The sequence below is a fragment of the Herpailurus yagouaroundi genome, unplaced genomic scaffold (assembly GCF_014898765.1).
Source record: "Herpailurus yagouaroundi ecotype Mexico unplaced genomic scaffold, PumYag 67690, whole genome shotgun sequence".
Classification (NCBI taxonomy): domain Eukaryota; kingdom Metazoa; phylum Chordata; class Mammalia; order Carnivora; family Felidae; genus Herpailurus; species Herpailurus yagouaroundi.
In genome coordinates, this window is record NW_024420490.1 from 4,064,216 (window position 1) to 4,127,061 (window position 62,846).

At 38.9% G+C, this 62,846-nt stretch overlaps 1 protein-coding gene, 1 non-coding gene and 1 pseudogene across 2 annotated transcripts; 1 reads left to right on the forward strand and 2 right to left on the reverse strand.

Moving 5' to 3' along the window:
* Positions 1-9,797: 9,797 nt before the first annotated feature.
* On the forward strand, positions 9,798-10,500 carry LOC121025632 (peptidyl-prolyl cis-trans isomerase FKBP3-like; annotated as a pseudogene).
* A 16,011-nt stretch (positions 10,501-26,511) lies between these two features.
* Positions 26,512-60,320, reverse strand: BEND2 (BEN domain containing 2). The gene is given in 9 exon segments (XM_040468277.1): positions 26,512-27,990; positions 35,522-35,725; positions 40,304-40,535; positions 42,429-42,550; positions 43,928-44,128; positions 46,817-46,930; positions 51,748-51,870; positions 55,784-55,933; positions 60,197-60,320. Coding segments are annotated over 9 exon segments (1,458 nt in total). The 3' UTR covers positions 26,512-27,802.
* LOC121025689 (U2 spliceosomal RNA) lies at positions 42,660-42,852 on the reverse strand. Its single transcript, XR_005788129.1, has one exon. It is a non-coding gene; the product is annotated as a U2 spliceosomal RNA (small nuclear RNA).
* Positions 60,321-62,846: the final 2,526 nt, after the last annotated feature.

The following is a 62,846-nucleotide window of genomic DNA, read 5'->3' on the forward strand; positions in this document are numbered from 1 at the left end:
ATAGGGTGATGGAATGGATAAAAAAACGACCTAAGGGTGCCTGGGTGGCTCAGTCAGTTAAGCATCCAACTCTTGATTTGGACTCAGGTCACAATCTCACGGTTTTGACACTGAGCCCCACATTGGGTTCAGCACTGACAGTATGGAGCTTGCTTAGGATTCTCTCTCTCTTTCTGCCCCTCCTCTCTCTCTCTCAAAATAAATAAACTTAAAAAAAAAAAAAACAAGACCTACCTATATGCTGCCTACAAGAGACTCACTTCAAACCTAAAGACACATACATGTTGAAAGTGAAGGGATGGGGAAATATTTATCATGCAAGTGTACATGAAAAGAAAGGTGGTGTAGCAATGCTTATATCAGACAAACTGACTTTAAAACAAAGACGGGAGGGGCACCTGGGTGGCTCAGTCAGTTAAGGGTCTGACTTCAGCTCAGGTCATGATCCCACAGTTCATGGGTTCAAGCCCTGTACTGGGCTCTGTACTGACAGCTCAGAGCCTGGAGTCTGCTTCAGATTCTGTGTCTCCCTCTCTCTCTGCCTGCCTCTCTGTCTCTCTCTCTCTCTCAAAAATAAATAAACATTTAAAAAAATTTACAAAGATTGGGGCACAAGACAAAGAAGGACTCTATATAATCATTAATCAACAAAAAGACATAACAATTGTAAATATTAATGCACCCAACATGGCTGTACCCAAATACATAAAAAGTAAATAACAAATATTTATAAACTAACTGATAGTAATACAATATTAGTAGGGGACTCTTACATCAATGAACAAATCATCTAAACAGAATATCAAGGACACAGTGGCTTTGAATGGCACACTGGACCAAATGGATTTAATAGATATATTCAGCACATTCCATCCTAAAACAGAATACACGTTCTTTTTAATTGCACATGGAACATTCTCCAGAAAAGATCACATATAAGCCCACAAAACAGCCTCAAGAAATTCAAGAAGACTGAAGTCATATTATGCATCTTTTTCTGACCACAATGCTATGAAACAAGAAATCAACCTCAAGAAAAAAATTGAAAAGAACACAAATACATGGAGGTTAAATAACATGGTACTAAACAACGAACGGGTCAACCAGGAAATAAAAGAAGAAATAAAAAGTACATGGAAACAAATGGAAATGAAAACACAATGGCCCCAAACCTTTGGGATGCAGCAAAAGTGGTTCTATAAGGGAAGTTAATAGCAATACAGGTCTACCTCAGAAAGCAGGAAAAAATCACAAATAAACAACTTAGCTTACACCTAAAGGAGCTAGAAAAAAACAGCCAGCATGTAAAACCATCAGAAGGAAGGAAACAATAAAGTTTAAAGCAGAAATAAATGTAATAGAAACCAGGGGTGGCTGGGTGGCTCAGTCAGTTAACTGTCCAACTTCAGCTCAGGTCAGGATCTCACAGGTCAGGATCTCACAGCTCATGAGTTCGAGCCCCACATCAGGCTCTGTGCTGACAGCTCAGAGCTTGGAGCCTGCTTCAGATTCTGTGTCTCCCTCTCTCTGCCCCTCCCCCTGCTCACATTCTTTCTCTCTCTAAAAAATAAATAAACATTAAAAATAATATTTTTAATGTAGCAGGAAAAAAATAGAACAGACCGATGAAACCAGGAGCTTGTTCTTCAAAAAAAAAAAAATCAATAAAATTAATAAACCTCTAGCCAGACAAATCAAGAAAAAAAGAGAAAGGACTCAAAAAATAAAATCACAAATGAGAGAGTAGAGGGGCGCCTGGCTGGCTCAGTTGGTTAAGCGTCCAACTTCCGACTCCAACTTTGGTTCAGGTCATGATCTCATGGTCCGTGAGTTTGAGCCCTGTGTCAGGCTCTGTGCTGTCAGCTCAGAGCCCGGAACCTGCCTTGGATTTGTCTCTCCCTCTCTCTGCCCTTCCCCCATCACATTGTTTGTCTCTCTCTCTCTCTCTCTCTCTCTCTCTCTCTCAAAAATAAACATTTAAAAAGATTTAAAAAACAAATGAGAGGAGAATCAACAACCAACATCACAGATATACAAACAATTATAAGAGAATATTATGAAAAACTATATGCCAACAAACTGGACAACTTAGAAAAAAACTGGTTAAATTCCTAGAAACATAAAACATACCAAAACTGAATCAGGAAGAAACAGAAAATTTGAACAGACCAATTACCAGCAATGAAACTGGATCAGTAATCAAAATACTCCAAACAAACAAAAGTCCAGACAGTTTCACAGGTGAATTCCACCACACATTGAAATAAGAATCAATATCTATTCTTCCCAAACTTTTTCAAAAAAATAGAAGAGAAAGGAAAACTTCCAAATTCATTCCGAGGCCAACATTACCCTGATACCAAAACCAAATAAAGACACTACAAAAAAAGAGACCTATAGGCCAATATCTCAGATGGACATAGATGCCAAAATCCTCAACAAAATATTAGCAAACCAGAATCCAACAATACATTTAAAAATTCATTCACCATGACCAACTGGGATTTTTTCCTGGGATGCAAGGGTAGTTCAATATCTACAAATCAATCATGACATCAAGTCAATAACAGAAAGGATAAAAACATATGATCATTTCAATAGATGCAGAAAAAGCATCTGACAAATTACAACATCCATTCATGATAAAAACTCTCAACAAAGTAGGTTTAGACAGAACATATCTCAACATAACAAAGGCCATATATGAAAACCCACAGCTAACATCACATTTAATGGGGAAAAAACTAAAAATTATTTCCCTAAGGTCAGAAACAAAACAAAGATGTCCACTCACCACTTTTATTCAACATAGTACTAGAAGTCCTAGCCAAAGCAATCAGACAACAAAAAGAAAGAAAACACATCCAAACTGGTAGGGAAGAAGTAAAACTTTCCCTATTTGCAGATGACATTATACTGTATACAGAAAACCCAAAAGATTCCACCAAAATAACTATAACTGATAAATAAATTCAGTAAAGTCACAGGATACAAAATCAGTATATAGAAATCCATCACATTTCTACACACCAATAATGAAGCAGCAGAAAAAGAAATTAAGGTAACAATCCTGTTAACAACTGAACCAAAAATAATAAGATACCCAGGAATAAACCTAACTAAAAGGCAACCTACAAAATGAGAGAAGGCATTTGCAAATGATATATCTCTTAAAGGGTTAGTATCCATATTATATAATGAGCTTATACACCCAAAAACCAAATACTCCAATTAAAAAATGGGAAGAACACGAGATATCTAGAGAAGATGGCAATGTAGGAGGACGCTGGGCTCACCTCGTCCTGCTGATCACTTAGATTCCATCCACATCTGCCTAAATAACCCAGAAAACCGCCAGAAGACTAGCAGAATGGACTCTCCAGAGCCAAGAGTAGACAAGAGGCCCACGGAAGAGGGTAGGAAGGGTGGAGAGGCAGTGTGCGCTACATGGACTGGCGGGAGGGAGCCGGGGCGGTGGAGGGGCAGCCCGCCCAGCAGAACCCCCAAGTCTGGCTTGCAAAAGCAGAGGTGCCAGACTGCATGAGTTCTGACAGCCAGTGGGATTTAACATCTGGAATGTTAAACGTCAACAGCTCTGCTCTCGGAGAGCAGGGAGTGCAAGAAGACACCAGGAGGGAGAGTTGTTAAGCCCCAGAAGGATGGAGCTTGCCGGGGGAACAAAGGTGCTGAGAAGCACCATCTCCCTCTCCCATCCCCCAGCCGAAATTCCAAACAGAACCAGTTTCCGTCACTGAACTTGCTTGTACCTCACAAACGCCCAACGCTGTGCTTCTGTGAATCCATCAATCCAACGGGCCTGCCTCCCTCCTGGTGCTTCAGGGCCCCTCCCACAGGGGGCCACCAATGGCAAAGCTAGCTAAGCCTACCCCTCCCGCTGCTGTGCACCTTGCGGATCCACTCCTTCTAATATGCCCTTGGACGGATCCCATCGAAGCAGCACCACAAGCCTGGCAGTAAGCAAGCAGCCCAGACAGAGGCCACACCACTCCACAGTGAGTCCTGCCCCTGGGAGAGGGGAAAATAAGGTACACACCAGTCTGACTGTGGCACCAGCGGTGGGCTGGGGGCAGACAGTGGGTCTTAAAGCAGCCCCACCCACCAACACAGGTTACTCCAGACAGCACAGGGGAAGTGCCCTGCAGTTTGGAGCTAATGCAGGGACTAACCAAAATGATGAAACAGAAGAATTCTCCTCAAAAGAAACTCCAGAAAGTAGCGACAGCTAACGAATTGATCAAAACCAATTTAAGCAATATAACAGAACAAGAATTTAGAATAAAAGTTATAATCAATGGGCTTGAAAAAAGCATAGAGGACAGCAGAGAATCTATTGCTACAGAGATCAAGGGACTAAAAACTAGTCATGAGGAGCTTAAAACTGCTATAAATGAGGTGCAAAATAAAATGGAGGCGGCCATAGCACGGATTGAAGAGGCAGAAGAGAGAATAGTGAATTAGAAGATAAAATTATGGAACAAGAGGAAGCTGAGAAAGAGAGACATAAAAAACAACCCAGGAGTATGAAGGGAGAATTAGAGAACTAAGTGATACAACCAAACGGAACAATATCCATATCATAGAATTCCAGAAGAAGGAGAAGAAAGAGAGAAAGGGGCTGAAGGTGTACTTGAACAAATCATAGCTGAGAACTTCCCTGATCTAGGGAAGGAAACAGGAATTGAAATCCGAGAGGCAGAGAGAACTCCCTTCAGATGTAACTTGAATCGATCTTCTGCATGACGTATCATAGTGAAACTGGCAAAATACAAGGACAAAGAGAAAATTCTGAAAGCAGCTAGGGATAAAGAGGCCCTAACTTACAAAGGTAGATACATAAGGGTAGTAGCAGACCTATCTACTGAAACTTGGCAGGCCAGACAGGAATGGCAGGAAATCTTCAATGTGATGAACAGAAAAAATATTCGGCCAAGAATCCTTTACCCAGAAAGTCTGTCATTAAGAATACAAGGAGAGATAAATGTTTTCCCAAACAAACAAAAACTGAAGCAATTCATCACCACTAAACCAGCCCTACAAGAGATCCTAAGGGGGATTCTGTGAGTGAAATGTTGCAAGAACCACAAAATACCAGAGACATCACTACAAGCATGAAACCTACAGATATCACAATGACTCTAAACCCATATCTTTCAATAATAACACTGAATATAAATGGACTAAATGCTCCAACCAAAAGACACAGGGTATCAGAATAGATTTAAAAAAAAAAGACCCATCTATTTGCTGTCTACAAGAGACTCGTTTTAGACCTGAAGATACCTTCAGATTGAAAGTGAGGCAATGGAGAACTATCTATCATGCTACTGGAAGTCAAAAGAAAGCTGGAATAGCCATACTTCTATCAGACAAACTAGACTTTAAATTAAAAGCTGTAACAAGAGATGAAGAAGGGCATTATATAATTACAGGGTCTATTCATGAGGAAGAGCTAACAATTATAAATGTCTATGCACTGAATTCAGAAGCACCCAAATATATAAAACCATTAATCACAAACATAAGCAACCTCAACGATAAGAATGTGGTAACTGCAGGGAACTTTAATACCACACTTACAACAATGGATAGATCATCTAGATACAAAATCAGTAAAGAAACAAGGGCCCTGAATGATACATTGGATCAGATGGACTTGACAGATATGTTTAGAACTCTGTATCCCAAAGTAACAAAACATACTTTCTTCTTGAGTGCACATGGAACATTCTCCAAGATAGATCACATACTGGGTCACAGAATACCCCTTCATAAGTATAAAAGAATTGAGATCATACCATGCACACTTTCAGACCACAATGCTATGAAACCTGAAATCAACCACAGGAGAAACTCTGGAAAACCTCCAAAAGCATGGAGGTCAAAGAACACCTACCAAAGAATGAACGGGTCAACCAGGCAATTAGAGAAGAAATTAAAAAATATAAAGAAACAAATGAAAATGAAAATACAACAATCCAAATGCTTTGGGATGCAGCTAAGGCAGTCCTGAGAGGAAAATACCTTGCAATCCAGGCCTATCTCAAGAAACAAGAAAAATCCCAAATACAAAATCTAACAGCACACCTAAAGGAAATACAAGCAGAACAGCAAAGACACCCCAAAACCAGCAGAAAAAGAAATATAATAAAGGTCAGAGCAGAAATAAACAATATAGAATCTAAAAAACTGTAGAGCAGATCAAAGAAACCAAGAGTTAGTTTTTTGAAAAAAATAAACAAAATTGATAAACCTCTAGCCAGGCTTCTCAAAAAGAAAAGGGAGATGACCCAAATGGATAAAATCATGAATGAAAGTGGAATTATTACAACCAATCCCTCAAATATAAGCAATTATCAGGGAATACTATGAAAAATTATATGCCAACAAGCTGGACAACCTGGAAGAAATGGACAAATTCCTAAACACCCACACACTTACAAAACTCAAACAGGAAGAAATAGAAAGCTTGAACAGACCCATAACCAGCGAAGAAATTGAAATCAGTTATCCAAAATCTCCCAACAAATAAGAGTCCAGGACCAGATGGTTTCCCTGGGGAATTCTACCAGACATTTAAAGCAGAGAGAATACCTATCCTTCTCAAGCTGTTCCAAAAAATAGAAAGGGAAGGAAAACTTCCAGACTCATTCTATGAAGTCAGCATTACTTTGATTCCTAAACCAGACAGAGACCCAGCAAAAAAAGAGAACTACAGGCTGGTATCCCTGATGAATATGGATGCAAAAATTCTCAACAAGATCTAGCAAATCGAATTCAACAGCATATAAAAAATTATACAGCATGATCAAATGGGATTCATTCCTGGGCTGCAGGGCTGGTTCAACATTCACAAATCAATCAATGTGATACATCACATTAATAAAAGAACTGTATGATCCTGTCAATCGATGCAGAAAAAGCACTGGACAAAATTCAGCATCCTTTCTTAATAAAAACCCTCGAGAAAGTCGGGATAGAAGGAACATACTTAAACATCATAAAAGCCATATATGAGAAGCCCACAGCTAACATCATCCTCAATGGGGAAAAACTGAGAGCTTTCCCCCTGAGATCAGGAACACGACAGGGATGCCCACTCTCACTGCTGTTGTTTAACATAGTGCTGGAAGTTCTAGCATCAGCAATCAGACAACAAAAGGAAATCAAAGGCACCAAAATTGGCAAAGATGAAGTCAAGCTTTCACTTTTTGCAGATGACATATTATACATGGAAAACCCGACAGACTCCACCAAAAGTCTGCTAGAACTGATACATGAATTCAGCAAATTCGCAGGATACAAAAATCAATGTACAGTAATCAGTTGCATTCTTATACACTAATAATGAAGCAACAGAAAGACAAATACAGAAACTGATCCAATTCACAATTGCACCAAGAAGTATAAAATACCTAGGAATAAACCTAACCAAAGATGTAAAAGATCTGTGTGCTGAACACTACAGAAAGCTTATGAAGGAAATTGAAGAAGATATAAAGAAATGGAAAAACATTCCATGCTCATGGATTTGAAGAATAAATATTGCTAAAATGTCAATACTACCCAAAGCTATCTACACATTCAATGCAATCCCAATCAAAATTGCACCAGCATTCTTCTCAAAGCTAGAACAAGCAATCCTAAAATTGGTATGGAACCACAAATGGCCTCGAATAGCCAAAATAATTTTGAAGAAGACCAAAGCAGGAGGCATCACAATCCCAGACTTTAGCCTCTACTACAAAGCTGTCATCATCAAGACAGCATGGTATTGGCACAAAAACAGACACATGGACCAATGGAATAGAATAGAAACCCCAGAACTAGACCCACAAACGTATGGGCAACTAATCTTTGACAAAGCAGGAAAGAATATCCAATAGAAAAAAGTTTCTTTAACAAATGGTGCTGGGAGAGCTGGACAGAAACATGCAGGAGGATGAAACTAGACCGCTTGCTTACACCATTCACAAAAACAAACTCAAAATGGATAAAGGACCTGAATGTGAGACAGGAAACCATCAAAACCCTAGAGGAGAAAGCAGGAAAAACCCTCTCTGACCTCAGCCGCAGCAATTTCTTACTTGGCACGTCCCCAAAGGCAAGGGAATTAAAAGCAAAAATGAACTATTGGGACCTCATGAAGATAAAAAGCTTCTGCATAGCAAAGGAAACAATCAACACAACTAAAAGGCAACCAACGGAATGGGAAAAGATATTTGCAAATGACATATCAGACAAAGGGCTAGTATCCAAAATGTATAAAGAACTCACCAAACTCCACACCCGAAAAGCAAATAACCCAGTGAAGAAATGGGCAGAAAACATGAATAGACACTTCACTAAAGAAGACATCCGGATGGCCAACAGGCACATGAAAAGATGCTCAATGTCGCTCCTCATCAGGGAAATACAAATCAAAACCACACTCAGATATCACCTCATGCTAGTCAGAGTGGCTCAAATGAACAAATCAGGAGACTATAGATGATGGAGAGGATGTGGAGAAACAGGGACCCTCTTGCACTGTTGGTGGGAATGCAAACTGGTGCAGCTGCTCTGGAAAACAGTGTGGAGGTTCCTCAAGAAATTAAAAATAGATCTACCCTATGACCCAGCAATAGCACTGCTAGCAATTTACCCAAGGGATACAGGAGTGCTGATGCATAGGGGCACTTTACCCCAATGTTTACAGCAGCAGTTTCAACAATAGCCAAATTATGGAAAGAGCCTAAATGTCCATCCACTGATGAACAGATAAAGAAGTTGTGGTTTATATACACAATGGAATACTACGTGGCAATGAGAAAGAATGAAATATGGCCTTTTGTAGCAATGTGGATGGAACTGGAGAGTGTTACGCTAAGTGAAGTAAGTCATACAGAGAAAGATACCATAGGATTTCACTCCTATGTGGATCCTGAGAAACTTAACAGAAATCAGGGGAGGGGAAGAAAAAAAAAAAGAGGTTAGAGAGGGAGGGAGCCATAGCATAAGAGACTCTTAAGAACTGAGAACTGAGCATTGATGGGGGGTGGGAGGGAGGGGAAATTGGTTATGGGTATTGAGGAGGGCACCTTTTGGGATGAGCACTGGGTGTTGTATGGAAACCAATTTGACAATAAATGTCAATTTGAAAAATTAAAAATAGAATTACCATATGATCCAGTAATTTCACTATTTGCCAAAAAAATACAAAAAGACTAATTTGAAAAGAATATGCACATATGTTTATTACAGCATTATTTACAATAGCCAAATTATGGAAGCAACCCAAGTGTCCATCAGATGAAAGGATAAGAAGACATGGGGCGTGTGTGTGTGTGTGGGTATGCATGCATGCAATGGAATATGATATATATATATATATATATACACACACACATATATATACATATATATACACACACACATATACATATATATACACACATTATACATATATATATATGCGCACAATGGAATAGTACTAAACCATAAAGATGAAATATTGCCATTTACAACAACATGGATGGATCTAGAGTATAATGCTAAGTGAAATAAGTCAATCAGAGAAAGACAAATATCATATAAATTCACTTATATATGGAATTTAAGAAATGAATGAAGAAAAAAGAGACGAATAAAAATCACTCTGAAATACAGAGAACAACCTGGCAGTAATCAGAGGGAAAATGGGTGCGGGAATGGATGAAACAGGTGAAGGGATTAAGAGTACATGTATCATGATGAGCACTGGGTAATGTATAGAATTTTCTAATCACAAGCAGGGGAAGATGGCAGTGACTGTTCCACAGCAGCACTGGACCATAGAGTAGCTGTGCAATGGGCAGCTACCCAAGAAGGACATTATCAAGTTTCTACAGGACCACAGCTCAGATTTCTTTCTTTCAGAACATAAGTTATTAGTAAACATTAAAAATGTGGCCAAAACAGCTAACAGGGACCATTTGGTTTCAGCCTATAATCATCTTTTTGAATGAGTTTCAAGGGTACTGAAAGTATAAGTATCTGAGCAGGTGAAAAATGTGCAGTTTAATGAAGACAAACCCAAAGAAACCAAGCCTGAAGAGACTCTAAATGAGGGTCCACCAAAATAAATTCTGTTCTTAAAAATGGAGATAAAACCAAGTTTCCCCAAAAGAGACAGGTTGTTCACTGTTAGTATACAGGAACACTATAGGATAGGACTGTTTATGATATTAATATTCAAACAAGTTCAAAGAAGAAGAAAAATACCAAGCCTTTAAGTTTTAAGGTTGGAACAGGCAAAGTTATCAGAGGATGGGATGAAGTTCTCTTGACCATCAGTAAAGGAGAAAAGGCTCGAATAAAGATTGAGCCAGAATGGGCTTATGGAAAGAAAGGACAGCCTGATGCCAAAATTCCACCAAATGCAAAACTCATTCTTAAAGTGGAATTACTGGATATTCATTGAAATAGCAATGCTTCAGGTATAAAGACATCAGCAACAATAAAACATGGCCCTGAAGAAACTTACGTAACTAATTTGAGCTGGTTACTATTGTAAGGGAAGAGTCAACTGGAAAATTCAAGAAGTCAAATATTATTTACTCTATCCCCAACTTTTAAGATATGCAATCCATCATAATTCCCTAAAGTGTGAAATATTTTACTACAGCTGCATAAAATATTGGTTATGGGGAACTGATTTTCCTTTTACCTCAGGTTGTAAACTAAAAGGTTCATTAAAAATGTATCAAGTGTCAAAAAAAAAGAATTGTTAAATCACTATATTGTATACCTGAAACTAATAGAACACAGTATTTAATTATATTGGATTTAAAGTTTAAAAGAAAAAAGTAGTGTTCTTTTCTTCTATCTTGCTAAGAGTTTTTATCATGAAAGAATGTTTAATACTGTCAAATGATCTTTCTTCATCTGTTCAATAATCGCATGATCCCCCCCTTATTCTGTTAATGTGATGAATTAAACTGCTTGATTTTTAAATTTTAACCCAACTTTGCATTCCTGGGTGAAGGCCTACTTGATCATGATGTGTCATGCTCTTTGAACATTCTTATACAGGTCTTTTGGTGCACTGTGCACACATTTCTTTTAGCTACATATATAGGAGCAGAAATACTGAGTCATAAAGTATGAACATTGATTTTAAGGAAAGAGTATGGCTTTAGGGGTATTGAGTCAAGGCTTAAGGAAGACTTCTGGGGGTATATGTTCAACAGGCAATTAAAAATGTGGCGCTGGAGCTTGGGTAGAAGCCAGAGGTGTGGATTTGGGAGTCATCAACAAAAAGCTTACATGTGAAGCCACTGGGATGGAATGCTCTGTGTGGGGGAGGATCACAGAAGAGAGGACTCCAGATTAACACTTGAGAAACACCTGTAGCTAAGAGGCAGAAGGACAAAGGACCAGGAGAGAGAGGCACGACTTCAAATGGGTGGGACAAAAACTAAGAGTATCAACTTTTCAACATTATGGATAAAACAAGGAAAAGGACTCCTTAGTTTTGGTGACCACGGACCTTCATACTATTTTCTCCCTTGCTATAGCTACTGCTATGCTTTTCTGTTTAATTTTCATCTTTATAAAGTTCTTCGGTTACTTTTGGAGTCATGCCAATTTGCAAGACTGTTATCACCCTGGCAGCTGCTAAGAACATTCTATTCCACCCCACAGAAATACTCAGGACAGAGTACTTAAGGAGGACTTACTAATTATAGGCCTATCAGTCAAAATTATGACCACCAAAATAGCAGAATTTCAAAAGTCAGCTGAAGGTGTATGTGGCACAGGACAAAGCAGCCACACAAATGGATAAAGAGAAAAAAAGGTTCTCTTTAAAAACTATTAACTTCATAGAATTGGGTAGCTGAAGTTTCATAACTTGATATACTGAACTTTCCTTCATGCTACCTCTTGCAACTTTCTGTCATACTATGTAAGGCTCCTTTTCAAAGGCAACTGGAGGAAAATCACAAGAAAAGACAAAGGGGAAGAAGAGGGGCAGGTCAGCTGAGTTCTGTGGATAAAAACATTAGAGAAAGTTTGGGAAGATTCCACTAGCTTGTCTCTACATTCTCTTTGAGCAGAAAGTAAAGCAACATATACACTATAGGTCATTAGGTACACAGCAGCATCCTTCAATATGCAGTGAATGTTATTCCACAAAATAAATATCATGCTTTTACTGTATTCCAAGCAAAAGAAAGATAATTAACCCTGCAGTAAATATCTCTCATCAACAACATAAAAGCTATGTTCCATGCCTTTTAAGGCAATGGAAACTAAGAGCATAAAATAAGTGATAAAGAAATAAGATGGATAACTTCCAAACCAGAAGAAGAAAAAAAAAACCTAAATAAACAGGAACAAGAAAGCAAAAATTAAACCCAAATGTATCAGTAATCTATGTCTTTAACCACTATCTTTAATAGATAAGTAAGTCTGTTTATATTGAGTGGGTGAAAACAAAAGCTAGGGATAGGCTTTTTACAAAAGGCACACCTAAAACACAGTGGACATACTAAAGCTAAAATAAAAGGAACAGGAAAAAATATACCAAATAACAAAAAATCTATCTAGCAAGATTAGTATAAGCAAAGCAAAATTTAAAGGGGAAAGACTTAGTAGTAATAAAGCAGGACCTTACTTGATGATAAAAAGAACAATCTACCAAGTAGCTTTAACAATTTTGAACCTCTATGCATTAATAACATAGTTTCAAAATATATAAAGCAACATTTTTATAAGATATTCACCATTATTGAAGATTTTATTAACTTCTTTCAAAAAGTTACCAATCAGGTGGGCCAAAAATATACATATTAAAAATAGCAACGGGGGGGTGGTGCCTGGGTGGCTCAGTTGGTTAAGCGTCAGACTTGGGCTCAGGTCACGATCCCATGGTTCATGGGTTCAAGCCCCAAGTCAGGCTCTGTGCTGACAGCTCAGAGCCTGGAGCCTGTTTTGGATTCTGTGTCTCCCTCTCTCTCTGCCCCTCCCATGCTTGCACTCTGTCTCTCTGTCTCTCTCTCTCTCTCTCTCTCTCTCTCTCAAAAATAAATAAACATTATTTTTTTTAAAGCAAGGTGTGCCTGGGTGGCTCAGTCAGTTGAGCATCTGACTCTTGATTTCAGCTCAGGTCATGATCCCAGAGTTGTGGGATCGACCCCTAAGTCGGGCTCTGCACTAAGCGTGGAGCTTGCCTAAGATTCTCTCTCTATCCCTCTGCCCCTCCCCTGCTCACACATGCATGTGCAAGCATTGTCTCTCTCTCAGAACAAAAAAAAAAAAAAACAAAACAAAAAACTATTGCAAAAACTTAATCATGTCAGATTCCAAGAAGGCTTTCTGATTAATCAGAAAATATGACATAAACTAAGTCACTGGAAACTGGAAAATACAACATAAACTAAGTCACATTTTGGGGTTCAGAAGCAAAACCACTTTAAAACTCAATAAAATGGGAAATGACTGCAATAGTTTTATTTTACAGTTTACTGCTTTTCTTTGATTCATTTTCCTATCCAGTTGCAAACTGTCAAATCATTTCAACTGCCATCTTCTATTTCTGTTATATGTTCAGATATTAATTGACTTGTTTCTCATAAGCTTGCAAGGTGAAAAAAATATTGTTCCTATTTATTAAACTCAAGTAAATGAAACCCGCCTCCACTCATTACCAGAAAAAAAACAATTCTTTGGTGGTAGAGGTACCAGAGCTTGTTGAAAATTATCTGAATGGTATTCTGGATATCCAATAGCATCTTTGTAGCACCCACTCATACCCCTAACCCACCAGCATTTTAATGCCTATTTTGCCACCAGGGTAGCAAGTTGAAAGTGCTGGGAAATTAACCTAACAGTCTTCAACCCAGAACTCAGTGGATTTGCTATATAAGTGCTTCAGCTTTCTCACCCTCAGGTGGCAGAACCTTGAGGCACATTTTCTACACCCTTCCCAGTGATCCCCAGCAGGCTTAAGGTCAAATAGCACACTATAATGGCTCCTTCCCTTGCCCTTCTCATTTCTCTCCAGTGTTTCCTTCCCCTTCCAATTCAATCATTTGCACTTGAATCTTTGTCTCAGGTCGACTTCTACAGGAAACCAAACTAAAAATCTCACTGTGGAAAAAAAAAAAATGCATGCTTTACACAATTTCTGCTTGTTGCTTAATGTCAGAGATAATGGAGTCATTAACATTTGTTTCTGATCTCCTAAAACACAGAGATTCCACAATAAAATGTAGTGAGCATCCCAGTGTGCATAGCAGGGAACTAATGGCCTTATTTACAACAGAGCACCACAAAGTAAGTGCCATACTGGGCGACTGCAGAGGGAGAAAGAAGAGTAGAATATTAAGGAATTTAGTAAGGACTTGGGTCTAGGGAGAGTTTAACAATTCTTCATGCTATGGGTATCACAAATGATTCGCGTGTGTGCTCTAAAAAGCTGCACAGGTCAATGCTCCAAGGGCTCCTTGAGATTGCAATGGGGGTTCACATGGCGCCGATTCCAAGTGGTAATTGCTACACTCAACATCACTGCCACTTTCAGTGGACTTTCCCTAGGGACCTTCCCTGAAAGTAGAGACCTTTTCTGGGCAAACCTGCTCACTCTCTGCAAGATCAGAGAGAAGCCTGGCTCCAGACAGCTCAACTATCATACCACTTCTGGAGTAAATTATTAAGGAACATTTCTTCTGCCCTTTATGCTTTACAAGAAGATTTGCAACCATTCATTGCTCATTCCTTACAACGGTCCTGAGGAAATGCAGGGGAGAGCTGGGAGACTGTGGATGAGTTACTTGGTTCAAATACTTTCCAACATCCTTACACCCTTCCTTGGACAGAACAAAGTCTCTAAAGATCATGCCAAATCTTCCTTTGAAGTGACATGTAGGACAGTAAAAAATAGTTCAAAAAGATCTTTCATTTTCTGAAAGAATTTAAGATCTTGCTTCACCACTCTGCAGTTTAAATAGCTTTATAGAGATTTGGGGGGTTATATTTACACTCCCCCTCCTGCTTTGTATCCATGTTTTAGAAGGCCAAATCCATTCTAAGATAAAGCTTTTTCCCCAGGAAAAGTGACTTTGAGTTCTTTGCAACGCGTGGCTTCTGCTTCTGGAGCTATTGTTTTTCTTCTCCAGTGGGAGAATGTTATCCCCTTGGCTGAATAAATGAAGCACGTATCACAAACCGTGGCAAAGAGGGGAAAAAAGAAAATGAGAAGGAAACAAATGCTTAAAATGACAACCAGAAGAGAACTTCCCTTGTTCATTCTTGTCCTTGTTCCAGGGAGCAACTAGTGCAGGCAGAAAGGGCACAGTGTTCTTGCTCACTTATGATCAGGACGGAGAAGCTCAGCAGTCAGATGCCAGTTATGCTTATCATCACAAAACTTCCCTTTTTATCTTTTATTGTTTTCAAACTTCATATTCATATTTGGAAGTCAGAACTTGGCTAGAGATAGGAGAGGGATCATAGGCCAATGGTTTTCAAAGGGCAAATTCCTTGTTAAGCAAAATAATCTTATTTGAATCTTCAACATAAAAAGCAGATTTAAAAGTGGCATGCTGTCTAAATTTATTTTGTAAGTTCTAAGTCAGATAAGAAGCACCCAAGGCTTAGCAAAATTTTTTTTTAAGTATATGAAAAGAAGGAAAGAAGAAACCTAAAATCCTACAACTGTATGTAATATGATACTGACACACAGAAAGCTACTACAAGTTCCCTTTTTGGGGGGCAAGGACATTTAATTGAGCGTAGTACACATAAGTTTGAGAAGGTGTTTTACATGAGCACTAATCCAAAGGCCTGAATTACTGAAACAAAACAAAACAAACATCTGACAAAGTTGTAACTTCACAAAGTAATGATACATCTACAAGAATGTGACTGCAATAAACAAATTAAAGAAAAGCTATGTACTGGACACTGTGGCGAGCCACCCAGACCCCCCTTCAAGAACGACACATCCATCTCCCAGATGCTATGAGTGCTGCCTCCCTGCTACATCACCCTCGGCCCCTCTACATGCTCCTACCTCCCCATTCCCAGGGTGGCTCACATCCAATGACTGGTGGGTGAAGAGGCATGAAGCCCTGGCCCCCTTGCCTCAAGGACAACCAGGAAGCGTCATCCCAGCTGCGGAGCTCCGGTGATTTGGGCTGAGGTCTTGGTTAGTACTGCATCACAGCTCAGCTCCTCCTCCTGCTGAATCCCGCTGCCTTCCCCGACAGAGCACCCACCATTAACTTGTGCATGTAAACATCTGCCTTCGGGTCTCAGACACGTGAAAGTACAAGCAATACCCATGGAGCCTACATGTGGATCCAATAAGCACTCTCATTTGTCCATATTTAACTCGGTCGCTCCACATAGTTATATTTATATACAGTATTTAAAACATGTATATACATATTTCCCCTAATTTTTATTTTGAAAATTGTCAAGCCAACATAAAGAATACCATAAATGCTCATATACTCCCACTGAGATTGAAGAATTCTTAGCATTTTAGCATACCTTGTCCTTCCACATCTACATTTTCTTTTGCTGTACCACTTGAAAGGATGATTAAAAACCTCATACCACTTGTCTTCTAAACACTTCTGCATGCATCTCCCAAGAATAAGCACAATATATACCACCACCACATTATCATCACACATAAGAAAACTAACAATTCCATTAATTACAGGCTTATAATATTTTAAATGTTGTTATCAATGATACTCTAATCAAACATTTGTGAAATCCATGGGGTTTCTTAGAATGAAGTTTGAAAAATACTTTTCTAGAGTAATACCTAGAAAGAACAGGCCCATCTGAGGGGGGAAAAAAAATCAGCCTTCAATTTCATCCATGACCTGGTTAGTATACAAAGGGTAACTAACAAAGCTTGATCCCCTCCATCCTCAACAGACCCAAATAGTATTCTACACCCTTGTGTATCAGACCCATCACACATTAGAATACCGACCCGCATACACAGATACACGCTAAGGTCTAAGAATTGGTTAATATCCTTTAATTAAAGTGACAAACTGGTAAGTGTGTTTATGTGAACACTTCTGTTCTCAAACCCAGTCGGTAAATTTGGTAATGGCTTATCTTATTAGGCTGGTATTCTTAGGCAGATCAAAAGGGTGTTTAAACAATAATTACTCTTGGAACTCAGTAAGTTTACGTACAGATACTGCATGGCCAGGCATCACAAAAACATATCAATGTGTTATGTCTTCCTTAAATAAACATCATCCATCACTTAAGTAAACCAACAATTAGGTTGAAAACACAAGTGCTAATACAGAAAAGTGCCATCCACTAAAATGTACATTTTATTTCAGGAACATATCTTGAGAAAGTGCCTTACTTGGAAACTCACTTAAGTGGTGCCATTAAAAACTTGAAGTGTCAACAGTCTTGGGAAATGGAAGATATTAACAGTGCAACTGTACAAGCACCTCCTCAGACTGGGCTTTAATAGTCCTGTTCAAGTCAGGTGTTTCAGTTAAGCAGAGTCCTTATCTGGCCATTTAGGGATAAGGAAAATATATTGGACCATAAGTATGCATAAGTATCCATAAGTATGCATATATATGCTTCTCTTATTCTCTCCCCCCTCTCTTTCTCTTCCCTTCCCACACCTCCACACCACTCTTCCTGTGTTTGAAAAGGGAAAATAAAAGAAACCTACCATCACCTACGTCTTGAAGGCTGGCAGCTGCCATTTCCTTTAAACAGACATCTGAAATAGCTTCTGTTTAAAACAACAAGGATTTCAAGGATTAAAAAGCAAGTATTTCAAGGGTCAGATGATGGGTGGAATGTAAAATGTTCATTCCACTAAATACAATCCCACTATGATCCAGTCCCTCCCCTAGTCCCTCCTAAGCCTGATGTGGATGCCAAAGGCCATCCCTGAAGGAGTCACTTGGGGCTCTGCTTAAAGGGAAGGTGGTATCCCCCTTGTAGCCTAAGGTAAAGTCATTCCCATTCCTGCTGTCCCCCAAATCTCTCTAAATTACAGAGCAAGGGAGAACCAGTAAACCTACACTTGTCAATGCAGTGAGCTAAGCAGAGCAGAACTTACTAGAGCCTGTGGCTTTCAAATATTTTTGAATTGTGATCCAAATAAGCATTTTACATGGCAGTCCAGTTCCTATATACAGTAGAAATGCAAAACTAAGATGAATGTTTTCCAAAATAATATTGTCCTGTGATATTTTCTATTTCATTTCTTAGAAATACTAGTCCCAGGGGTCCCTGGGTGGCTCAGTCGAATAAGCGTCCGACTTCGGCTCAGGTCATGATCTCACAGTTTGTGAGTTTGAGCCCCACATCTGGCTCTGTGCTGACGGCTTGGAGCCTGCTTCAGATTCTGTGTCTCCCTCTCTCTCTGCCCCTCTCCGACTTCCTCTCTCTCTCTCTAAAATAAGTAAAAACATTTAAAAATTTTTTTCTTAAAGAAATGCTAGTCTCAACTCATTAAACTGATTTTATCACCCACTGACAGGAAATGGCCTGCAGTGTGAAATACATAATGCTAGAAGGCATTGAAATACCAAAACTGTATTTTTGTCCTAGACTGGATTCATAGATCTTTGGCTATGGCTTTATAGAGAGCTGCTAAAAATCCCACTGTTTAACCAAAGGAAACTTTTCTCATAAGACATCCAGGTGAGGTCTCAGGACCAGCACGGCCCAACTGTGTAACTATCCATTTCAGCAACGCTTCTTCTAGAGCACATATTCCAGTTTCTGCTAATATTAGTTAATTAAAATTGGCCTATTTTTTTAAGTTTATTAATTTTGAGAGAGAGAGAGAGAGAGAGAGAGAACAAGTGGGGAGGGGCAGAGATGGAGAGAGAGAATCCCAAGCAGGCACCGTGCTGTCAGTGCAAAGCCTGATATGGGGCTCAAACTCACAAACCACAAGATTATGACCAGAGCTGAAATCAAGAGTTGGATGCTTAACTGACTAAGCCATCCAGGTGCCCCCAACTTGGCCTATTTTTAATTATGCATACATTCCCATTGTCAATGATTCAAACAAGAATGCCTGTCCACACCTATTCCTATTCACTGCCCAGGATAGCCACAATAAAACCAGACAAGTGTCTTCCATCTCTTGTGATACGTTCACATATTACACATAACCACACCCATGGTTTTTAATAACGTAAATGGAATTGTATTACATTTACTGTTCTGTGACTCACTATTCAAACTGAAGAGACAAGCCTTTTTTGAGTCAGGACATGATTGTCACATCAGTCTATCTAGAGTGGCTACATCCTTTTTTTTTAATAGTAATTTGTTGAGGTATAATTTACATACAGTAAACACACATAACTTAAGTACAGCTTGAGGACTTTTTACATATGTATATCCCCATGTGATCTACATCCAGATCAATACATAGAACATTTCCATTATCCCAGAAAGTCTCCCTCATGGCCCTTCCAGTCAATGCCACCCCTAGAGAAGTATTCACTACTCTGACTTCCAACACTATACATTAGTTTTCCCTGTTAAATCTCACATTCATGGAGTCACAGAGTAGCTATTCCTCTGTGTCTGGATTCTTTCATGCAACCTAGTATTTTTTCCTTTTTTTTTTTAATGTTTATTTTTGAGGGGGAGGAGGGGCAGAAAGAGGTGGACAGAGGATTCTAAGTGGTTTCCGTGCTAACAGCAGAGAGCCCGACACGGGGCTTGAACCCATGAACCGCAAAGTCATGACCTGAGCCGAAGTCTGATGCTTAACCTACAGAGCTAGACAGGTGCCCCTCATGCAACCTAATATTTTTGAGATTCATTTCTGTTTTTCCATGTATTGGTAGTTTTGCAGGGTATTTTGTTTTTGTTTTTATTGCTAAGTGGTATTCCCATCACAGTGTGGGTTGTTTTCAGTTTGGGGGGGGTGCTCTTGTGAATGAAACTATGAACATTCTTTTAGAAATCTTTCTGTGGACATGTGTACTCATTTCTCTTGAGAATATACTTATAATTTCTGGGTGATAGGTGGTGTATAACTCTACTAGAGACTACAAACATTTTGCCCCAGTGACTATGTCATTTTACATTCCCACCAGCAGTGTATAACCTTCCAGCTGTCCAATCCTCATCAGCAATTTGTACTGTCTTTACATTAGCCATTCTGGTGGATGTATGCTGGTATCTTGCTACAATTTTAATTAGCATTTTCCTGGTGACCAATGACGTTGAGCACTTTTTCATGTGCTTACTGGCCATTCCAATATGTTCTTTTATGAAATACCCATTCAAGAATTTTGCCCATTTTTTTAATTGGGTTGTTCATTGTTTGGTTATTGGTTTATAGAATTCCTTAATATATAATGGAGACAAGTCCTCTATCAGACATAAGTATTGTGAATATTTTCAATCTCTGGGGGGCACCTGGGTGGCTCAGTTGGTTAAGCATCCAACTTTGGCTCAGGTCATGATTTCACAGTTTGTGGGTTCAGGCCCCACGTTGGGCTCTGTGCTGACAGCTCGAAGCCTGAGGCCTGCTTCAGATTCTGTCTCTCTCTCTTTCTCTCTGCCCCTTCCCAATTCATGCTCTCTCTCTCTCTAAAATAGATAAAAAACATTAAAAAAATGTTTTAATGTATTTTCAATCTCTGGTTTCCCTTTCACCTTAGTATCTGCCACATTTTCTTTTTTTTTTTATTAAAAAAATTTTTTTTTCAACGTTTATTTATTTTTGGGACAGAGAGAGACAGAGCATGAACGGGGGAGGGGCAGAGAGAGAGGGAGACACAGAATCGGAAACAGGCTCCAGGCTCTGAGCCATCAGCCCAGAGCCTGACGCGGGGCTCGAACTCATGGACCGCGAGATCGTGACCTGGCTGAAGTCGGACGCTTAACCGACTGTGCCACCCAGGCGCCCCTATCTGCCACATTTTCAATGGATGTTTCTTTTCCCAGTGTAGTAGCAGTTTATTAATATTACCAGTTCCCTATTAAGGGATATTTACACTCCTGGGTAAAAATTTGTGCTTCAGTGGAAAAATGTTCATTGTTTGAAGCACATCATTCTTGGTTATCTGGTTCTGATTTTCCATTCTGTAAGTTGTATATAACTGATAGCAATGGAAAATAATTTTTATCTATAGACATGCAAATAAATTGGTGGAGATTCAATTAATTCCTTCTCCAACTGTGGGAGGAGCCAGTTTTGCCTCCATTTGCACTTTCATTTCAATATTACTAATCTAATAAAAATATGTTGTTTGGTTATCCTTTGAAATGGTTGTGACATCTTATTGGTTCCCTAACAAGTTAAATAAAATCTCTAACATATGTTCATTTTATATCTGAGAGCCATAATTTTACTTTTAAAAAATATTCTTTAACACATTTCTAATTTTTTATCCTATTGCAGAGAATGCTGCAACACTTATCGCACTAATTTCTTTGCGTAGAAGTCTCTCTCAAAACGAACATGTCCTCATGCTCTCTCACACTCCAAACTGAACCAACTGTGAGGAATGGATTTAACAAGTTCAGCTCCATGAAAGCATACAGGATGAATGCAGACAGAACCTCTATTTTTACAGGGGAAAAGGTCAAATTAGGCTCAAGCCAAAGAGATCAAACTAATGGTGGAATTTCAGGTGTGGTAAGGCAGGGTGAATGAGGAACGCCCCTGCTTACTGCACACCTGCTACTCCCAGACCGTTGAGTTAGGCAAAGATAGGAAGGTCAGGCTAGAGGGGGAGCTTCCGTAAATCTCACATCTGCCCTCATTGTGGTGCAAAACAGCTTCTCCTTTTCTTCAGCCCACAAATTTCATGAAAGTTCCTCTCATCAACAAACTCTGAACTGGAACCATACTGACACAGCAGTTATGGGAAATGTGGCTCTCAGCTTCTCTTCTGCAAAGCAGAAATTCTAAAAGTGGGAGGTGGTGATGCTTAGGTGAAACCTGGCACACAGCTGGAGCTCATTAAGTGGTGACCATCATCACCACCATCCACGAAGCAGCAGGGACACAAGCACTTAACTTCACAGCAGTTGGAGTATGTACTATTTTTCTCCTAGGTTATCTGTCCGTTGTTCAGTATCCCCCTTCTCCTACTTCACTGTGAAGGTACCAAACAAGGACTCGGGAATCACAATCCTAAAAGGTAAATGCTGGGGTGCCAGTCAGTTAAGTGTCTGACTCCTGATTTCGGTTCAGGTCATGATCTCACGGTTCATGGGACTGAGCTCTGGGTTAGGCTTTGTGCTGAGTGTGGAGCCTGCTTGGGATTCTCTGTCTCCCTCTCTCTCTCTCTCTGCCCCTCCCCAACTCGTGCTTGCTCTCTTTCTCAAAATAAATAAATAAACATTTTTAAAAGGCAAATGCCAAATAAGTCAGTAGTTTGGGAAAATATACTAAAGGATTTATAGGTTTGTGTTAACAACCCTAGCATGAAAGTGACTCTTCAGGTCCAGTCCTGGCTTTGGTGCTAGCAACTCTAGGACTTTGGACAAACTACCAAACCTTCCGGTAACTTTTTTATTGAAATGTTCAAGAGGCTGTGATACTTTGAGAAGAGCACATCATTCCCAAGAATGCATAACCTCAGTCTCATCAAGAGGACACTAAACAAACCCAAATTGAGGGACATGCTACAAAAAGACTGACCAATACTCTTCAAAATGTTAAGGTCAGGAAGAACAAGGGAAGACTGAGAACTGCCACAGATTGGAGAGTAAGGAGACATGAGAATTAAATGCAATAGAGGATCTTGGATTGAATCCTCTAAGTGAAAAAGAGCTTTAGTGGAAAGCCTGGCAAAATACAAAAAGTCTGGAGTTAATAATATTGAACCAATGTTAATTTGAGTTTTCATAAATGCGCCATAGTTATTAAAGCTGTTAACATTATGAGAAGCTGGGTGAAGGGTGTATAGGAACTCTGTACTATTTTTACAGTTCTTTTCTAAGTCCAAAATTATCCCAAAATAAAATGTTAAAATATAAAACTGTGTTAAACAGTATCAAAATTGAATTCATCATTTTGCATTGGGCCTTGCAAATTATGTACCCAGTCCTACATGGAAGTCTATGGAGAACTGGATGAAACTCCTTTCCTGGGGTGCCTGGGTGGCTCAATCAGTTAAGTGACCAACTCTTGATTTCAGCTCAGGTCATGATCTCAAGGTTGGCGAGATGGAGCCCGTGTGGGGCTCTCCACGACAGCACAGAGCCTTGTTTGAGATTCTCTCTCTCCATCTCTCTGCCCCTCCCGCCCCCAAATAAACTTAAAATAAAAACAAAACAAAACCCGGCCTGTGACACAAAATAATGAAGCAGCAGCAAAATGATTCCCACCAGCTTGAAGGGAACTTGGAAGGAGCAGAGACAGGAGCTTCTCCACCCAAATGGGTCTTGCGGACAAGAATAAGAATGGTTCTGGGTCAATGGCTAAAGACCAGGTGAGTCAAGTAGTTATCTCAGCTGATGATGGCTAAGAAAAATGACAATAACCTGATTCTGAACCCCCTCCTCACTCTTAGCATTGTATAAAACCACTTAGAATCAATTCTGGAGAAAAGGATGAAAATACCCACCCACTGGTATTCTCCCAGACCTACCTCTGTTCACCTCCTGGGCTCTTCACTTGCATTCTCGGCAAACTCAAAAAGCTTGAATGACTAAGGCTAAGTTTCTACCCGAAGCGCGTAGAGGTTCAAAACAGAAATTAAGAGTGATGTCACCAAGACGGCAACACACAGGTCTGTGATTTCACCGTCCCTCACTGGAACAACCATTCCTGAACAAGACCACTGGGAGAATCTTGAAGCACCGGCTGAGGCTGAGGCACCCCCCTGCACCACAGAGACCAAGGCAGACCGCCCGAGGTGGGTAAGAGAACTACACACGGACCGCAGCGCCCCTAACCCAGACCTGCGAGCACCACACGGACAGGCCTCCCTGAGCCTCAGGTTCCTTCCTTCCCTGGGAAGAGAGCCCGGGCGACAAGCGGTGCCCCAGCACCGTGGGTAGCTTCGCGGGAGCCCCCGTTCTGGTCTCGGCCCGCAGGGATTGCAGGAGAATCTGAGGCGGGCTGAGAAAGGGCGGGGTGGGGGGGGGCGGTCTCAACAAGCACGCGGACCGGCCGGCCGAGGCTGTAGCCCCAAGCGGGGGTGCTGCTCACCTGAGGAACTCGACTCGGCAGGGTGCACGTCTGCCGGACCCTGGTCCTCAAACAAGGAGTTGTGCCACCTTGGAGCCGCGACCGCCCAGGCCCCGGCCGGGTACTGAGTCACGGCCGCACCCGCGTCGAGGAGGCCATCTCCCGCCATACCAGAGGCACTGGCGGGGACAGCTTGAAGCCTGCGCCTGCGTACCTGAGCGCAGCCGTAAGTGGGCGGGGCTGCTTGCCCGCGGGGCGGAGCAGGTACCGCAGGTGGCAATAACATTGTTACTTAAATATATGGTAACAGTTTACGTGGCCTTTGGCCAGTAAGGCTTGGATTTTCAGCTGTTTTTCACTTGTCTTTAGAGATCATTTCTGCATCTAGTAGAGGACCATCTCTGCAGCACTCCGGAACAGTGGCAATCTAAACCACGTTCACGCTCACTACCTCCTTTACCCTAAGTTATTATTTTTTAATTTCCCTTCCCGTCCCAATGTTATTATTTTATTACAAATAAAAATGTGTCATATATTTAAATAAATATTAAAGTATAAAATGATATTATGCTTTAGTAACACTTCTTTTTTACCCAAGAAGGGTAAAACACTTCCAAAGTTTTCAATATCCTTATGACTATACCCACAATAGTAAGTCACTGTTGCTGGGTTCAACTATTCCATTTTGCTTATTAAGCAAGAAAGTAAACATTCTAACTGTACCACTTTTATGGAACGGGATGAAAAATATGTTATTAATTTAAAAAAAAAAAACATTGTGGATTGCATTAGTAAAAGAACAACCAAAGCATCAGTATTAAGAATATTTTAAATATTTATTGTATTTATTTGTAAAATAAGATGACATATGAAAGATAAACTTATTTATCAAACACAAGTCTTATGAACAGCCATTTAAAATCTTTAACATTGAACTAATACAATAATGGAGTGATCCTGTGACACTTTGAAGACAGAAAAGGTTTCATTTAGTTTAAAATAAAATATGCAGCACCTTTATGAAATTTATTTTGCTCAACCAGTGTGACTGTAAAGTTGTGCACAAAAAAAAAATAAGTTGTGCGTATATTATGATTCAAACTAAGAAATCATTTTAAACACTTTCTTAAAAGAAATAATGGGGAAAAAAAGGGGGGGGCACCTGGGTGGCTCAGTCAGTTAAGCGTCCGACTTCAGCTCAGGGCACAATCTCACGGTCCGTGAGTTGGAGCCCCACGTCGGGCTCTGGGCTGACAGCTCAGAGCCTGGAGCCTGTTTCAGATTCTGTGTCTCCCTCTCTCTGACCCTCCCCCGTTCATGCTCTGTCTCTCTCTGTCTAAAAAATAAATAAACGTTAAAAAAAATAAAAAAAAAAGAAATAATGGGTATTACAAACTGTTGTAGCCAATACAGCACCCACTATCCACATGTGGCTATTTTAATTTAATTTTTAATCAGCTAAAATGTGGTAAAGTTTTAAAATTTAGTTCCTGTCTAATTAGCCACCTCAAGTGTTTAAGAGCTACACGTGGCTAGTGACATTACCATTATGTTGGTAATAGTATTAGACAGGACTGGTCTAGTAACTTATATCAGCAGCCACCCTAATAAAGTTAACCATGTAAATCTTGGAAACTTTTGGTGAATATAAAGTTTTTGTTCTTGTAATTTTGCTTCTAATCCAGGGGATATTTCAGATAACACAAAATAAAAATCAAATTTGAAATCTGCATATAAAATTTGAAATTTAACCTTGTCTAAGATATAATTTTATTACTTTTCCATATTAGCTATATTACCAGTAGTTTGTAAAATTATTTGTGAAACTGAATGGTGAGGCCAAAGATTATTTTAGATGAATTAATCTGAATAACTCTGTCCAAACTCTTTGGCCCTCTATGGAAGATTTTTTTTTACTTGAATTATTTACTTTTTAAGATCACTGTAACATAGCCTAAACATATAAAGATATGCATAGAAATACTATAATTTTATTAACCTAAAGGCAACTAACAGCAAATTATATATTTGGGTAACAGAGTCATAAAAATTATATCTTACATCTTATTTTTCTAAAATTAATTATACTATATTTCACTAAAATATTCTAAGTTGAGTTTTCAAAAGATAATGTCATTTGAAAAATGTATCTATTCTACAAATTAACCATATAAAACAATCCTAAACTATTTCACAAGTCACCAAAATAACAAGACTTGTCAACTTTCACACAAATTACATTGACTGACCTATTTATTACTTTCTATTGAATTTCTTCTTTGCCTTATCAAAAAACTGATCTAGGATCAGAAAACTTATCTAGGAAAATCCATGGGTCATAAGCAAATGACTGCAGATAAAGAGTGAACTCCCACAAGGAAAAAAATTTGCTTCTTAACAATAACTAAAGATGCTATAAAATGAATGTAACTGAAGACCATTTGATAGGTTGAAAGCTAAAAGATGGCATTATAACTAACGGAATATTTCTCTTTTTTGACAAAATGTTTCTTAAACATAAATGATCAAACAATGAAATTATACAGTATTTCTATGGCTCACACATTCAAGAACTTTAAAGTGCTTAAGCTAAAAATAAAATCCTACTCATGAGCAAAATGGAATTTTTTTTCATTCTCCAATATTCTTGCCAATATCCTTTAAGATCACTTTTTTCTAATTGAATCTCTGATCAATTTTTTTTTCATTTAAACACTGTAAGATTTAAATTTGTATGCATTTCAATAGTAAAATCAATCAGAAAAACACGGTCTGTTTATAAACCTTCACCCAGACATTTCAGAAACAACAACAAAAATGTTAGTGTCTTAATCTGGTCAGATTCTTTTTATTCATAGTGATATATTCTTAAATTTAAATTACTTCAATGGAACCAAAAAGCCACCTGATAGGATTTTCTATGTTGACTCTTAGAAAACTGCTGTGATAAAATATTAACTGGAGGTAATTAGAAGAATGCTGTTTTTTAATCAGGAGTAAGTCAAAAAACATAGGTCTCATGTCTGGAAAGCTTGGGTCAAACAATGAGATGCCAATCCTATGAATCCCCTATGGATGGATGTATAAGAAAACCAACATTGGAGATTTGGTTATGTGCAAACCATACCTCCCTGCTGAGTCAGTGGAGCTCAGGCGTAAGATCTACAGTGACGATTCACTTGACAAATATTGAATATCCACTACCTACAAATTCCTACACTTGGCATTATGGTTTGCCTATCCAACTATGGCTCTCTACCTTACCACTGTGTCACTGGTGCTCAGATTTCCTCTGTCACTAAGAGCTAAATGTGCTATTCTCATTCTATATTAAAACAGCAGTGAAAACAACCTTCAGGAGTTTACTACCATTCCCTTAATTAGAGGTTCTTATCGGAATGCCGCCCATCACTTTGTTCATGAGATGAAACATTACACATCTTCCTAACGCAATTCTTCCTAATGCAATTCTATGTGGGCAGAAAAAGAACACTGGATATTTCTTTGGTTGTGAATGCAGAACTACACTGCCACTACAACAAGCTAATTTTGGAATTATAACTTGAGAAACTTACAGGATGATACAGCAGTAAAAAAAAATGTAGAATTAGAATGGCTGACATTCAAGTACTTCAGTCAGTCAATATCTCTTGGCTCTGACTCTGTTAAAGGGTTTGTTGCTGGAAGCGGCTATGCTTTGGATGTGGACTTCTTGAAGTCACATCTAAGACTACGGATACAACTATTGATAGCTGTCACACACAACTTCCAGTCATATCCACTTTCTGACAGATCGCAGGTTGGGTAGGCATCTCCAAGAAATTCTGGTGGTAAAATCCAAAAACATTAGTTACTCAGAAATCACTTCTCAGAGAAATGAATTTATTCAGCCTCAGTTCTATTGCTGTGTCTATGAAAGAAAGGGTCATTAAAACTTTAAAACACATGGACTATATTATTAGCTGAACAAATCTTTTCATCTAAAAGGATAATATGAAATAGCTCCATTCTTAAATCATAGTAAAATAACAATATCCCATGAACTTACTACATAACCAGAATGGAAATCCTCTCCTGCCTTCAATACCCAATGTAAACTTTTCTCATTCTTAAATTTATCAAACATGCATGTTATTCATTATAACATGACATGCTAAGTCTTTGTAACACACAAGATGCTGAAGTATCTTTTTTACTTTAATTTTTTTCTTTAATGTTTATTTATTTTTGAGAGAGAGACAGTGTGAGCAGGGGAGGGGCAGAGAGAGAGGGAGACACAGAATCTGCAGAAGGCTTCAGGCTCTGAGCTGTCAGCACAGAGCCTGACACGGGGTTCAAACTCACAAGCTGTGAGATCATGACCTGAGCCAAAGTCCGATGCTTAACCAACTAAGCCACCCAGGTGCCCCACTTTTATACTTTTAGAGGCAAGAAGCTGTAACTGCTAAATTTTTTGGTGCTGCTTGGTTTATCTCAGACAAGAAAGAATGAGAGTCTCTAGATCTTGCAGTTACAGGAAACCGTCTATAAGGGAAGGTAACAAAGCAACAAAGCTCAAATTAGAAAAATTTAGGATATTAGAGAAAGGAGGAGCACACACAAAGGGAAAGGTAGAGAAGAGAGATGTTATTTAACTGGAAGAGCAGAACTGTCCTCAGATACTTTTTTAGGTAACTTCTTTTTTAAAACTTATTTATGTATTTTGAGAGAGAAAGAGAGAAATGAGGGAGGGGTAGAGAGGGGGGAGGGAGAGAGAGAATCCCAAGCAGGCTCTGCGCTTTCAGCGCAGAGCCCGACGCAGAGCTCAAATTTATGAACCGTGAGATCATGACCTCAGCCAAAATCAAGAGTTGGACACTTTACCAACTGAGCCCCCCAGGCACCCCTCGGTAATTTCTGAAGTAAATCTGAGGTCTTACAAAAGGACCTGATGAATAATCCAGGCCAGCATTAGTTGAGTACATTAATCTCATTTATTTTTCAATAAGATTAAGAAGCTGGGAAATCAGGATAATGACATAAAAACAGCATAAGTCCAAAATTTTTAGCAAGGTATGTGACAAAGTTAAAAAGTTTTCATATTCAAAGGACTACTTAATACATCAGTGGTAGCCTTGGAGGAGGCTTTCACTGGTATGTCACTAGTGTTTTTTATGCTGCCAGACATTTTTATTCACAAAAAAAGAAGTTATGGAAAGCAGGCTTGGCCCATCTGCCCATGACAGCAAAGCTGGGATGGATAACTAATAGACTGGAAGACAAATATAGCATCTGCAAACCTTTCAACCGGCTGTAACAAGGAGCCTAAAGTGGTTGGTGTTTCCCAAAAAAATGTTCTCTGAGACACTAGTCATGAAAGAAGTTTCCTGGGGAAAAAGTTTACAGTTGTGCAAATGAGAAATGCTACACTCCAGAGTTAGTTCCCACTGAAAAATCCCACAGTGAAGAGACCTGCTGATTCAAAGGTGTCAGAAGCAGATGCGTTCGTAGGGCTTATAAACGAGGAAAGTAGCAAGGCATGCAACAACAGAAGGTCAGGACTGTGGAAATCTGGGAGCTAGAAAAAGAACAATAAATGAAGCCTAAAACGAACAAAAGGAAGGAAATAATAAAGATCAGAGCAGAAATAAATGACATAGAAACTAAAAAAATGGATCGATGAAACCAGGGGCTGGTTCTTTGAAAAAGTTAATAAAACTGATAAACCTCTAGCCAGACTTATCAAAAAGAAAAGAGAAATGACCCAAATAAATTAAATAAAGAGGATAAATAACCACACCACAGAAATACAGACAATTATAAGAGAATATTATGAAAAACTATATGCCAACAAATTGGACAACCTGGAAAAAATGAATAAATTCCTAGAAACACATAAATTACCAAAACTAAAACAGGAAGTAATAGAAAACTTGAATAGACCAATAACCAGCAAAAAATGGAATCAGTAATCAAAAAACTCTCCCAACAAACAAAAGTCCAGGACCAAAAGTCCCGATGGCTTCACAGGTGAATTCTACCAAACATTTAAAAGAAGAGTTAATACCTCTTAGTCTCAAACTTTTCCAAAAAAACAGAAAATGAAGGAAAACTTCCAAATTCATTCTATGAAGCCAGAATTACCCTAATACCAAAACCAGATAAAGACTCCACTAAGAAAAGAGAACTACAGGCCAACATTCCTGATGAACATGGATGCAAAAATGCTCAATAAAATACTAGCAAACCGAATCCACCAGTACATTAAAGGAATCATTCACCACAATCAAGTGGGATTTATTCCTGGGCTGCAAGGGTGGTTTAATATTCACAAATCAATCAACATGATACGCCACATTAATAAAAGAAAAGTTAAAAACCATATGATCATTTCAATAGATGCAAAAAAATCATTTAACAAAGTGCAACATCCATCCATGATAAAAACACTCAACAAAGTAGGTTTAGAGGGAATATACCTCAACATAATAAAGGCCATGTATGAAAAACCCACAATATCATCCTCAATGGAGAACAACTGAGAGCTTTTCCTCTATGGTCAGCAACAAGACAGGAATGTCCACTCTCACCACTGTTATTTTTTTAAGTTTATTTATTTATTTTTTTTTAGTCATCTCTACACCCAACATGGGGCTTGAACTCATGATCCCAAGATTAAGAGTTGCTCTTCCAACTGAGCTCTCTAGGTCACCCTCACCACTGTTATTTAACATAGTACTAGAAGTCCCAGCCATGGCAATCAGACAACAAAAAGCAACAAAAGGCATCCAAATCAGCACAGAAGAAGTAAAATTTACACTATTTGCAGATGACCTGATACTCTACGTAGAAAACCTGCAAGACTCCATCAAAAAATTGCTAGAACTGAAACACAGATTCAGTAAAGTCAGGCTATAAAATCAATGTACAGACATCTGTTGCATTTCTATACACCAATAATGAAGCATCAGAAAGAGAAATTAAGGAATTCATCCCATTTACAACCGCACCAAAAACCATAAGATACCTAGGAATAAACCTAACCAAAGAGGTATACTCTTGGTTGAAAGACCTATACTCTGAAAACTATAAAGCACTGATGAAAGACATTGAAGATGACACAAAGAAATGGAAAGACATTCCATGCTCGTGTATTTAAAGAACAAATATTGCTAAAATATCTAACATTTAATGCAATCCCTATCAAAATACCACAAGAATTTTTTTACAGAGCTAGAACAAACAATCCTAAAATTAGTATGGAACCACAAAAGACCACAAATAGCCAGAGCAACTCTGAGAAAGAAAAGCAGAGCTGGAGGCAACACAATTCTGTACTTCAAGTTATATTACAAAGCTCTAGTGATCAAAACAGTATGGTACTGGCATGAAAACAGACACATAGGGGCGCCTGGGTGGCGCAGTCGGTTAAGCGTCCGACTTCAGCCAGGTCACGATCTCGCGGTCCGGGAGTTCGAGCCCCGTGTCAGGCTCTGGGCTGATGGCTCAGAGCCTGGAGCCTGTTTCCGATTCTGTGTCTCCCTCTCTCTCTGCCCCTCCCCTGTTCATGCTCTGTCTCTCTCTGTCCCAAAAATAAATAAAAACGTTGAAAAAAAATTTTTTTAAATAAAAAAATAAAAAAAAAACAGACACATAGATCAATAGAACAGAATAGAAAATCCAGAAATGAACCCACAACTATATGGTCAATTAATCTTTGACAAAGCAGGAAAGAATATCCAGTGGGAAAAAGACAATCTCTTCAACAAATAGTGTTGGAAAAGCTGGACAGCAACTGGACCACTTTTCTACACCATATACAAAAATAAATTCAAAATGGATTAAAGACCTAAATGTGAGTGAGACATGAAATCATGAAAATCCTAAAGGAGAACACAGGCAGTAACCTCTCTGACATCAACCCTAGCAACATTTTTCTAGATAGGTCTCCAGAGACAAGGGAAACAAAAGCAAAAATAAACTATTGGGACTTCATCGAAATAAAAAGATTCTGCACAGCAAAGGAAACAATCAACAAAACTAAAGGGCAACTGCTGGAATGAGGGAATATATTTGCAAATGACATATCTGATAAAGGGTTTCTATCCAAAAAATATAAAGAACTTATAAAACTCAACATTCAGAAAACAAATAATCCAATTAAAAACTGGACAGAAGATATGGTCAGACATTTCTCCAAAGAAGACATACAGATTGCCAAGACACATGGAAACATGCTCAACATCACTCAGCATCGGGGAAATACAAGTCAAAACTACAATGAGATATCACCTCACACCTGTCAGTACGGCTAAACTCAACAACACAAGAAACAATAGGTGTTGGTGAGGATGTGGAAAAAGGGGAACCCTCCTGTACTGTTGGTAGGAATCCAAACTGGTGCAGCCACTCTGGAAAACAGTATGGAGGTTCCTCACAAAGTTAAAACTAGAACTACCTTACAATCCAGCAATTGCACTACTGTGTATTTACCCAAAGAATACAAAAATACTAATTCCAAGGGACACCCCCCCAATGTTTACAGCAGCATTATCTACAATAGCCAAACTATGGAAATGGTCCAAATGTCCATAGACTGATGAATGGGTAAAGAATACTGGTATGTATGTGTATAAACACACACACACACACACACACACACACACACACCCCAAGTATTACTCAGCCATAAAAAAAAGAATGTAATCTTGCCATTTGCAATGACATGGATGGAGATAGAGAGTATTATGGTAAGCGAAATAAGTTAGTCCAAGAGAGACAAATACCATATGATTTCACTCATTTGTGGAATGTAACAAACAAAACAAATGAGCAGAGGGGAAAAAAAGAGAAGGAGGCAAACCAAGAAACAGACTCTTAACCACAGAAAGCAAACTGATGACTACCAGAGGGAAGGAGGGTAGGCAGATGGGTGAAATAGTTGATGGGGATTAAGGAGGGCACTTGTGATGAGCACTGGGTATTATATGTAAGTGTTGAATCACCAAATTGTACAACTGAAACTAATATTACACTGTATGTTAACTAACTAGAATTTTAAAAAACTTTAAAAAATGTAGTGGATTGCCATCAATGGAAGTGTTCAAGGTGAGGAGAGGTGACTATATGTCAAAGCTGAGATCAAATTCCTGCTCTGGGGCAAAAGCTGTATTAGAGGATGTGTGATGTACTTCCTGTTGCTAAGCTTTTATAGTTATGTTGTATACAGACATAGATGGGAAGGTATAAGGATTGTTCGCTGATTGCAAATCTGCAGCCTACTAACTTTCTCCATGTAAACCATTCTCTAAAGGGCCCCTAAGTGATACTGAACTCTCATCATAGAGTGTGAACAATAATTTCTTCTATGAAATCACACCTTTGGCTACTAGACATATTTGACTACTAATTTCTGTAAGAGTTCCCTCCAAATAATAAAATCTGAGAATAAGAAATTATAATAGAATAGAATAAACTGGTTTATTCATTCAATGGGATTCCAATCAGCAGTTAAAATGCATGAACTTCAAAAACATAATGTTGAGTGATAAAAATTAGCAAAAGGATACACACTATATATCCCCATTTATGTACATTAAAACTATAGAATATTATATAGTATTTATGGATCTATCAATACAAGTAGCAGAAGTGTAAAATATGCACGCAAATAATAAATCTAACTCCAAGACTGTGGTTACTTCTGGGGAGAAATACAGGGAAAGGGATGATGGGAGAGAATTTTAATTATATCAGTAATAATTTATTATTAAAAAAAAAAAAACACCTGGAGCACAAAAAGCAAAATACCTATATCTGTACTGGATTGACAAGTGATTATATTACTATATCATTTCTGTACATTTCTGTGTGTTTTATACTGAACTGATACTTTTACACAAATTATGTTGGAGGCCATAAAGTCCAGTCCTTCTATGAGTAGAGGAATCGCCTCTCATCTCTGCTCACTGAGATTTTGCTCTGACTCTATTCATTCTTTAAGTTCATTTTGTCCTTATATTAAAGTAAAATATGTTTTCTGGTCATATTCTCCTCCTTGGGCCTGGCTCTGCCCAAGCCTCTAGGACAATGATGATTCTATCGTATTCTCCCTGCTGAGATAACTCAATGGCTGCCCTTCCACATGGAACAGAACTTTGAGTCTTATGGGAAATTTGTTAAAATATGCCCCATGTGGATAGTATGTCAAACTCATACTGAATATTTTTTACTACAAAAGACATCTTCTTGATTTGTAATATAATAAGGGATAAAACAAAATGAAATGCATAGTGTAATATCTTTAGTCTACTTTTAAGGAACTAGTATATTCCAGATATTAAAAGAACTATAAAAGTCACCTTTTCCCCCTCACTTAAAAATTTTTTTAATTAGAAAGATAATATTTCTCCTATAAACACCTTCATTTCCAGATTGGTTACAAAGTCTGTGTCCTTTTTTTTTTTTTACTGTAATGTAAGAGGAATTAGGTTTTGTTTTTTTGCCTGGTGGGTTAGCTCAGTGATGTCCAAATTGCAAACTGTGACCAATTACTAGGTCATGAGATCAGTGATGGCAGCACATTTTTAAAAATGTATTAGAATAGAAACCACTGGAATGTAATTCTCATAGAAATAATAAGCATTGCTTGTGAAACTTTTGCTTGTGTTTTTAAAAACTCATACACACATGTACTGAGTCACAACATAAACTGTATTTTTGACTATGAGTTGCAGTAAAAAACACATTTGAAAACAATTGGATTAGATGACAGCAAATGCTTACAAAAGGTGCTGTAAGCCAGCCTTCTTTAGTTCAGTCTGAAACACAAAGCGCTGTTCAAATTTGCTGGGTATGTGTGATATGAAGGCAGGAACCAAAGAACTAACTAACTGAGATGGTGCTCAGAACTCTCTCTTTGCTGGGGACCAGCAATACAAATAAGAAATATTCTGCATCCTGCGTTTTCCAAATTAACAATTTCATAGAACTGCTTTTGGAAGCTTCATCCATATACATCATAGATAAAGACGACACTGTACTCATATGCACAAGAAAAATCTAGCAAATTAACCCGCTGTGCTATTGTTGACACTTTGGCAAATTGATAAAGCCCAGCAGCTTCGACCCTGATCCTCAGTAAACAGAGGTGTTTGAGTTTCCATATGCCTGGCAAGACAGAGCAATTAGCCTGGGAAATCCAAATGCAAAAGGAACACAATTTATGAAAACGCTCCTTGTTATGCTCTAAAGAGGGAATTAGTTACAGCTCCATCTTTCCTTAAAATACACACAAACTGAATGGATTGTCGTTTCTGTCCTTCTGTAACATAATTTGCTTTTTATTTATTCTCACATACTCAACTTGTAACCCACCTCGAAGAGCGTTAATCCTATTCGGATTAAGGGCATACAAACCATGCCCAAAACTGCCATAGATGTTACTTCTTATCAGGACTTCCTCTGTGAACAGGTTGTGAATTAAGTATATGGCTGACAGCTCTGGGCGAGACTTCACTTTTGCCATACTTAGCACTGAATGCGGCAACCGGATATTTCTATCTGGATTTCCAAGATATTCTAGAAGCAAAAGAGAAAGAAGATGTCAACTTCCATGGCAAATGTAGGGTTCAAGTTTTTAAAAAGGCTTTAACAGAATGGTTGATTTTTCTGAATTTTTAGGCTCCAGAATTTGAGACGTTAAAAAAATTAAAGCCTTAGGGCACCAGGGTGGCTCAGTCAGTTGAGTGTCTGACTTCGGCTCAGGTCATGATCTCGCAGTCCGTGGGCTCAAGCCCCACATGGGGCTCTGCGTTGACAGCTCAGAGTCTGGAGCCTGCTTCATTCAGATTCTGTGTCCCCCTCTCTTTCTGCCCCTCCCCTGCTCACACTCTGTGTGTGTGTGTCTCTCTCTCAAAAATAAATAAACATTAAAAAAAATATTAAGGCCTTAAGTTTTTAGTGTATCATGAGATAGCATGACAAATGAAACAGGAATCACTGCTGATATGATTACACATGTTCTGATCATTCAGGAAAGTGATTTAGTGTTCTTTTGCCTTTCAGGATATAATCAGTTTTAACATTCCATTTAGTAATAAATTCTAAGTAATTTTCATGCATCGTTGTCCTCTATAAAAAAAAAAAAAAAACAACGCTTTTTCAAAAAGAAGCAACAGGAGCACCTGGATGACTCAGTCAGTTGAGCGTCTAACTCGTTATCGGCTGAGGTCATGATCTCACAGTAGTGAGATCAAGCCCCCAGTCAGGCTCCGTGCTGAGTGTGGAGCTTGTTTAGGATTCTCTCTCTTCCTCTCTCTCTGCCCCTCCCCAGCTCGCACTCTGTCACTCTCTCCCTCTCTAAAATAAATATATAAACTTTAAAAATCATTTTTTAAAAAGGAACAAGGTTATTACTGAAATTTTTACAATTTTTAAAATGTATGTTTTCTGGGGCACCTGGGTGTCTCAGTTGGTTAAGCGCCCGACTTCGACTCAGGTCATGATCTCACAGTTCATGAGTTGGAGCCCTGTGTTAGGCTCTGTGCTGACAGCTCAGAGCCTGAAGCCTGCTTTGGATTTGTATCTCCCTCTCTCTCTGCCCCTCTCCTGCTCATACTCTGTCTCTCTCAAAAATAAATAAATGTTCAAAAAAATGTAAATGTAGGGTTTTTTTTATTGGTTATTAAACTCATCATTTAAAAATCAGCAAACTCCAAAGGAAACAATCAACAAAACTAAAAGGCAACCGACAGAATGGGAGATGATATTTGCAAATGACATATCAGATAAAGGGTTAGTATCCAAAATCTATAAAGAACTTATCAAACTCAACACCCTAGAAACAAATAATCCAGTGAAGAAATAGGCAAAAGACATGAATAGACACTTCTCCAAAGAAGACATCCAGATGGCCAACTGACACATGAAACAATGCTCCACATCACTCATCATCAGGGAAATACAAATCAAAACCACAATGAGATACCACCTTACACCTGTCAGAATGGCTAACATTAACAACTCAGGAAACAACAGATGTTGGTGAGGATGTGGAAAAAAGGGGAATGCTTTTGAAATATTGGTGGGAATGCAAACTGGTGCAGCCACTCTGGAAAACAGCATGGAGGTTCCTCAAAAAACTAAAAACAGAACTACCCTAAGACCCAGCAATTGCACTACTAGGCATTTACCCACAGGATACAGGTGTGCTGTTTCGAAGGGACACATGCACCCCCATGTTTATAGCAGCACTATCCACAATAGCCAAAGTATGGAAAGAGTCCAAATGTCCATCGATGGATGAATGGATAAAGAAAATGTGGTATATATATATATATATATATATATATATATACACATATACATACAATGGAGTATTACTCGGCAATCACAAAGAATGAAATCTTTCCACTTGCAACTACATGGATGGAACTGGAGGGTATTATGATAAGTGAAATTAGTCAGAGAAAGACAAAAATCATATGACTTCACTCATTTGAGGACTTCAAGAGACAAAACAGATGAACATAAGGGAAGGGAAGCAAAAATCACAAAAACAGGGAGGGGGACAAAACATAAGAGACTTTTCAATATGGAGAACAGAGGGTTACTGGAGGGGGTGTGGGAGGGGGGATGGGCTAAATGGGTAAGGGGAATTAAGGAATCTACTCCTGAAATCACTGTTGCACTATATGCTAATTTGGATGTAAATTTTTAAAAATAAAAAATAAAATTAAAAAAATGTTTAAAAAAATCAGCAAACGCAACTCAGTTATCTTATTTTAGATAACTTATTTGAACCCAAAAATAAATTTTAAGCCTATTCTCATTCCTCAACTCTACAGCCTAATTATCACCAACTCTCATCAGTCCTAGTCATTCAAATTAACCACACTTAAAAATATCATATTTTACACATAATAAAGAATTATTTGTTGGAGAAAATATGTTAGAGAAATACAATAGGATTCTTACAGGTCCATAAACGTATTTTTCATCTTGAAACATTCATCATTTAATGAGTAACAGTATTAATTACTGAATCCCCCAGATCCAACATTTAGCAAGAGACATAAAATTATTCAAAAGTTCACTTAGTAGGTCCAAAGACTTCACTCTGGAAGATTAACCTAGCAATATTTATCAAGGCCTGAAAAAAAGATTAATACCCTTTAACCTGGTATTTCAAATTCTGAGAACCTAACTTGAGAAGAGACCCCAGGGTGCCTGAGTGGCTCAGTCACTTAAGCATCTGACTTCAGCTCAGGTCATGATTTCACTGTTTGTGAGTTCGAGCCCCATGTTGGGCTCTGTGCTGACAGCTCAGAGCCTGGGGCCTGCTTCGGATTCTGTGTCTCCCTCTCTTTTTGCCCCTCCCCCACTCAAGCTTTGTCCCTCTCTCTCTCTCTCCCCCTCTCTCTCTCTCCCCCTCCCCTTCTCTCTCTCCCTCTCAATCTCTCTGTCAAAAATAAACATTAAAAAATTTAATAAAAAAAAAGAATCCAAAATATGTACAGAGCTATACAAAGGAATTTTCTGGCAGCATGAATTGTATGACTAATAATCCTCTCCAAAAAAAATCCGCAAAAAGAAAGAGGGAGGTAGTTAAAGAAATTAGAGCACTTAATGGAATATTATATACCTGTTAAAAGCAATGATCATAAACACTGGAGATTCTAGAGGAAAAACATACACCTATCATATTTAATAAGAAGAGCATAGAAACCATAATGTTTTAAAAGGTAAGAAAAAAAGTAGAAGAAAATTAAAATGCCCATAATAGTGTTTTACAGTATCTGGATGGGATACAGTATCTTGTGGGAGCTTTTCTTCCCTCCCAAATATTTTCCAATTTGTAAGAATCAAATGGTGTAACAGACTATACACAAACTGGGCAGCTCAGCTGCCTGGCTCACAATTTGCTTAATTGGCTCTATCCCCTGGTTCTAGACCTCTCACCTAAGCACCCCAAATCAGATTCTTTCTCCTAGGAATCTGAACGGTGACCAGAGAAAACCAGAACCTAGATATCATGGAAGACACAGAGACCCACAGACCTCAATAGACCCCAGAGGCTGCACTGTGGGGCCTGGCAGTTTGGCTCCTGCATGTGGCTCGGTTTGTTCTTTCCTTCTTTAAATCTCAGAGCTATTCACCCTCTGATTTTTGTTATGGTTTAATTGGGCCAAAGTTTGTTTCTATGGCATACAACCTGAACAAACAGAGTAGTTCCATTACTTTTATAATGGAAAAAATATAATGGAAAAAATATAAAGATGCATCATTTGAATAATTTCGTCTAAACAGGTTCACAGGTAATATTCTTCCTTAGGGGTGACATGGGGGCTGGGGAGAAACAGAAAATAGTTTTGCTACCTCCAGTGCCACTACACCCCAGCATACTGAGGGAGGGGTATTGGGAAGCATGAGTGGCAGGTGGCGTGGTCACCTACAGAACCGACTGCCGCTTGACACTAATCAAGTGGGATGTGCCTCCAGCAGACAGCTAGCGGTAGGGGCAAAGTGTTCTGACAGATGGGATTCATCAATTCACACAAAAGCTCTTTAAGGAGCACCAGCCATGTGCTGGGCACAGAGAGAGCAAAACACCTGAATTGCTTCTGGATCATCCAGCTGTAGCACCTTCTCCTTCACCTGCGGAGCAAGATGCCTAAACTAAGGGGCAACTGGGTGGCTCAGTTGGTTGGGTGTCCAGTTTCGGCTCAGGCCATGATCTCACGGTTCATGGGTTCAAGCCCCATGTCGGGCTCTGTGCTGACAGCTCAGAGCCTGGAGCCTGCTTTGGATTCTGTGTCTCCCTCTCTCTCTCTGCCCCTCCCCGGCTCACACTCTGTCTCTCTCTCAAAAACAAATAAACATAAAAAAAAAAAGATGCCTAACCTGAAGGTTCACACTGGCTGAAAGAATTAGCTGAGAACTGCTTTTCAAAGGAAACGTAACAGGTTTAGCTTAATGTTAAAAACTACCAGTCTCAGAACTAGGTTGTCCGTTTTCATTAACTCCTTAATATAAGAGATTAGGTTGTTTAGATTTCTTATGAAAACTTTCAAACATACATAAAAGTAGTACAAGGAGATCCATAAATGCATCACCCAGATTCAACATGTATGATCAAGAGAACTTATTTTAACTCACCCAATGCTTCGTAAGATACCAATGAATTATCAGTGGAATGTTCTTTAATTCCTTTGGGGCAAGCGCTGCTGTTCTGCTGAGAATTCCCATTTCCTCTTGTTTCTGAGGCAGCTGCTTGCTGAGATAACTGGGAACTGCTTTCACTGCCTTTACCATACCTCGTACCGTTCAAATCTGCAGCCACTGGTGTATCAGGATTGGTAGGGCCTTTACTGTTGTCACGAGCTTTCTGCTGAAACACCAAATTGTATTTATAAACAAAGTCCCATTGGGAGAAAATATGGACATGTTCTATCAGGTACCAGAACCCCCCAGGTTGGTAAGGAAGCAACCGTCTCCAATAAGGTGAGCGAAAGCCGTGATAGAAGGAGAGGTGTGGCTTCCTCCTCAAACCACCTTAACTGCCTGCTTTTTGGAGAACCTGGCAGCTTTATCTAATTACCTGAATGATAATTGCTGGCACAAAATAAGTGCTTAGGAAACATCTCATGAATAAACGAATCAATCAGCTTCTTGGAGATGACAACTTGTGGGGTTTTTTTTTTTTTGAAATATTTTTGTTTTCTTTCTCTTTCCTTGGTGGCTAGAGACTCTAGGGATGTCTAAAGACCCTCAGGATCTTTTTAATTTTAAAGCTGTGCTTGAGTCCCATTTTCCTGGCATATTCAACCAGAATCTTTGATGGAAGGAGTGGGAAAGCTCAGGCATTAATTACATTCTTTAAAAGTGTCTCGCACTATTCTAATACATACCGGGGGCTGACAACCACTGCTCTAGGTCCGGGCTTCTCAAACTTCAATGTGCACACAAATCACCTGAGGGTCTTGCGAAAATGCAAATTCTGCCTCAGTGAGTCTGGTGTGGAACTCAAGACTCTGCATTTCTCACAAGCTTTCCTGTGGTGCTGCTGCTGCTGGTCCGCGGACCCGCTTTGAGTGGCAAAGACCTATCCCTCTCCTAGTCAAGTACACAGCAGGCATTTGGCAGATGCTGCTTCTCTTCTGACGCCTAAGCAAATATGCAAATTACCATTTTCCAGGCAGTATCATAATTTTACATTCAAATGTTTAGGGTGCAGTTTTTGTAGGATATAAAAGGGAATGTGAAAAATAAGCAGATTTGGTTTCAGACAGATGGTGCGTGAGCTATCACTGAAATCAAGCCGTTCACCAGGAAAACATAAGCTCAGCTACAAATATTCTTGGCAGAGAGTTTCCATAAACTCACTCCAGAGACGCAGGAGTGACTGTATGTGGTGAGAATAACATGGGATTTTTAGAGGGGTGGGTAGAAATGAGAAATTGTTGAGTTAAATGCTTCTTCAGGAGAAGGCAATAGATGGGACACTCTCCCTCTCCCCTACTGGCCTGTTCATGTTAAAAAATCTCTAATGAGAGGCGCCTGGGTGGCTCAGTCAGTTAGGAGTCCGACTTCGGCTCGGGTCATGATCTCACAGCTCGTGGGTTGGAGCCCCACTTTGGGGTCTGCACTGACAGCTCAGAGCCTAGAGCCTGCTTCGGATTCTGTGTCCGTCTCCTTGCCCCTCCCCTGCTCGCACGCTCTCTCTCTCAAATATAAAATAAAACATAAAAAAAAATCTCTAATGCACTTTGAAGATAGAATGGATGAGAGAAAAGCTAGATTCCTGTTTACCATGTAACTGTGGAAAGTACAACATATCTACGATTGCTTAAACTCATGACATGCATGCTTTTCACCAGGTCCTGCCATCACTGAAAGCAAACAAGCACCTGGGCCATCCATAAGTACCATTAGAACAGCTAAGCAGCACCACAGTCTGCTCTTTTCTGTGTTACTCAATGGGATACTGAAAAAGATTTACCAAATACCTTCACAGCTGAAACTTTTTTCTAGTATACACCGTGGCTTCAAATATACAAACTCTAACACTCCATTTGATTGCTTTTATCTTTAGAGTATTTGTATGGAGGATAAATGTCAAAGAGTGAAACAAACAGGCACAGAACATACACTGCCCCTTAATTAAATAAACAAGAATTGAGCACACAGCCTAAAGATCCAGTGTCTCATGCTATCCATTCCGGAATTGTACACAGTATGCAATTGTACAGCAGCGACCATATTTAAATAAAAAAGAACTTACTCGTATTGTGTTGGCTTCAGAACGCAAACAGCTGATCAGAGAATTGATATCGGCAATACAGGTTTGCCAGTAATTTCCATATTCACGCAAATCATAGTCGGGAAAAACTGATTGCAGATGTTCTGCAAAGAGCAGAAAGCGTTTATGAAAATTTTAAAAAAGAAAAAAAACCCAAAGAACTGACAAGACATTTTTTATTTAAAAAGCTGAAATTTTCTATTTTGAATTGTCATTCTCTTCTCTCTTTCTGAGAGTTTAGAAATTCCGTCCAAAGAGGATGCTTTGCTGAGTATCTCACTTCTTCTAATGCACAATTCCCTATAAAACATTGACCTAGGGAGCCGCTAACGAGCCACTGGTGCTTTTATTAAATTAATAAGAACATATACTACACTTGATCTTAGCCAAAAGGCTGAGAAGTGATGACGTTTTGGTGCTTTTTAAAAAAAGTGTGGGCTCAGTTGGTTGAGCATCCAACTCCTGCTTTTGGCTCAGGTCATGATCTCATGGTCGTGAGATCAAGCCTGGCTTCAGGCTCTATGCTGGGTGTGGAGCCTGCTTAAGATTCTCTCCTTCTCCCTCTGCCCCTCCCCAACTCACACGTTCTCTCTCTTTGTCTCCAAAAAAAAAATTAAAAGTTAAAAAAGTATGTAACAGAAAGTCAAATATTTCTGGGTGTTAATGTCCTTGAATAATCCTATGGATAAGTTAAAACTAAAAAGGAAACCTGAAAATAAACAGAAAATCGTGTTATTGCAAATATTATTACACCATAGTCTATTTGTGCCTACTGTGTCTATCTTCCCCATAAGCTATTCCCTCTGCCTAGAATACCCTTCCTATTTATCTAGCTAAGGAATCCTCCCAAATCTAGCTCAAATGTTTTGTCCTTAGTAAGCCTTTCCTAATGCCCTCACAGTATTTGCTTTGCTCTCTGAGCTTCTACATTACTGCCTGGATGAGAATTGATCTGTTTCCCTCAACAGTTCCTTTCTAGACTGTGAACTCCTTGTGGGCAGAAATACTTATTCATTGTTGTGGCCTCAGTGCCTATGAGTTCTAGGACCTTCATACAAATTGCTGGAAGGCGGGAATACAGGAGGCTAAAATGGATTAATCATGACATTCTATTTCTGTGTTGCCAGTTACTAGCACAGAAGTGTGTTTTATTCTCCTGCATTTTGTGGGGTGGGGCGGGGGGGGGGGGTTCTTTATTTTTTTAGTACCAGGTTTCAGCACTGAAGAAATGACTTCATTCTAGCCATAAGCAACAATAATCAAGAAAGCTGGTCTTGTTCCATTAGCCTATGGACAAGTTTTACTCTTTACAAGCTATTACCCATTACATAATATTAAATTGTAAAATCTGGGTCAGACAGGTGAAAAAATAAACAGTTCTAAGATTTGCATCGACCTCATCACTATCTCTTCAACTGCCAATAACATTCATCAGATGACCCAATGATGATAAAACAAGATTCCATAATGACTTTACATACCTCTTAATGCAGCCATTTTGTTTGCATCTAGAGGTCGGAGGCCTTGGGAATTGACACCTACCCAGCCGTCCATCAGAATCTCCTTGGAGAACAAAATATGAATCAGGTAGCAGAATGCATGCCTAGGATTAGCCTTCCTTTGTGCAGTCAGCAAATGAGCATCAAACACCCCGACATTCCTTTTTGGATCACCGAGATACCCTTTTAAAACAGAGGGAAAAAGTAAAATCTTTGTGTTTTTTTCATGCAAGGCTACCATGAAAGTGCCCAAGAAAAGGAAACTAATTGATTTCTAATTCACTAATTTCTACTTGGGTGAATTTTTTTCTGTACTTCTCTCTTCTTTTCCTTAAATGAGTCTCTTTGATGCCATCTGCATAACAGCATTTTTCACCTTTTCTAGTCTTGAATGCTCCATACTTGAACTAATTGTTTCATTGTCTTGAATAAATTCAATTCTTAGGCTAAAGATGCATATGTAAACATGTTGCTCTGAGATCCCATTGCTCCCTTTTACAGACTAAAAGTACACTCAGAGCTATATTCCTGAGTGAGTATATGTTCCCTGAAAATGATTTGGAAAAAATGGGTAGGCATAATTAAGAAAATTTTAAGGGGCGCCTGGGTGGCTCAATCAGTTAAGCATCCGACTTCAGCTCAGGTCATGATCTCACGGTTCGTGGGTTCGAGCCCTGTGTTGGGCATTATGGTGACAGCTCAGAGCCTGGAGCCTGCTTTGGATTCTGTGTCTCCGTCTCTCTCTGTCCCTCGCCCCCACCTCTCTCTCTCTCTCTCTCTCTCTCTCAAAAATAAAAATAAACATAAAAAAAGAAAATTTTAAAATAGCTAGCATTTATTGAGTAACTCCTATATATCAGTCACTATGTTAAATATTTTGCATCTATAATCTCAGTTTCATCACCCTAATGACATTATGCCCATTTAGAAGATGAGGAAACTGAGGCCCACAGAAGTTACTTGTGAACAAGATCACAGAGCCAGTTTTTAAATCTGTTTATAAACCAAGTTCTCTGAACCATTAATCTGCTGATGTCTTCCATTCTTTTTTCTATTTCTTGTTTTGAAACACAAAATTAAAATCATACTTCATATATAGTCTGAATCCTGCTTTTTCAATTATCTCGAACATGTCTCCATTTTCTTTAGTTCTTGTTTTGTTTTGTTTTTTTTCCAAGTCTGCATCTGCATTCCTATCTTCATGATTTTCCTGACAGGTGACACTCAGGTTGGACTTGGGTTCTGAGCATTGAGTTAAGAGCTTTAAATGAATAATTCCATTTGATCCTCACAATTCTATGAAATAGGTACCAGAATTTTTGTCACTTCACAAATGAAGAAACCAATACTTAGGTTATATAAGTGACTGAAGGTCACATGGTTAGTAAGACCTAGAGCTGGGATTTGAACCCAGGCAATCTGACTCAAGAGCCCATGCTCTTAACCACGATGCTTTACTGCTTCATGTATGTCCATGGATATACCAGGAATTACTTCACTAATTCCCTATGGCTGCTTATTTGGCTGTCTCCAATTGTCCATGATTCTCTAAAGAAAGTTCTTGTACCAAAATTTAAATATAAATCTTTTTTATTAATTACATCTTCAGATAGAAGTGGGATTACTGAGTCAATTGGCATAAATACTTTTATGGATTTTTATAGAAATCGCCCTTCAGAAAGTTTTTGCCAGTGTATACTTCTAACAACAGCATACCATGGTGCCCATTTAGTAACAGAACAATTTTGGAACTTTTTTCTACTTTTGCCAACAAAATGATTTAAAAGAAAAGCATCTCCTCTAGGACAGGAGTCAGCAAACTACAGTCCACAGGGCAATCTCACTACCATTTTTTGCAAATGAAGTTGTATTGGCACATAGCCACGCTCATTCATCTACCTACATCTGTGGCTGCTTTCATGCTACAGCAGCAAAGTTGAGTAGTTGTGACAGACACCAGATGGCCCACAAAGCCTAAAATAGTTACTATCTAGCCCTTTACAGAAAAAGTTTGCTGAGCCCTGTGCTAGAATATTAATAAGAGATTATCTACTTAGAAGTAGAGACACAAAGGAACTATAAAATATTAGGAAGGTTTGCCCTTAGAAACCACGGAACTTAGGGTCACCTCATCTCTGCCACTGTGGCTTGGCAGGCAATACACAGCTCAGGTCATGATATCACGGTTCATTGGTTGGAGCCCCGCGTCGGGCTCTGTGCTGACAGCTCAGAGCCTGGAGCCTACTTCGGATTCTGTGTCTCCCTCTCTCTCTGCCCCTCCCCCACTCGCACTCTATCTCTGTCTCTCAAAAATGAATAAACGTTAAAAAAATTAAAAAAAAAAAAGAAATATGAGATTTAAAGCCAGAGAGAACTGAGTTAGAGTTCCAGAATTGCCACTCACCAGGTCTTAAGGCTTTGAGAAAGGGAGTAATAAAAGTACCTACATATGGGGTCATTTGAATGTTAACAGAGAAGAGACATGTCAGTTCATTAGTACAGTGCCTTGTACACACTCAATAAATGTTAGCCATTATTATTAATATAACCTAAAACCAACCCTTAAAATAGGAAACAAAAACCTTCCATTTGCCTGTATCAAGAACGTTTAAGGGGATGCCTGGGTGGCTCAGTCAGTTGCGTGTCTGACTTTGGCTCAGGTCATGATCTCGTGGTTCATGAGTTCGAGCCCCATATCAGGCTCAGTGCAGAGACCGCTTCAGATTCTCTGTCCCCTTCTTTCTCTGCCCCTCCCCTATTCATGCACGCTCACTCTCTCTCTCAAAAATAAATAAAACATTTAAAAAAAGAATGTTGAAGAATATATGTTAAGTGGTGCTACTTGTGATGTGTCATCACACAGTCAGTCACCAAAATTGGACCGGATGCAGAAAGATGATGAGCTAGAATCTTGGCTATTGTCATTTTCCAATATAGTTGAGTAAGATCTGTTTTCCATGACATTTTCTGCTTTTACCAATATTTCTATAGTTAAAAGTGCTGAAAGAAAAGAACTCTCGATAGCAAATTTGCTATACAGCAAACTATCCTTCAGATATGAAGGGGAAATAAACACATTCTCAGACAAAGAAAACTAAAAATATTTATCACTAGCAGACCGACTCTTAAAGAATGGCTAAAGGAAGATCATCAAACAGAAAAGTTATGATGACAGAAGGAATCTTGGAGCATCAGAAAGGAAAAGATAACAACAGAAAGAGCAGAAATATGCATGCAGAGAAACTTGATCATTCATTCAATATGAAATGGAACAGCTACACTGGAAAACAGTTTGGCAGTTTCTTATAAAACCGAAATCTTCAATTACCACATGACATAGTAATTTCACTCTTGGGCAAGTATCCCAGAGAAGTAAAAGCTCATGATATGACATGAAAACCTGCACATGAATGTTCTTAGCTTCATTCATAATAGCCAAAACTGTGAACAACCCAGATGTCCTTCAACAGGTGAATGGTTAAACAAACCGTGGTAAATCTAATACCATAGAATACTATTCAATAATTAAAAGAAATAAAGAACAGAAGAGGCAGAGATACAGATAAATACAATATGATCGTGAGTTTTGTAAACCATATGTGACGACTGAGACAAAAATGAAAATACCATCTGACATCCAAGACAATGACAGTTAAAAATGAGGAGGGCAAAGGGAACTAAGTGGAATTAAAGTTTCAACACTTTATTCCAAGTGGTAAAATGCTGACACCGGTAGACTGTGATAAGTCACATACATATATAGTAACATCCAGAGGAACCACTCAGAAAACTATATAAAACAGCATATTTAAAAACATAAATAAATCAAAATAGAATCCTAGAAAGTGTTCAGGTAACCCACAGGAAGGCAAAAAAAGATAAACAAAAAAAGAATGAGAGGGGTGTCTCACTAGCTCAGTCAGTAGAGCATGCAACCCTTGATCTCAGGGTGGTGAGTTCAAGCCCCACAATGGGTGTAGAGACTACTTACAAAAATAAATAAACTTTAAAGAAAATAATGAGAAAAACAGAAAACAAAAAGAAAAATAATAAAATGCTAGACTTAGGTCTATGATATCAATAATTATCTTAAATGAAAATAACCTAACCATATCAATTAAATGGCAGCAACTGGTAAAGTAGATTTAAAAAAGTCAACTATGTGCTGTTTACAAGAAACTCTACAAATTCAATACATAGGTAGATTGAAAGTAAACTGATGGAAAAGCATACATATACCATGCAAACATTAATCAAAAAAAAAAAAACAGAATAGCTGTACTGCCATCAGATAAAGTAGACTTGAGAGCAAAGAAAGTTACTAAAAACAAATAAAGATGAAAAGACCAACCCCAACGAAGACAATGATTCTCAACATACCAAATGACAAAGTCTCAAAATACATGAAGCAAAAATGGAAAGAGCTAAAAGGAGAAAGAATCAAATCCATAATTATAGTTCTGGACCTCACACACTCCCCTCTCTCAGCAACTGATGGAACAACCAGACCAAAAATCAGCAAGGATACATAAGATCTGAACAACACAATCAATGAACAGGATTCTCGTTATAGAACATTCCACCCAACAAAACCAGAATGTATATGTTTTTTCAAATGCCTGTGGATCATTCACCAACACAAACCACATCCTAGGCCAGAGGAAAAAATCTCAACAAATTTAAAAGAAAATAAATCAAAAGCATAAGAGACTCTTAAAAACTGAGAACAAACTGAGGACTGATGGGGGGTGGGGGGGTGGGTGATGGGTATTGAAGAGGGCATCTTTTGGGATGAGCACTGGGTGTTGTATGGAAACCAATTTGACAATAAATTTCATATATTTTTAAAAAAACAAAGAAAAAAAAAGAAAAGAAAAGAAATCATATGTGGTATATTTTCTGACCATAATAGAATCAAACTAGAAATCAATAATAGAAACACAAGAAGAAAAATCTTTAAACACCTGGAAATTGAACAGCATATTTATAAATAATAGATGTATCAAAGAGAAAGTTTTCAAAGAAATAATAAAACACATAGGACTTAATGAAAATACAACACATCAAAATATATGAGATGTAACTAAGTCAGTACTAAAAGTGAAATTTATAGCCCTAAATGCTTATATTAGAAAAGAAGACAGTTCTAAATTTATAATGTAAGTTCCTACACCAAAAACTAAGAAATGAAGAGTAAAATAAACCCAAAATAAGCAAAAAGAATGAAATAACAAAGAGCAGTAATCAGGCACCTGGGTGGCTCAGTCAGTTAAGTGTCCAGCTCTTGATTTCGGTCAGGTCATGATCTCATGGTTTGTGAGTTCGAGCCCCACATCAGGCTCTGTGCTGACAGCATGGAACCTGCTTGGGATTCTCTCTCTCCCTCTCTCTCTCTCTGCCCTTCCCCTTCCTGGGCATGCTCTCTCTTTCTCTCTTTCTCTCTCTCTCTCAAAATAAATAAATAAACTTTAAAAAAAAAACAGAAATCAATGAAACTGAAAATATGAAAACAACAGGAAAACAACAGGAAATCAACAAAGCAAATAGCTAGTGCTGCAAAAGATTAATAAAGCTACTAAACCTCTAAAAAGAAAAAGAGATGACACAAATCATCAGTATCAAGAATGAAGCAAGTTATCACTAGAGATCCAGCAGTCATCAAAAGGATAATAGGGAATGCTACAAACCACTTTACATTCATAAATTTAGTAACTTAGAAGAGTTGAATCAATTCCTCCAAAATTACAAATGACAAAACTCAACCCAGATGACACAGATAATCTAGATAGCCCTATAACCATCAAAGACATTAAATTTGCAATTAAAAGCCTTCTGAAAGGGTGCCTGGATGGCTCAGTTGGTTAAACGTCTGACTTCGGCTCAGGTCATGATCTCATAGTTCAAGAGTTCGATCCCCGTATTGGGCTGTGCTGACAGCTCAGAGCCTGGAGGCTGCTTCAGATTCTGTATCTCCCTCTCTCTCTGCCCCTCTCTCGCTCACACTCTGTCTCTCTCTCTCAAAAATAAACATTTTAAAAAATTATAAATTTTTTAAAAAGTGAAATAAATAAATAAAAACAAATGATAAAATAAAATCTAAAGTAGAAAAAAGGATCTCTCTGTATTATTTCATGCACCCACATGTGGTTCTGAAATATCTCCAAATGAAAACTTTCATTTTGAAAAAGCTATCACTAAGAATTCATATTAAGAATGTTGATGAACCTAAATTAGAGAGTACTGCTTATAATATGTATCATTTTAAACTCAAACCAGGAGTGAGGAAGAAAGACTCTGAATCAGTGTCACGGTCCCTGTTGTTTTTCATTGAAGTTGAGGAATCCATTGTCTCAGAACTCATTTCTGTCCTGGATTCTGTTTGCACAACATTTTGATCAGTAAAACATCTTTCAAGTGCTGAAAGACAAGGAATCTCAAGAGTGATTTTTGTGTCAGGCAAAACTACCCTCCAAGAATGAGGAGAAATAAAGACATCCTCAGACAAAGGAAAATTAAAAAAAAATGTTGCTGGCTGACTAAGCCTTAAAACATGGCTAAAGGAAATCTGACCAAAAGGATATAATGAAGGAAGGAGCCTCAAAGTACAAAGAAGGAAGAAAGAACAAAAGAAAGAGCAAAATTATACACACAGAAAAACTAGATCACTCGTATATCGCTGGTGGGAATAGAAGACGGTACAGCTACACTGGGAAGCAGTTCAACAGTTTTTTACAAAACTCAACTTACTGTTATTGCAGGACCCAGCAACTGTGCTCTTGGGCTTTATCTCAGAGAAATGAAAACTGATGCTCACATTGAAACCTGTACATGAGTGTTCATAGCAACTTTACACCTAATAACCAAAAACTGGAAACCCAGACATCCTTCAACCAGTGAACAGATAAACCCCAGTACACCCATACTGTGGACTAGTCCTCAGCAACAAAAAAGAAAGAATTACTGATACACGCAGCAACTTAGTTGAAGCTCCAAGGAATTATGCTGAATGAAAAAAAAAGGCCATCCCCAAAGATTACATACCATATGAGTCTATTTATATAAAATTCCTGAAATGAAAAAAGTATAAAGGAGAAGAGCAGATTAGTGGCTGCCAACGGCAGGGACAAGGTAGGGTAGGAGTAAGAGAGTAGGAGGAGAAAAGCAGGTACGGGTTTAAAAGGCAACAGATGAAAACTACTCACGTCATGAAATTAAATAATATAAAGCTGAATACACATACACACACAAACATAAATCTACACACAAATACAAATAAAACTGAGAACATCTCAATAAAAATCTGTGGATTCTATCAATGTCTACATACTGGTTGTGTGATACTATACTATAGTTTTGCCAGATGGTGTCATTGGGCGAAAGTGGGTAAAATGTACACAAGATCTCTCTTACAATTGCATGAGCAGCTACAATTTTCTCAATATAAAATTTCTAATTTTTAACTAATTAATTTTAAGTATCTTAAAAAAATTTTTTAACATTTATTCAATTTTGAAAGATGAAGAGAGACAGAGCATAAGCAGGGGTGGGGCAGAAAGAGAGGGAGACATAGGATGTGAAGCAGGCTCCAGACTCTGAGCTGTCAGCACAGAGCCTGATGCGGGGCTTGAACCCACAGACTGAGAGATCATGACCTGAGCTGAAGTCAGATGCTTAACCGACTGAGCCACCCAGGTGCCCCTAAGTAATTTTTAATTAGGAGATGCTACCAGTAGGTGACATTAAGTGTGTTAAGGAATCTATATTAAACAGCGCTACTTGTAATATGTATCGTTTCAACTCACCAAAACTGGAAGGGATGAAGAAATATGCTGAAGTATCTTGACCACTGTCATTTTCCAATACAGGTGGGCAATTTGTCATCTTAGTGTTATTTTCCAGGCTGGTTTCTTCTTTGCCCATCATTTCTATAAAGACAACATTTTTTAAGTACTGGAAGAAAAGACTACCAAACTCATGTTCTATACCCAATGAAACTATCCTTCTGTAATAAGGCAAAAATAAAGATATTTACATACAGAGGAAAACCAGAAGTATTTGTCACTAACTGACTTAGGCTCAAAAATGGCTAAAGGAAACTCTTCTTACAGAAAGAATATGAAAGAAAGAGTTCTGGAGCATCAAGAAGGAGAAAGAACAATGGAAAGAGCAGAAATCTGGATGCAGAGTGACTGGTTCACTCATACATTGCTGGCAGGAATGGAAAATGGTACAGCTATGCTGGAAAGCAGTTTGTCCATTTCTTATAAAACTAAGGATGCAATTACCAAAGGGCCTGGAAGTTGCACTCTTGGGCATTCATCCCAGAGAAATAAAAACTTGTATGAGAGAATGAAATGAATGAAATGAAGCAAAGCTAAAAACGATAAACAAGTATTCATAGCAGGTTTACCCCTAACAGCTAAAAACAGGAAACCCAGAGGTTTTAACAGCTAAATAAATCATGGGGTATCCAAACAGTGGAATAGTACTCAGCAGCAAAAAAGAAGGAATGACTGACACGTGCAGCAACAGGAGCAACTCTCCAGGGAATTGCACTGAGGGAAGAAAGAAGCCAGTCTCAAACACCATGTGATTCTATTTATAGAACAATGCTGAATGGACACATTATAGATCTGGAGAGCAGATTCCTGATTGCCAGCAGAGAGAGACAGGGCATGGCCTGGAATTGGGAAGAGAAGTCCTCTGGAGGGAGGTGGGTGTGGCAAAAAAAGAGCAACATGAGGGAAAATGGTGCTGATGGAACTGTTTCGGGGCTTCCCTGTGGTAGAGGCTACATGAATCTCTGCAGACGGTAACATCGGTAACATCATATAGAACTAAATACACACGAGCGAAACTGAAACCAGGGACATCTCAATCGTATCTGCTTGTGTCTGCGGATGGTAGAGTAACAGTATCTTGGTTGTGATAATTTGTCACTGTTTTGCAAGATGTTAAGATTGGGTAAAACTGGAGAATGGGAACACAGGACCTCTCTGTATTATTTTTTATAACTGCATGTGCAGCTAAACTTTTCTGAAAATAAAAACTTCATTAGAAAAAGCTACCACTGGGGTTCCTGGGTGGCTCAGTCAGTTGAGTGCCCGACTTCAGCTCAGGTCATGATTTCATGGCTCTGTGAGTTCAAGTCCCGCATCAGGTTCTGTGCTGACAGCTCAGAGTCTGGAGTCTGCTTCGGATTCTGTGTCCCTCTCTCACTCTGCCCCTCCCTCACTCATGCTGTGTGTGTCTCTCTCTCAAGAGTAAATAAAAAAAAAGAAAAAGAAAAAGAAAAAGCTACCACTGAGGTGCCTAGGTGGCTCAGTCGTTTGAGCGTCTGACTTTGGCTCAGGTTGTGATCTCATGGTTTGTTCATGAGTTCAAGTCCCACAATGGGCTCTCTGCTGTCAGCACAGAGCCTGCTTTGGATCCTCTGCCCCCCACCATGCCCCATGCCTCAGCCCCTCCCCTGCACATGCATGCACGTTTCTCTCTCTCTCAAAAACAAAAAACAAACAAAAAAACTTTTTTAATATTAAAAAAAAGAAAAAGCTACCACTATCTCACACTAAGGATGTTGAAGAATCTAGATTAAATATACTACTGTATCAAATGTATCATTTCAAAATCACCAAACCTGGGAGGAATGCAGCAACATAAGGGGAAAAAGTCTTGGCCACTGTTGTTTTCCAATAAAAGTGGATAACTTGTTGTCTCAGGGCTCTCTTCCAGGTTGGTCTGAGCCTTTATCAATATTTCTATGAATAAAATATTTTCAAATACCGAAAGTTAAGAAATCTCAACCCTGAAGTCTGTATCAGGCAAAACTGTCCTTCAGTAATGAAACAGATTTATGAGAATGGTAATGAGTGAACCTGGAGGGCATTAATAAGCCAAATAGTAAACAAGACAAACACTGCATAGTATCATTTATATGTGGAATCTAAAAAAAAAAAAAAAATTCAAACTCATAAAAACAGAGAGTAGCATAAATGAATGGCAGTTCAATGGCAGCCAGGGGCTGGGTGGGGGTGGGGGGGAATGGGGAGAGGCTGGTGAAAAGGTACCAACTTTCAGTTTTAAGATAAATAAAGTCTGAGGAGCTAATGTACAGCTGATAATACTGGACTGTATAACTGAAATTTGCTTAACGTGTAGAACTTAAGCATTCTCACCACAAAAATAAATAAATAAATAAATAAATAAATAAATAAATAAATAAAAAGGTATGTGAGATGGCAGACATGTTAATTAACTCAATGATGGGAATCATTTCCCCATGTATACGTATATCAAATCACACCGTACACTTTATAAATATATTACAACTTTGTCAATTATACCTCAATAACACTGAAGACAAGATATGAACATCCAAACTGGTTTAAAAAAAAAAAAAAGAATGAAGGGGAAATCATGACATTCTCACACAAAGGAAAGCCAAAAGTATTTGCCACTAGCTGACTTATGTTTGAGAATGGCTAAATGAAAATCTTCTATCACAAAAGAATGATGAAAAAAATTCTGGAGCATTGAAAAAGAAGAAAGAGGGGTACCTGGGTGGCTCAGGTTAAGCATCCAACTCTTGGTTTCAGCTCAGGTCATGATCTCATGGTTCATGAGTTCAAGCCCTGCATCGGGCTCTGCACTGACAGCACAGAGCCTGCTTGGGATTCTTTCTCTCCCTCTTTCTCTCTCTCTGCCTGTCCCCTGCTCATATGCACGAGCTCTCTCTCAAAATAAATAAACACTTAAATAAATAAATAAGCAAAAAAGAAGAAAGAAGAATGAAGGCAGCAGACATGTAGATGCAGAGAAACCAGATCACTCACACACTGCTCGTGCAGAAGTAAAATGGTACCGCCTCTCTGGAAAACTGTGGCAGTTTCTTATAAAACTAAACATGCAATGATCATACAACCAAGCATTTGCACTCTGGGGCATCTAAAAGAAATCAAAACTTATGTTTACATGAAAACCTGTACATAAACAGTCACAGCAATTTTACTTGTAATCCTGAAAAGTAGAAAAAAGTCCAGACGTTCTTCAACAGTGAACCAATACACAAACCTTGGTACATCCACGCCATGGAAAGGTACAGAGCAATAAAAAAGAAGGAAATGCTGATACACGCAATAAGTCAGATGAATCTCCTGGGGACTTATATTGAGATGGGTGTGGTTACAAACAGGCAAGATGAGGCATCCTTATGGTGGTGGAAATGTTCTGTATCTTGACCGTGGTGGTGGACATCCAACCTACTCATGTGATACAATAAAATAGAACTAAACACATACACAAGAATCAATTTAATTAAACTGGGTAAGTCTCAGTAAGAGCTGTGGATGTGGGGTGCCTGGGTGGCTCAGTCGGTTATGCGACCGACTTTGGCTCAAGCCATGATCTCATGGTTTGTGAGCTTGAGCCCCGCGTCGGGCTCTGTGCTGACAGCTCAGGGCCTGGAACCTGCTTTGGATTCTGTGTCTCCCCTTCTCTCTACCCTTCCCCTGCTCACGCTCTGTGTCTCTCTGTCTCTCCATAATAAATAAATATTTTTAAAAATTAAAAAAAAAAAAGATCTGTGGATGATATCAGTGTCAGTCTCCTGGTTGTGATGTTCTACCACGGTCTTGCAAGATGCTATTGTTGGCCGAAATGGGTAAAGCATAAATGAAATCTCTCTGTATTATTTGTTACAACTACAATGGGTATCCAAATTACCACAATATTAAAAGTATGATTTCTTACAAAGAAAAAGCTATCATGAGTTCACACGAAGGATATTGATAGTTCTAACTTAAACAGTGCTACTTGAAGTAAGTATCATTTCAAACTAACTGAAACTGGGTGGGACGGATTGAAATGAAGAGGCAGGATCTGGGCCAGTGTCATTTCCCAATGAAGTTTGGTAATACACCGTCTGACAGCTGTTTTCCAGGCTGGTTTCTGCTTTTTCTGGCATTTCGACAAGCATAACTTTGTCAAGTGCTGAAAGTCAAGAACTCTCATCTGTAAATTCTATACTGAGTTAGATTATCTTTCAGGAAAGAAGGGGGAAATAAAGACATTCTCACATAAAGAAAATTTTAAAAAAAAAATGTTCCTAGCAGATTTACTCAGAAAAGATAGCTAAAGGAAAATCTTCAAACAGAAAGGATATTATGGAGAAGGAATCTTGGGGCATTAGTAAGGAAGAAATAATAGAAAGGTGAGAAATCTAGATGGGGAGAAACTAGATCACCTATACATTGCTACTGGGAATGTAGAATAGCACAGGCTCTCTGGAAAACTGTTTGGCAGTTTTTATAAAACCAAACATGCTATTACCATAAGACCAAGCAATTGTACTCTTGGCATTCATGACAGAAAAAATGAAAACTTGTATTTACACAAAAATCAGTATGTGACTGTTCACAGCAGCTTTACTTCTAGTATCCACAGACTTGGAAAGAAAAAAAAAAAACAGATGTCCTTCAATGTGTGAATGTGTTTTTTAAAAAAAAATTGTTGTGTATCTATACCACAGGAAACTTTTTACCAATAAATGAGAAATAAAAACTTATATTTACCCAAAAATGTGTACATGGGTATTTATAACTGCTTTATTCCTAATGGCCAAACACCAAAAAAAAACCCAGATGTCCTTCAATAGGTGAACAATTAAACAAAATGTAGTATATCTGTAGCATAGAATACTATTTTCAGCAATAATAGTAATAAACTATTGATACATGCAACAAACTGGATGAGTCTCCAAGCAATCTGAGTGGGTGGGGGGGAGCTACATCATATATGACTCCACTTATATAACAATCTGAAGAGACAAAATTATAGAAACAGAGAAAAGATTAGAGACAGCCAGGTATCGGGGAGGGGTCTTGGGGGCAGGGAAGGTAGGTGTGGTTCTAAAAATTGCAATAACAAGGGATCCTTGAGTGATGGAAATGATCTCTACCTTGACTGTGGTGGCAGACGTGCGAACTTACACGTACAATAAAACTGTGTAGTGCTAAATGCACACATGAACACATATACACATATACACATATACACACACAGATGCAAATAAAACCAGAGGCATCTCAATAACACCTGTGAATTATATCAATGTCAATGTCTGGGTTGTAGTAACACTGTACCATGGTTCTGCAAGGCGTTATCATTGGGGAAAATCCATAAAGCATAAACGAATCACTCCATATTATTTCTTACTACTGCACTGAATCTTAAGTTACATCAAAATAAAATTTTCAAAAAGAGCTGTAACTGGCTTGTATTAAGGATGTTGATGGATCTAGATTAAACAGTTATACACGTGATATGTATCATTTCAAACTCACCAAAATTGGGCAGGAGTGGGAGAGATGAAGAGTCAGTATCTGAGCCCCTGATACTTCCCAATAAATCTGGGTAATAGATGGTCTCGGAGCTGTTTTCGGGGCTGGTGTCTGCATTTCCTGACATTTCTAGGAGTATGAACTTTTCAATTGCTGAAAGATAAGAACTCTCAACCATGAATTCTACATGAGGCAAAACTATCCTTAAGGAAAAACGTGAAAGAAAGACATCTTGAAACACAGGAAAACTAAAAGAATCTGTCCCCAGCAGACTTACCTGTATAGAAAGGCTAAAGTAAAATCTTCAAACAGAAAGGACATGATGACAGAAAGAAGTCTGGAGCATCAGGAAAGAGGAAAGAACAATGGGAAGAACAGAAATGTGGATGCGGAGAAAGCAGATCACCCACACTTTGCTGGTGAGAATGCAAACTGGTACAGTCTCTCTGGAAAACTGTTGGACAGTTTCTTATAAAACTGCACATGCAATACCATAAGACTCAACAACTGCACTCTTGGCATTCGTGACAGAAATAAAGCTTATGTTTATACAAAAGCCAGGACACAGATGTTCGTAGCAGCTTTACTCCTAATACCAAAAACTGGAAAAAAGAAAAACCCAACAACAATGATTGTCCTTCAACGGGTGAACGGGTGAACAACTACTGCACGTTGCAACCACAGAAGACTATTCAGCGCTAAAAAGGGAGAAAGTACCGATACATGCAACGACCTGAATGAGTCTTCAGGGAATTGTGCCGACTGAAAATTCCAAATAATCTTCAGAGGTTACATCCCGTAAGATTCTCTTTATACAACACTCTTGGAGAGACAAAATTATAGAGAGCAGCACTTGCTAAGGGTTAAGGAAATGAGCAACGGGAAGGAAAGGGCAGCCTGAGAGAGGCAGGTGTGGTTATAAAAGGGCACGACGAGGCATCCTGATAGCGATGGATATGTTCTGTATCCTGACTGTACTGGTGGACATCAAACTTACTCATGTGATAAAATTACGTAGGCATATGTACAAACGCACACAAATCACTACAAGTACAACTGGGAACATTTCAGTAACATCTGTGTATTGTACCGATGTCAATACCCTGGTTGCGTTATCATCCCATAGTTTTGTAACATGCTAATGTTGGGAGAAACCGGTAAAGAGTAAAATGGATGTCTTTACATTATTTCTTGAAAACATATGTGAATCCAAAATTGTTTCAAAATAAAAAGCTTAATTTAAAGTATGAGCTACCTCTAGCTTCCATTAAGGATGTTGATGCATCTAAAGCAAACAGTGCTACTTATTTTAAACTCACCAAAATTGGGTGGGAGAAAGACAGGTGAAGAGCACTGGTCCCTGTCATTTCCTGATGAACTTGGGTGATTCATTGTCTTGGGGTTGTTTTCCAGGCTGGTTTCTGCTGTTACTGGTATTTCTACAGAAAGGACATTTTTCAAGTGCTTCAGAAAAGAACTCTCAGCCGTTAATTCTATATGTAGCAAGACTATCCTTCATTAATGTACAGGAAATAAAGACATTCTCACATGAAGAAAAACTAAAAGAACTTGTCCCTCACAGACTGACCCTTAAAGAAAGGCCAAAAATATTCAAAATATTCCCAAAATATTCAAACAGAAAAGACATGAAAAAGGAATGGCTCCCTGAGCATCAAGAAGAAAGAACAAAGGAAAGAGAAAAAATAGGCATAAAGAGAAACTGTATCACTTATGTATTACAGGTGTAAAGTCAAATGGCACAGCTCCTCTGAAAAAAATTTTAGCAGTCTCTTATAAAACTAAACATGAAACTGTCCTATGACCCACAATTGCCCTCTCGGGCAGCCACCTCAAAAAAAATATAAACTTAAGTTTACACAAAAACCAGTATATGACTATTTGCAGAATCAAACATGGGAGAGTGGAAGAAACTGTTGATACATGCAACAGTTGGCATGAATCTCCAGGAAATTATGTTTAGGAAAAAAAAAAGCTATGCTCAAAAGGTTATATGGATTTTATTCCATCTAAATAACAATATTCAAGGGGCACCTGGGTGGCTCAGTCAGGTAAGCATCTGACTTTGGCTCAGGTCATGATCTCATGCCTCTCCTTCTGCCCCTCCACCCACTCACACTCTCTCTGTCTCTCAAAAATAAATAAACATTAAAAAATTAAAAAAAGAAAAAAGCAATATTCAAGTGACAGAATTATAGAAAGTGAGATCCGTTCACTCTTCGCTAGGAGGAAAAGGTGACCAGAGGGAGGTGGCTGTGGTTGTAAAGGGCAGTATGTGGCAACAATGGAAGCTTTCTGGATCACAACTGTGATGATAAATAACACTCGTGGAATAAAATCGCACAGAACTGAATACATGCATGCACGCACACACACACACACACACACACACACACACACAAATGTGGATAAAATCAATGTCAGTACCCCCTAGTTGTGCTATTTTACTATAGTTTTACAAGAGGTTATCGTTGGGGAAAATGGGTAAAACATAAATGGGATCTCTACATAATTTCTTTTTTTTTTAACTTTTTTAGCGTTTATTTTTGAGACACAGAGAGACAGAGACAGAGTGTGAGTGGGAGAGGGGTAGAGAGAGGGGGAGACACAGAATTCAAAGTGGGCTCCGGGCTCTGTGCTGTCAGCATAGAGACAGACGTGGGGCTCAAACTCATGAAGTCATGAACTGTGAGATCATGATCTGAGCCGAAGTCCAACACTCAACCAACTGAGCCACCCAGGCACCCCTAGACATAATTTGTTACAACCACACATGAATCTGCAATGATCTCAAAATAAAAAGCTTCATTAAAAACAAGAGCTGGCACTGACTTGCATTAAGGATGCTGGTGAATCTGAATGGCACGACTTATCATATGTGTCATTTCAAACTCACCAAAATTGGGAAGGATGAAAACAGATGAAGAGGCAGTATCTTGGCCACTGTCATGTCTCAACAAAGTTGGGTAATACACTGACTTAGCGCTGTCTCCAAGGCTGGCTTTGGCTTTTCCTGTCATTTCTATAAATAAAAGGTTTTCAAGGGCTATAATACAAGAACCTGCATTCATGAGTTCTATACTGGATGAAACTATCCATCAGGAAAGAAGGGGAAATAAAGACATCTCACACAAATGAGAACTAAAAGGTTTTGTCCCCAGAAGACTGATTCCTACAGAAAGGTTAAAGGAAAATCTTCTATCAGAAAGGATATGAGGAAAGAAGGAATCACGAAGCATCAGAAGAAAGAACAATGCAAAGAGCAGAAATACGGATGTGAAGAAACTGGGCCACTCATACACAGCTGGCAGCAACATAAAATGGCACAACTATACTGGAAAACAGGTAGTTTCCCATAAAACTGAATATGCAAATAAAAGATAACCAAAAACTGCACTCCTGGGTACTCATGTCCAAGAAATGAACACTTCTATTTACACAAAAACCTGTACATGAATATTCATAGCAGCTTTACCCCAGTAGTCAAACACTGGGTGGGGGGGGAATGAAAATTTTCTTCGACAGGTGAGCCGTTAAACTACAGCATACCTATACCATGGAACAGTAGTCAGCATGCAGTGATACACGCAACAACTTGGTTTAATCCCCAGCGACATACCTGGGGTGAAAAAAAGCCAGTATGAAAACGTTACATACTACATGCATCCAACTATATAACAATTTTGAAGTGACACACTTTTAGAGATAGAGAATAGATCAGTGGTTGCCAAGAGCTGGGGAAAGGGGAACAGGGAGGGCAGGGCCACCAGAGGGTGAGAAAAATGTTCTGTACCTTGACCACAGTGGTGGATGTGCAAACCCCACGTGATAAAACTGCCTGGAACTAAATGCACAGACACACAGTGAAACCAAACTGGGGATGGCTGAATAAGATCCGTGGGTTATATCAGCATCAGTCTCCTGGCCTTGATATTTTACTGTAGTTTCACAAGATGTTACCTTTGAGGGAGATTGGGTAAGGGGTACCACTCGATTCTTTCTTAGAACTACATGTGAATCTACAATTATCTCCTAAAACTTTTAATTAAAAAAATAGCTATAGCCAACTATACTTCAGCTTAAAAAATAGCTATTGCTAGTTTGCATTATGAATGATTTTTAGGGGCACCTGGGTGGCTCAGTCGGTTAAGTATCTCTTGATCTCACCTCCAGTCTTGACCTTAGGGTTGTGAGTTCAAGCCCCATGCTGGGCATGAGCCTTCCTAAAATAATAATAATAATAATAATAATAAGGAATGCTCTTTAATCCAGTTGAAAGGATGCTATTTCTAACATGTGCCATTTCAAACTCACCAAAACTGAGAGGGATGCAGAAAGCTGATGAGGCAGCATGTGGGTCCATGCTGCTATTTCCTGGTAAAGTTGAGCAGTTTGCCGTCTCAGGAAACTGGGCCAGACTGGGCTTTCCTTGTGGCAGAAGGGCTGGAGGTACTGCTGGAGGACACTGGGCAGACAGGGTACACAGCTGGCACCTTCCGCACCTTCGCTGACAAAGTAGGAAAGGGCGGCAAGACCAGGAGCTGGGCCGCCTGGTGTGTGATTGGACTGTAATGAAAACGTGGGGACAACCTTGGGAATTCGTGGCTTCTGCCTGAGGTCCGGCTGCTGTAGCTCAGGGGATGCTGCCGACTGAAGAGGAGCTCCCACAGAGTTGGTCAGGGGCTGGGTTTCCTGCTGGTCCTCTGGTACAGAGGGGCCCGCGGCTCCCTGGCCAGAGGAAGAGAATACAATGGGTTATGCTCTTTGCTTTGGTTCCTGGACTTGAATTTCTCCACGAGGTATAAAATTAAAACTGTTTTGTGTAAATCCAGAGGACCTGTAAAATCACACAAACCCATGATAAACCAATTGTGACAATAATAAGTAAAAAGCTGATAAAAGCATGAACACCTGCTTTCCTGGTGAAATCATTTTCCATAGTTAAGGATAAATGCTGAATTTTTATTACATGATTTTTATTCCTCTTCAACCCTACATTTTGAGTGCATTTTATAGATTACAGTTACAAACATAAAAACACTCAGTATCAAAATTTCTCAATCCTCAACTATAGCATTCCTCCAAGAGAGGTTTAATCTCCCATCTGCTGCTACAGTAAGTATATGTCAGCCTTGCTAATCTCAGAGTCATTAGTTCTCTCTCACTTCTAATCGATTGGTATCTTTAGGAACTAGAGGTTTATCAAAGTAATGAGAATGTTTTTATGACACACAGTTTGGCAACAGGGGCTTCTCCCAAGAAGGTTGCATTTTTGAGACGATTCTGCAAAGCTGGTTTACCTGCCTATTTGTGTTTTCAATAAGTTCTTGCAAACCCTATTATAACACAAAAAGTATTTTAGCAGATCCTATTTCAAAAGAAAAGTAACAGACAAGAAAATACCAGTAAGCCAAATATTTATCGCTAGAAACAAGGGAAGCTCTGAAGCCATCAGAAAGATCGTTTCCCACTTGACGCCCGGTTTTGGTGACACAGAGACGAGCTGGCTGAGATAAGGGGCCCCAGCCTCCTACTCAACTACTCAT